We start from the raw sequence: 72089 nt of genomic DNA, 5'->3' as shown, positions 1-72089 counted from the left end.
ACATATGCTGCCATCCAAGCAACGTCTTTTTCATGGACGCCTCTGCTTATTTCAGCAAGACAATTCCAAACCACATTCTGCACGTGTTACAACAGCGTGGCTTCGTAGTAAAAGAGTGCGGGTACTAGACTGGCCTGCCTACAATCCAGACCTGTCTCCCATTGAAAATGTGTGGCGCATTATGAAGCGTTAAATACGACAACGGAGACCCCGGACTGTTGAACAGGTGAAGCTGTACATCAAGTAAGAATGGGAAAGAATTCCACCTGCAAACCTTCAACAATTCGTGTCCTCAGTTCCCAAACGTTTATTGAATGTTGTTAAAAGAAAAGGTAAACATGACCCTGTCCCAGCTTTTTTGGAACGTGTTGCAGCCATAAAATTCTAAGTTAATGATTATTTGCTATAAACAATAAAGTTTATCAGTTTGAACATTAAATATCTTGTCTTTGTCGTGTATTCAATTAAATATAGGTTGAACATGATTTGCAAATCATTGTATTCTGTTTAACACAACATCCCAAAAAATATTGACAATAATATTTCTAGGCAATCATTTTTGGGACACATTTTCATCCAGCAAAATTTGTTACTGTCACAGGCCTAACTACACTAAATCATAAATTGGTTTTATAAAGAGCTTTTCAAGATATGCAAACACACAAACAAATGACAAAATTTACAAATAAAATATGAATAAAAAATTCTCCCTGTGGATAAAGATAATTCTGTCTCAGAAGCAAAACTGGTTTCCTCCACTTTCTGCTCCATGTCAGGTCTGATTTGTGAACATATCACATGAATGATATTCAAACTTTAAAGAGTGAAAACTTACTACAGACTGCTCTTGTTGTTTTGGTTCTGAATGTGGAGATGTGCAGAGGCGCCTCTATTCTGGTGGGATACAGGGCAATCTCACGGCCACCCCAAAATTTAAAAAATCTAGGATCTGTCATTTTATGGAAAGAGTTCAATATAGTGCAACGGGTATTTCAAAATGTTTTTTATTAACGACTGAAGGAAACAACGCTCGGCAACACTCGGTCAACATTGGCATAACACACCGTGTCGCATGTAAAGTCGAGCTTTCAAAAAAAAAATTAAAAACACACCAGTAAAATAACACTGTTACACCATAGGATGCTTTAGTGCAGGGATGTCAAATTCATTTTTGTTGCGGACCACATCGTAGTTATGGTTTCCCTCAGATGGCCGTTGTGAATGTGAAAATGTATGATTGCCTCATATTATTACATATGCACAAAGAATTGATGAATAACTCGTTTTGAAATCAGAAGCCAGTAAAAATGTGTTTGTTTAACTATTATTCAGTTTATTTTGAAAGGGGGGTAGGTATCAAAAAATGCTTGTAATATCTCATTGTGACTAAAACTGAAGTGCAATTTTGGTATTTTAGCAAGAAACACAAAGTCGAAGCACATGATTTGCTTTTGAGGGCCACATAAAAGGATGTGGTGGGCGGTATATGGCCCCCGGTCCTTGAGTTTGACACATGTGCTTTAATGCGCAGCACCACTGTAAAAAGCAGTGAAGAATACGTTTTGTTGATATACGTCACGAGCTTGTGGTTACCGTCCACCTGACAAGAAGCACTCAAAACGAGCAAGAAACAATTACCATAAACAATGTTGTTTTGTCAAGATATCTTCTGGTCAGGAAATGGTGTTAGCTGTCTTTATGAATTATAACAGCAGCCTGCCAGTCAGCCTGAGTTGATTACATGTTGCTTTCTAACGTTAGTTAACCTTATTGCAACACAAAACCAAGCAAGCCAGCAACAGTAGGCCATTACAAAACATCTTATTTTTATGCTGGGCTGCTGAAATGTTGGGTCTTCCTCTCTATTGCTTTTTGTCTATCGTTCAAAATGAAGAGACACAAACTATTGTCGAAATTGCTTCACTGTATTCTTTATTCTTGCTATTCGTTGTATTGATTAATTATATTATTATTGCATTCAGTACATTTCATTTTACTCGAAAGCCTGATCAGGGACATAGACTGCTAATTAGCTGAAGCGAGACATCTTAGATTCATCGCATGCATTTTTCCCGAAGGCAATGATATATGTTTCATCCCTGTGAAATAAACATTGTTTAATCGTCATTTTAATGTCAATAAAATACGAAGTAACACCCACAAACACGCACGCATGAACACATGTACAATAAGCAGGCAACATTTATTTTTTTTTACATCAGAAACAGATGGCCCAGTGTGGACGCACATTTAGCCTGTGTCTTAGGATCTGCTTGTACGTCACTCGCAGCCTCCTGACTCTCAGGCTCTTCAACTGTCTAACTTTCCTGTGCCCCGTCTCTGAAAACCAGTGTCTCCCAAGTGCCATGGTGCTCTCTCTGAGGCACTCTCAACTTCTGTCTTCTCTTCTAATCTCTCAACCCCAGCATCTGCCATTGTCTCAGTGTCTGCCGCATCGTTATTTGAGTGCAGCTTGATCCTTTATTTTTTTATTAACACACTATAACAGCTGTCTAGATGAGGCTGTAACATGTTGAGAGAAGCTCAGTTGTTGACGCGGCGGTAAAAAAAAGGATCTGTATGTGCATTACTGTATATCTGGCCGAGGGCAACTCCTTCAGTCACTGCACACGTCTGATAAAAACTATACAGACCTCCATGCTGACCACGGAAGCTGTGCAGAGTCCTTGAAATGTGCGGGTAACAACATGCTCACACAGGAGGTTTGGCGCGGAATGAGTGCTCATTGCACTATTGCCTCTGAACTTTCCAAGAGTTTAAAAAAGAGACCTCTGACCACTGACAACCACAGAGACAGCAGGACAAAGCAGACAGTTGTTATTCCGGTCAAAGTTGCATAGAGATAAACGTTCTGCACATATGTATATGCAGTATTTCAGCCATGTGGCAACCGGGGTACGTTAAAGCTGTCTGAATTCAAATATGTAGCCATACTGTGCCCTAATGATAGTTGACCACTTACAGGAAAGACTCAATCACTACCTCAAATTAAATAACCATCTTTAAAAAAATAAATTGAAATAAATGTTTGATAACATCTGATTTAAAAGTTAAAGAAAATCTGTGTTTGTATTCAATTTTTCTCTACAGTATGTTACAAGGCTACTATCTTGTTTAACAGGGATGGGTGGGGGAGGGCCTTGTGCAGTTTATGTGTGTTCGTCAAGCCTCTGGATAATTGCAATGAGGAATGGCACCCTGTAGAGGGCAACAATGCCTTGAGGTGAACGTCCCTTCCTCAGATTGAAGAAGAGGAAGAAGAAGGAGGGGGCGGGCCGGCGGGGTGCAACAGACAATGAGAAGAGACAAACATAATGGCGGAAAAGAGAGAAGACAAAATGAAAAAAGTCTTTTAAAAAAAAATGCTTTCGGTACTAGAAATGTATTGGTAAGGTAAGAAAGGTAAGAAAAATATTTCTGCGACCGACAGGAATGACGCCTTAGATCATGCGGGGGAATAAAGGATGACGCACCGTGCCAATTGCTTTGCAACAAAGCGATCGCGCAAAATGGCGACCCATACATATGGCGAGATGCTCTAGGCCGCTTGCCAACGGATCGTCTGCCGATCAGGATTTGAGTAAATGGGATCCGGAATCATGATGAGTGAACTCCGTCTGGATAGCCAGTCGAGCTTCATCCTGAGTTTACGCCGACGGAGACGAAGGTAACTCGTTTGCAACTCGCGTTAGCTACATTTAGGGAACAAACACGCAATCCTTGTTACATCAAAATTTAGTCCCACTAGTTCACATTACAATGTAAAATCTTTTGGCAGTACTGATTTGAATTTTCCATTTACAGCTCGTCCATCTTGCAGTTATGCAACACCCGCGAGTCCAACGTCTTTTAGGATTGCGACGAAGAAAAGTAAGTTTTTTTTTACCCGTGCAAAAGTATTCTCTAGTAATCGTATGTATTTTTTCAAACTTACAGGTTATGCATCCAGCAGACGTTCGACTCCCATTCCAGTACGCAGTGCAGACAAAAAAAGGTAATTGAAAGCTTTTTTTTCTCTACGTCACACGACAGCAATTTCAACAATGTATTTTTATAGTAATAGTTACATTTCTAAACTGCACAGGTTGTGCCTTGAGCAGAAGTAGTGACTGCTTTTAAGGAGAATGACAACCACACAAGATCCAATTCACTGCCAACGGAATAATAAAATTTAGATGTGGATAAAACTTTGCTAGATTTTATGTGCAAGGTAATAAAAACCTGGACTGTTGAGCAAACAGTAGAGGAGGAGAATTTGGAGGAAAAAAGTGCAAGTGTGGGAGGCCCATTTTTTCATGCATTTTTGTCTAATGTAAATTCTGAGATTTTAACAAAAGAAAATAAATATTGGTGTCAGTCATTGTTCTGCTTGATGTGTCTGCTTTCTCAAAAAGGCTGTTTTCTGCGGATTCTTTTCTTCCAGAAACAGATTTGGCTGAAAGTAGCCTATATTTGACTGCTGATTACTAAAGAACTGTATAAGCTAGAGACCAACCTTTTTTTTCTGTTGAAATGAGATTGTCTGATCTTTCTTTTGGTGGTTTTGGTGTTTACATCTTCATAGTACATAATATTCAGTGGGGCTTGAAAAATCTGTGAAATTGCCTCGAAAATGCCTGGCAGTCAGGAAAGGGCTGGCAGTGAATGAGTTAATATTAGCAGCCACAGCTAGCCAACGTCACTGTACTGATTAATCGCTAATCACTAATCGCGATTAGCTACAATGCTAATTTGAACAAAACGGACAGTCATTGTTTGTTTCACACATCCAGACAGATGTAATTACCCCTTGTGCATCCATAACACATTACTTACTTACTATATCAGAATCAGAATCAGAATCAGAATCATCTTTATTTGCCAAGTATGTCCAAAACACACAAGGAATTTGTCTCCGGTAGTTGGAGCCGCTCTAGTACAACAGACAGTCAATTTGTAAATAAGCCTGAATTGAGCCGAATCGTATCCACAGAACATCATGCAACAACAACAACAAAAACAATTAAATAAAGGTTAATTTCACCTTTGAATAATTAAAAATATGTTTAACAGCAACATACATTGGAATTCTGGAGAGTGGATGGTCGGCAGTCTGTACTCCGCAATTGAGTGGTCATCAATCCAGGGTGTCGTCTCTTCAGATAAAGTACATGTGTTAATCTGATAGTTTTAAATTTTGTTTTCGAAACAAAATACCTCATTCAAAAAGTAAAGAATAAAACGTAAAGGGTAATTTTATTACTGTCAAGTATACACAATACCTATTTTGATAATTTGGCACAATCGAAAAAAACAACCTCTGCATACAAAATCGTCTCTCTTTTATTAACTTGCATCGTGCTTGTATTGAGAGGAAGACAAAAAAATCACTGGAAATCACCTTATCTGATTGTGTTTTGTCAGATTAGATGGCAAGTTTTTGAATGTCCGGTTTTAGGCTGGCACGAGACACAGCGTAATCATACTTGTAGCCAACAACATCAAACAATTCTCTTAAATATGACCAAGGATGGGGAATATCTTGCTTCACGGAATCTGTTGAGGCATCATTAGCAATCCTCCCTGGTTCGCGTTCCTTCGTGTCACTGCTGCCCCTGGTCTCTCTGCCTTATATGCACCAAAGAGCTCAATCAATCAGTGATTGAAGTTCTCAACTGCGGTCAACTTTACCTCTCTTCATCTATGCCGTTTTTTTGGTTTTTTTTTACATCACGTCATCATCCGCAGAAGTTGAAAAAAGTAAAAACACGTTTGACGAAAGTATTGTCGTTCCTCGTATAATGACTTCCAAAATAGTCTAGTCTTATAATTGAACTTTGAATGTTCAAGGTGTGGTTTCACACCAGAAGACAGGCTTGGCCTCGATCCTTCTCTCACTGAAATGCTTGAGGTAGCCCCCCCACCCACACCTTCTCTGGTCATGTTCAATTGGCTTCTGCTACTGTTCCCCCTGTGCTTCTTTTTGTAAACAAAAATGCTGCTGAAGGCCTGCTTCTTACTGTACCTCGAATAATACTTCTGTCGCTTTTTATAAGACGCTTTGGATCAATTTGAACTCGCTGTGTATCATATTGGACAGCGCAAGCACAAAACACACATTATGTCCAAACCACAGATGTAACATTTAATCAGCCATGAACAAAACAAGACAACATCAGGAAGCAATGACTCAATGACCTTTGAAGAGAGCAAGGAGAAATATTAAGAATGTGGATCAGAGTGGGCTTAGCCTGCTGCATGGCTAGCAGCAGGGTCCCTTTCCAGTAGTTCACAGCTTTAACAAGTGTGATTAGGAGTGACCTGGGGAAATGCTTTAACGACTGCTGCTTGACTGTGTTTCAACACTGAACGGGTGGGTGGTCTGACGTGACTGGGAAGGGACAGTACTCTCATGTGCCGCCTCCTAAATGGATGTTTCAACAGAACAACAAACACTTTTCTTTTCACCATCTCAGGGAGGCACCAGAATAAGTCAAATTGTATATTTATCCACTGGTCCTTAATCACTGTGGTGTGGTGAGTCTGCTGATTTACTAGAGATAATATTTAGAATCCTAATACTGCATACATGTACAGCGTGTTAACTCTTTGTATCCTTCAATGTGGACGGCGTCAGAAATACTGATTTACATTACAGATTTGTTGACTACACATCCGTTTTTCCCTAGGGGGAGTTGAACCACAGCTCTGCGTAGATACTGTAGTACTGTTTCAGTGACACACTCCTAATAACCATCGCAGACTTTTATAGCGGGCCCGCGGGGCGCCACATCTCTCTGCTCACCGCGGCCTCTGAAGCCAATGTCCGAGTGTCACTTGCTTCATCTGCAATTAATCAAGCATCACGGGTTTGTTGGGTTTGCCCCGTCTGTCCCTCCCCATAGCCCCTGCTAGGTTTATGGTCAAACACAGAGCCGACGCCAGGCTTTAAAAGACTCCTGCCACTCAATGGGCTTTTCAAGTTATGACCCACCCCTAACACTCTATAAATACAGTAGATGACTTGAGCAAAGAACATGGTATATTGACAAAAAATCTGAAATGGAATCTCTAGAGGGCTTTGATGACACAGAAAACTAATGGTGTTATTACAAATCCTCAATCAATCATTACCTTATGACTTACCTTGGCCTAGTAGAAGATTTTGTCATCTTTCTTCCCATTGTTTTCATTTATTGACGTCCAATTTTATTTTTTATGTTTTCACTTTTGTTTGTGTTTGTTAACACATCACTTTCAATGAAAGTAACTTGAAATAATGCCTCTCCAGATAATATATTCGATCACGTCACATGAAGGACACTTACAGTATGAACATCATTACCTATCGGGTAATAGCTGAAAACATGCCTGTCGATTAAATGGATGTTGCAAAGTCTACATCATGATACAACTGAAAAAAAAACTCCCTTAAATCGAACGTTGATTTTGATGTCAGAGATTTTGAAACTCCGAGAACAGGTTCATGGTTAATACAAAAAAAAAAAAAAAAAAAAGAAAGAAATCTGCGTTGGCCGTTGTTGAGCCTACTCTTTGTCAGCTTCTCAACCAAAGCAATGTTAATTTGTTTTTACTTCCTTAATGGAAAAATATTCCCCTAATTACAGTAAACACAATGCTGTTATTTCATATGGAATCATTCACATTTGATGCCCAGCTCTGATAAGACACTTTTGAAGTTTCTCTGTATATGTTGTAAGATGGTTCTTTGAGCCAGTTCAACGAGCAAAATTTACCCTTGCTTCACCCATGGGAATGCCCAGCACAGTGGGTAACACTCTAGCAATTGGATTGTGGGCCAAAAAAGTCCAAACATCTTTTCCTGGTGCCTAAAATTAGCAACATAATGAGGTCGTGGCTTCCTTTTCTCTAAACTAATACCCCATTCCAGTGGAACAGCCTGACGTGGACTCACAGTGAAGATATGCACACAAATCTAAGAGTAACATTCACTGGGAGTATGTTTTTTGGTTATATTTGACATCTTAGATCCAAAAAACAAAAACAAAAGTGTGCTTATTCATATAAAAAAAACCCACAAATTTATGAAAACATGGATAATTGTGAAAAACATCCTGTCCATTTCGTTGTATGTTAAGGTTGCTGAGAGAAGCTTTCATTTTTTTCCTACGTTTCCTTTGCCAGCGTGTTTATGAGAGCTCTTGAATTGCAGGGGAGAGTGGGAGAGAGACATGGTTAAGTAGACTTGGCTTCATTATTAAACCCACAGGTCACCTTTAATTGTAGGTGCATTAATCGGTTTTATTTCAACTAATGAGTCCTGCCATAAATTTAACTGAAGGTAAGGAATTTTTATGGCCTTCAGCAAACTTTTGATCAGGTGCTGAGACTGTTGGGGGTAAAGTGACTTGGAGAATCTTTACAGTCTAAAATTACACAATAGCTTGATTTTCAACTCTCATTAGGAATTCTCCATATCTCATAAGGAATGCCTTTTCACTTTCAACCTAATCAGGGCCACATTTTCTTACACTCAGACTAACTGTACAGTAAATACAGTATTCTTTAATTGTTTCTATGTGCTTTTGCAAACACATCAAACTATGATTTTGGGGTAGAACCCTTTTTTCCTTGCTAAATGACTAGTGAAGCCCACTATTACATGTTTTTTTAAGACAGGGACTCTGCTTTCCACCACTTAAATGACTAAAAATATTATGATTACACAATGGTTCTTTAGCTTGTTAGTTATTGGTATTTGTCACAGTTCTATCCATCCAGTTACATCTGCGCTATTTAAGATTTTACACCAAGCAACTCATGATCTGTATTGCCTTTTTTGTTTGTTTTTGTTATATATACATTATTTCCAACGGAATATTCCAAGAATTTCCCACATTTCCATCTATTTGCAATCCTAAAGCTTAAAAGACGAGTTTGCAGTTTTAAAACTGATTACAAGATTGGAATGTAGACTTACTTCCCAAATCCCTGGCTTCCCTCGCGTCTCTGACCAAAGCCATGCCCCTCACTTCCGTGCATGAGTCATGCACTGATGTAATGTGCACTATAAACAAGCCAATGTTAGCCACAGCAGTATGTTGGTAGCATGACTTATTGGTAATACAGTGTTACTATAATACTTGGGCTCTATTTTCATGACTGGCTTAAATCCAGCCCTGCGCTTGGCCTAACTACGGAGGAGGCGGGTTACACCCCGTATTGGTAATTTTGTGAACTGGCGTATAGCCCAGCGCATTTTAAAGTTCTCTCTGGTGTGGCTGTCATCACAAAGCACTGCAGTCTTGCCCAATCGAAGCGGTTCCTCTCATTCCCTTTAAATGTGGTGCGTGACAGTCTTTGACATGGCGGAAGGAGAAACAGATTTGTTGGAGTCCCCCAGGTCGAAGCGCGCGAAGTACGTTTCTACAGAACTTCGAGCAGACCTCCATGGGCAGATGATGTAAAGTTAGCTGCAGAGGAGATCACAGATCTGCGGCATGAAGTGGGTACTTTGAGAATGCTCCCCCACCCGATTCTTCATGTCCGTGTGCCCCCTCCATAGCTGTGCCGTGGCCAGTGGGATGATTTCAAAATATAATTATTATGATAATGATAATGATAATGATAATAATAATAATGCGTTGTTCACCCTTGTCTTGGGATTTCCTTTCCTTTTTTTTTTTCCAGATTTCACAAGTCAATTTGTGAGTTATTTGATACAAGATCATCATTATTTTACTATTCATACTTGTTGTAACATTTATGTTTGGTTGCTCAATAAAGGTTGGGAAACACTGCTCTTATAGACATAGATTTGTGCAGTCATGTTGTGACAGAAAAGGGTCTTCCCCAAATTGTTCCCCCAAATTTTTAAGCATAGAATTGTTAAAAAAAAAATAATGTCACGGGAAGTTTAAGACTGGTGATTTTGAGATCCTTTTACCTTTTTCAGGAACATTTTTAATGTATACATCTGATAATTCTCTGCACCTTCAGGGAAGCATAGTTACTCTTATGCTTGGTGGTGCACTTATCAACATGAATTTATGTTTTTATGAATTTATTTTTTTTAGTATAAATGTATGTATAAATAGATAATAATTTTTTTTAGAATAAGATTACATATATTTCGGCAATATCCCACGACATGATGGGAGTGATGTTGTAATGTACATCATAATAGCTGTGATTCAGTCATAGGCACGAGGCCACAGTATGAAAATCATCTATTCTATAAGCCCAATTCATAAGCGGCAACAAATTGTTATTTGTTTGTTTATTCAATCCGTTATTCGGCTCAGCCAACACAAATAGCAGCAGTGGCGATAGCCGCGGGGTTAGCCGTTAACACAACATGCTAACTATCCAAAGCATCAGCGTCAACATTGACAAAAAAACGAAAGAAATGCTTGTTTTACTGTTTCACTTCCACAAAGTGAGTTGGACAATCAGTCCTCTTCATGTCAAGTCATGACACGCTGTTAGGGCATTTAGTGGATGCGCCACGATGAATCAGTGCCTTCTTTTTTCCAACATCGTCCACTCATTGATCAAGGGAATCTTTCAAATGCTTCAGTGTACCGGTCACTAAAGTGAATTGTTTACACTTAATAGAAATGATCACTTCCACAACTGTCCTTTTCCCTTTCTCAGACAGCTGAATGTCTGTAGTAGTCCTTCCATTTTCTACACCACTTGTCCTCATTCTGTCCAAGCTGATTTCTGGCGAAAAGCAGACTATACCCTTGACTGGTCGCCAGTCAATCACAGGGAAGAAATACAGATAGACAATCATTAAGCCTCACGTTCCCCCTGTCAGTGAATGAAACTGAGCCCAGGCTACCTGCACAAGTCAGCTTTTTGAACCCATGCACCATCAGTAACTCTTAGGAGTGCAAATGTTAATTTCAAACAATACATAAATAAGAAAACAATTCAATGTACTTTGAAAAAAAAAGAATTCTTCCAATCAAAGATAATAAACATAAGAAATGAGAAGCGCCCTGTGGAAGTTTTCACATGATAATTCAAATATATCAGATCATAGTTTTGAATCAAAATGGCCCACCGGCAGAGCTGCAGAGGAATACAACGGGCTGGAGTCATCTGATAATCTGACTTGTTTTCAATTATGATCAGGAGGCAGATAGTGATTGTGAAATCCCACATGATTTGCAAATCTCACCTTCCTTGGTAGTCCTTTGTATATGTACCGTGAATGCAAATTTGAAAAGTGCAAGTAAAGTCAATGAAACGTGCATTCGAACATGTGGCATATTTATTAGCATTTGATTTAACAACTGTAGTTTTCTTTTCTATTCTTTCGTCCCGTGAGCTGCTACTAGTTATAACCATCAAAAAAAGGAGCCTTACTGTAAAAGTCTAAATATCATGAATAATCGAAACAGTGTAACACTACTAGATGTGGGCTCTCTGTTAGGCCAGCAGGAGGTCACTCTCCCTGATCTTATCTAGAGAGTCTGCTTTGTAAGTCTTAATAGAGTCTTCTAAACAAACGAATGACTAGTGTATTATCGACTCTTATATCCTTCATAAGGCTTGCTTATTGTAAAGTGGGACCATGTTCCCCCCCTAATTACCATGTGTTACTTTTTTGAGATGTGGAATTCCCTTCCTGTGGAAGTTTGTGTCCTTTGAAATGTACCACTCATCTGTGATGGTTATCAGACACAGATGAGTGAAGGATCAGGCAAACATTGACAAGGACTTCAAGGGACCTCATCAGTCATGTTGTTGGTTACAATTACTTCCAAGATGCCGGATTAGAAAGAGAAAAAAAAAAGCTATTTATAAGCTTGACAGGTACATTGTAGTAGAAAGCCATCGAGTCTTTAAAGACATTTCAAATTGGCCCAAGTGACTGCGACATTTGGCCACAAAGCCACAGGCAAGAAAAGATGATCCAGGATAGTAATGCATCACTGACAGTGGGCAGAGCAGCGCCAAGTGACTCCAGCACATGCTAACGTGCAAATGCCACATTTCACGAGACTGGTCCTGCTTTGAAAGCCAGTGGAAAACTGAGGACGTGTTAAAATAAATGAGGAGGGGGCATATAAGTCTCCCATTACAGATGTTTGTGGAAAGATTAGAATGGCGAGGCGCTGGGTCATAACTTACTAGCAGACCTTTTAACAGGAGGCAGCTTGTAGCGGCTCACACGCTGATCCCGCGGGGCTCGACGCTGTGCGGAAGCTCAGCTGTTATTTCACTTCGGAGAGTATCCCTGTTCATTGTGCATCTTGTGAGTTGCGTGTCTGTATTGTAAGGCTTGCAGTTTAATCAGGTGTCGACCAGCTAGACAAGCCATGCTACACACACATACACAAGTCTGCTCACATGCTGGAAATGGCTCCATGGGTCATGGGTATTTATTGATGACATCTGGTGTAGGTTAAAGGGCCGCAGAATGTACAAGTACATATGGAAGTCTCTTTTCACAACAGACTGCGGATGGTCAAAGTGTGTGTGTATGTGTGTGTGTGTGTGTGTGTGTATGTTCATGTTAGCACACACTGCACCCATGCACTTTCAACTCAAGTCGAGTGACAGGCTTCCATTGAGATTCATCGCAATTCTGTTTTTTTTTCCCGGCGTTTCTCGGTAGCTCTCTGCAGGCTCTGTTTTCTCTCCTACACATTCTTATTGCTTGATTTTATTACAGCAGCAGGGCTGGTGAAGTCATTTATGGCCAACCATGGTGGGATGACAAAGTCATTTATAAAGGCCCAGCTTCAGCACTTTTCATGACATCACTTGTGCCATCACGCTCAGTGCAGAAACACCAAAATATTGTTGATATTTGTGACAGACAGACAGATAGACAGACTGAGAGACAGACAGACAGGTACTGTAGATGCTGTAGATAAACATCCATCCATCCATTTTCTGAGCCGCTTCTCCTCACTAGGGTCGCGGGCGTGCTGGAGCCCATCCCAGCTGTCATCGGGCAGGAGGCGGGGTACACCCTGAACTGGTTGCCAGCCAATCGCAGGGCACATAGAAACAAACAACCATTCGCACTCACAGTCATGCCTACGGGCGATTTAGAGTCTCCAATTCATGCATGTTTTTGGGATGTGGGAGGAAACCGGAGTGCCCGGAGAAAACCCACGCAGGCACGGGGAGAACATGCAAACTCCACACAGGCGGGGCCGGGGATTGAACCCGGGTCCTCATAACTGTGAGGCTGACGCTCTAACCAGTCGCCCACCGTGCCGCTGGAGATAAACAGTGCATGGCAAAACGAAAGAACTCAGTGCACCTCACTCCTGCTGTTCAACGAGCGTCACAGGATATATTTTTTGTAAACACATTTTTTGCCTTTGGAGTTTTTCATAAAGAACGACCACCTCAACAAGGGATGTTAAGAGAAGACAATACACGTTTCAATAGCAGAATGTGTTAAGTTAAAACATTGCCAGTACAATTCATAAAGATATCATGATGATGGCAGTTTGACCCTGGAACAGAATTGTTTTTATGGGACAAATTTCCAAATTTAAACAAGTTGGAATGTCGACCAGTGTCCAGGGGCCTCATTTATCAACCCTGCATAGAAAAGGTTTTAAAGTCCTTCATAGGACTGAAATTTAGAATGTGTCAATCCCCCCAAAATCCATATTTATCAAATGTGCGGACTACTAATGTGTGTTGATGAATCTCATCTGTTCTAAACTGCCACACTCGCTCACTTTTAGCCTATTTTGCATTGAGAAACGTCTCCAATTGGCCAGAATCCCTTTAATAATGTTCAAATGAACTACTTCCCTATAAGAAAAAGAGGTACTTGTTGGAGAAAAAAAACGGATCCCCAAAATAATTTTTGGAACAAATAATGCAGATCTTACCAACAACAGAACAAAAAATATAACACGGGAGAATTTAATGCTGCTGTTAATTCTGATGGATTAGAGAAAAGTGCAGTCTCAGAAAGGAAAAGGAAATGGGTTGACATCAAACTCAGGGCCAAAATATGTGCTATAGCCCACAGACAGAAATGATCTTCAATTAAATGGAGGAGGAAAAGCACCAGCCCTGCTTCCACTTATGAGTACCTGTACTGCAAGCATCATTGGGGACACCTCACTACGTTGGATTATTCACGAGGGAGACACAGACGCTCTCCCAACGGAAACATTGCCATCAACCAGTCACACTGCAGGTAAAATAAAAACCTGACCTGAGGTGTTTCATTCATTCATTCACCTTCTGTTCCGCTTCTGCTCACTTGGGTCGCGGGCGTGCTGGAGCCTATCCCAGCTATCTTCGGGCGAGAGGCGGGGTACACCCCGAACTGGTCGCAGGGCACATATAGACAAACAACCATTCGCACTCACATTCACACCTTCGGGCAATTTGGAATCTTCAATTAACCTAACCCTGCATGTTTTTGGGATGTGGGAGGAAACCCGGAGAAAACCCACGCAGGCACGGGGAGAACATGCAAACTCCACACAGGTGGGGCCGGGATTCGAACCCCAGTCCTCGGAACTGTGAGGCGGATGTGAAAACCAGTTTTCCTCTGAATCTCAAACTTTGTGTGGGAATGTTCTGCGCGTACGCACGCTTGATTAATGAGGTCCATGAAATGGTAGCACGAGCAGGTATGGGCCAGATTGCACAGAAAGCAGAACTGACTAATAGCATAATTTCTTCTTGTTTTCCAAATTGCTATTCTTTTTAAATCTGTGTATTTTTTCCCCCCATACAAAGCATGACTCAATTCTTGTAAGGACAGGCTCCACTGCTTACATCCAAAATGCTATTTTATAATATACTTTTCAAAAATGATCAAAATCGCTAAATACACCGTTACCCATAAAGTAATAATTTATTCCCATTTATCAATACTGCAAGAGCCTTTGACTTGCATTCATTACATTTGAGAAGATATGCACTTTATCTCTCAAGAACAGATCACACCACATTGTCACATTTCACAGAAAGAGGTGAAAAATATTTGACTCCAGCTTCATGAGCTTCACAATGTAACTTTCTGTGGAGTTTTTGGAAGGATAATTAGCAGCACAACGATGTGTTCATCGCAGTGCAGGTTCCCTGCTGTTATTGAACTTGTGACCCTCATCCCTCGGGGACATGTTCAGACAAAGATAGAGGGCAGCAGAGAGATTTAGACATGCTTATGGAACCTGTGTGGTCTCCAGATATGCACTGTGCAGTCCAGCACACAGACAAACACACGCACACACATGCACGCGTTCAGGCCTTGCCTGAAACTTAGCCCTGATTCATAGCGAGTGTTCCAGGAGGAGAATACCCAGCAGTGTTGTACCTAGCACTCTGCAGCTCGTTGAGCGCGGGAGGCACAAAGGAATAAAGCTGTCCAAATAGTCACAGCCCAAATGATGAGGAAGACATAGAAATGGCTTATTTTGAAAAGGAACTCGGGGCTCAAATATGTGTATCGTTAACACGATCGGAATGAAAAATCGGAGGAAAACAGGCCACGTGTAAAGACTGGAACGTCTCCTTACAAAACATCACTATGTATTTGTCTCAAACGTTTTTCACATTCACACTGAGAATATACGTGACATCCTGCTTTCAGCACATACCTCCACTCTCAAGTCTTTTCACTATTCACCGGCTGAACATAATGTTTTATTGATCAAAAAATATTTGACATAATTTCATAGTAGGTGTCAGAAAGATGTGGTTAATCTCAAACTTCACTTTGAGTTGTTAGAAATAACATAATGAATGATTTATTAAAGTGGGACAGATTGAATTGCTGTTTGTGGTTATTACTCCTTTTTTTTCTATGCTCTTGAACTTTTTCTATGCTGGGAGTGATGATGGTGTGTTATTCTCCTGGGGACTGCGCTGCTGCACAACTGCAGTCTCAGAAGATAATAAAAGCGGCCACTTCTCACAGAGCACCACCAACCAGGAAATGTTCCTCATCATTTTGTAAAAGGGGAACACGCCCAGACTCTTAGCAGATATTTAAGTCTTATGAAAAACAGCTTTGCAGTTTCACCGACGAGACTCGGAGCTGGGCATCTTTTTACCCGATGAATGAAGGCAGCTGAAATGGATTAAGCTAAATGTCCTTGGGAGAAAAAAAAAGAAGCTCACTACAGAGTTAAGGAAAATATTACAGCACAACACTGACCACTCTGTGTTCCCAACAGATGTGAAGATCATCTTGTCAGTGTGTTACATCTGTAGCAGAAAAGCACAAAACCTTATTGTGAATTCTAACGAAGTGTAAGATCATTCTACAAAATATCACGTTGGTGTTGTTTTGACATCGTTAGCATTGTCTTCTAACGCTGAGACACAGACAAAGCATGATGCACATTAACAATAATGACGCTATCATAATACATTGATTATGTGATAATCATTTTATCGGGGGAAAATATCTACATTACCCGATAGCGCTGTAAAACTTGCATCAACAGTCTTTTTGAATGACAAATAACCAGTATACATAGCAATTAAAAACATGCGTGGTAGGTTTATTGAAGACTCTGAATTGCCCGTAGGTGTGAATGTGAGTGCGAATGGTTGTTTGTTTGTACGTGCCCTGCGATTGGCTGGCGAGCAGTTCAGGGTGTACCCCGCCTCCCACCCTAGTGAGGATCAGCGGTACAGTAAATGGATGGATGGATGGATGGATGTTTGCACTGTTTTAAAATGTGTTTCAAGATGTTACTGTGTATTCCAGGAATATGGCATACCACACCCCCTGATGTGTTTTTTATACTGTACTTAATTGTGTCTGCAACAATGGCAATAAAATCTCTTGTACAATAAATCCACCCTTCATTGCTGGGATTAGGGTCCAGACCCCCTCGCGATAAGTGAAAATCTGTGATATTGAAGAACCTTATTTAAATGCACCGTAGGCATATTTGTATAGCATTTACGGAACTTGATTTTTGGAACATCTTTAAACACATTTTATAACAGTGCAAACATCCATCCATCCATTTTCTTTACCGCTTATCATCACTAGGGTCGCGGGCTGCTGCACCCTTGGGTGGAGCGGTTTCGGCTGTTAGCTCTCATAACCCGCGGCTGCTTTCTGGGTTCTCTCCCCCTAAGCCCCCCACGCTTAGCGTTTCCTTGTCGGTCGCCCCTATCCACCCTCCTTTCCAACAAACAAGGGACACCATCCCACTCTCAGGCTGGGCGGGGACTGGCTGCATTGGGGAACATCTTGGTCTCCTTGGGGTGGGGGTTCAGGGCGCATGGGGCGATGAGGGGCGTGGGAGTTGGCTTGGGGGGTGCCATCGGGTCCCTGCGGCCTCCTCCGGGTGGCCGGTTGTTGCGGCGCCTCGGTGGGGCTGGCAGACCGCCATGGGTCCTTCAGTGTGCGACGTGTCCCCCCGCCGGGCTGCTCTCGGGTGGACTCCTGAGCCCGATCCCGCCTCTCGATTTACTGGGTGGGGTCCTCAGCCACTGCGGTGCAGGCACAGCAATTCCAGGACACTTCTGTCAGTCATTGTGCATGCGAAACGGTTTGAACCCCGGTCCCCAGAACTGTGAGGCAGATGTGCTAACGTGTCGGCCATTTGATGAACAATGAAATTAATTTCGCAAGAAATACTGTGTGTAACATTTAATACATGTTGTCATGTTACCCCCACCCAGAAAAAAAAATAATTAAAAAAAGTTTTTGCTTTCACCTTCTTTCCAGACGTGAGTGTGGATAGCATTCCGATATTCCTCTTCTACCACCCAAGTGGATGTCTCCCACTTTGACATTCCTCCCTCCATTGCTTATAGTCAATGTGCCCCCATGTAGGAAAAACCTACACAATCAGTTGGACCACAGCCCAGTCAGATTAGATGAGATTGTAAAAAGCACATTTTGGCACTTTCGCAGGGCTTCAGCAAAAGAATGCTGATAGTAATTAGGATCAAATGCATGTTTTCTCTTGCATGCTCATGGCTTTTTAAAATTTTGATTGACATGCAGAACTATTAATTGAATTTGCACTGCTTGTAAATACAACTTGCCGTAACAATCTAAAAGAATAGACATCCGATGGGCTTTCTGACTCTGCAGAGGTGACTTGAACGTCTGAAAATACAACTCAGCTACTTTGAGTTCTTCTATTGAAAATCATTCAGGGGTGTGCAAAGGACTTTTATAAAAACACCAGTACATATTTTAGCCACATTAATCCCAACCAGTGGAAAATAAAATTCATGATGATGTGTTGACAAATGGAGCTTAATTCAATTTTTTTTTTCAACCTCAGTCGCACGGTGCAGATATAAAAGTAGGAGAATTTGTATTCATTTGTAGTAAACTCAATACAAATGTGGCATATTTCTACGTATACAGGTGTACTGTATGTATAGCAATATTTTGCAATAATATGATATTGCATTTAATCAGCTCTTCACTTCTGCTCATAATATACAGTATAAATATAAACCTTTCATAAATATCGTGAATGCGCTGGAAATTCTCACAAAAAATTTAAACAGCAATTAAATCAAACGGATCTGCAATTTATAAAGCAAAGCAAAGCAAAGCAAATTTATTTCTATAGCGGATTTCATACACAAGGTAACTCAATGTGCTTTACATGATCGAAAGCATTTAAAAACAAAGAAAAAAACAGCTTATAAACATTTAAAACAAAGAGGGGGAAAAAGAAGAGCACGATTAAAACAGCGAACAGTCGAATAAATATCATTAAAGAGTGGAAATGCTCTAAAATTCAAGAGAAAAAAGAAAAGTTTTCAACCTGAACATTCACACATTCTGTTGGCAACTTATTCCATTTGTGTCCAGCATAATAGCGAAATGCTGCTTCACCATGTTTGCTTTGGACTCTGTGCTCCACTCGTTGTAGAAAACTCAACACATAAAACCTAAACTAGTTGTGTATTGTTTCCTTAGCTTAACATCCATCCATTTTCCATACCGCTTCTCCTCAGTCGGGTCGCGGGCGTGCTGGAGCCTATCCCAGCTAACTCTGGGCCAGAGGCGGGGTACACCCTGAACTGGTTGCCAGCCAATCACAGGGCCTAAATAGACAAGTCTTCAATGAACCTACCATGCAAGTTTTTGGGATGTGTGAGGAAACCAGAGTACCCGGAGAAACCCCACGCAGGCACGGGGAGAACATGCAAACTCCACGCAGGCGAGGCCAGGTTTGAACCCGGGTCCCCCAGAACTGCGAGGCAGATGTGCTAACCAGTCGTCGCCGTGCCGCCTCAGCTTAACATAAAAACATTTATTTATAGGGTGAAACGGCAAATACATTTGAGTTCAAATTCATGTATACATTGCCAAATGCCAGCAGTTGACTTTACATGATGATGTTACTTGAAATGGAAGTCCCCCCCACCACCTGGCAGGAGTGTTAATCTTCTCACCCTTCGACTCTGAGGGTAAACAGACAGATTCCAAGATATAAAAGAGGGACACTCACAATATTTAGCTAAGTGATTCAGGCAGGAGGAAGGTTACTCACCTGAGCTTTGGGCATGGCTTTTGTGTCAGTGGACAGGTCAACAGCGTATCCATTTTCACTAGCGGATGGGAATGTGTTTGCTTAGTCTATCTCTGGTCCCAGTGTTTCATCCCTAATGACTGATATGCTCATTGATTCCCCATCTTTTCAGCCAACTTTTAAAATCTGCTGACTTTATTTCTAAGATAGTATTTAACTTCCACAATGGGAAAAGAGTAGTTAGAAAACAGATCAATGACACTGTTCAGTGAATAGAAGTTACCTGGCGAAGACAGGTCAGCACCTGTCACACCTGGTAAAGCTCTTCTCTCAGCAGCGCCTCATCTCCGGCTTGGCCTCTTCTTTATTTGGATAAGCCCCTCTTAAATGGGCATATGAGACACTTAATATGACCTGAGACAAACAAAGGGATCGTTCATTAGAATACCGTTTGTGTCCAAACAGTAACATTTCCATATTGAGTACCTAAAAAAAGTCATTGATTTCTCAATGAGATAGAACAGATTATATTATTGGCTCACAATACACACGCACACACACACACACACACACACACTGATTTTTAACATCTTAACCAATTTTTAGAACGTCAGAGACCCCACGGATGACTTCCTAATTCACTTCCTAATTGTCTACCGTGTTACAGTTACAGGCTATGTCCACACTGTCGGTCATTTCTGGGGGGGTTTTCCCAATGTGACATGAATCTGTTTTATTCATGTCAATGTGATCTGTACAATTCTCGGTTTTTCAGTCTTCTGACCCAGGCCTCTTTCATATGTGGATATAAACCCGATATGTATCTGACGCGAGTGCAGTATGGATATGCAAGTCACACTCATCCAACCTACTTGTCATCAAAAGGTTACAAATGTCACAATTGTTCTACAAAACAGACACACGGCAAAAGCAATGGCAGACAAAGGAGCATACAACAGTCAGTGGTGAAAAGAAGATGCTTTGATGCTTTTGCTGGCCAAAATTCGAGGTATAAGCAAGTTTCAGATCCGTTGTCACTCAATGTGAAGTGGGGGGGGGGGGGGGGGGGAAATGGAGCAATTAAGCCTCTTTGAGGCTTGCTGAACTCACTTCTATAGCGCTAACCTTACATTGCACCTGTCATCACTCATGATGGAGGTGCATGTGGGCAAGGGCAGCTACACTCGCCGATGCACTTTGAGCTATTTATTGAACCAGACAGCTAAACGCGCAAATACAAAATGAAAACATTCACAGCGAGCTACCGCAGGCAACAACTCACACGCAGACGTACCAGCCAACCTGAATCCAGCTCCTGACGTTGGCCATGTCCCTCAAAGCCACACATCCAACACACGGATACGACAGTACGTACAGTAATTACACTTGATAAAAGCTGGTTATTGTGAAACATTCTATTTTATTATGTTTTAATACAATACAGCGTGATTATTCTTTTCTTTTTAAAACAACATCGAATCATGCTGCCATCATTTATCTTCATAAATATTAGGACTGTTTTATTTTTCATCCATGATACTCATAGAACGTAGGACATACTAATGGAAGTAGTCAGTTTATCTTTACACATCTATGAATGTAAACAATGTTAAAATGTCACTTGAACTGATGATTAATTTAACCTTTATTTATCCCGGTAGGACAATTGAGAACAGATTGTCATTCGAAAAGCTGGTCAAGAGGCAGCAAAATGAAGGCAAATACAAATACATAGACAACAATATATACATGAACAACACTGATGAATTGCATCCGTATTTTGTCTACAACCATGCAATTGTAGTTCTAGTTTCACTTCCTATGGGAAAAAATAGTTTTGAAATCCAAACAACAACGGAAGGTCAACTAACGTACCAGAAAGAATTGGGTTTGACCTTGGAGGGTTCCGCTCTATTTACTTTATTTATTAGCAACTTCAATGTAAATTATACTTCACAGATAGCAGCCCCGAGAAAAATATATAGTCTTCCCAATAAATTAATATAATTTGAAGTATAAATACCCCATTTAGACCCAATTTTGATGTTTGTTTAAGTTGTTGACTTCATTAATATAAACTAAAACAATGGTTGACATTTCATGTATCTGAATAGTTTAGCAATCATAATCAGGGTGTTATACATAATTTCACATTGAATTTGTATTCCATATTTAATGTCTTTGTATTCCAGTTTTGGTGATTTTTTGTTCATTTCAGATATCCATTGTTGACATGCTTCCCAAAATATTTCGGTATGAGTGCAATCAAAACATGTTGAATAATTTGTCTTAGAAATTCATTACAAGAATAGATATTCTTTTAGGTTTTGAAATGTGTTTCTTTAGCTTTTGGTGATATGCTTCCAATCCCAACTTGAATTTCATTCGGATAGCCTTTTAATAGATGATTCCTTATTCAAGATAAAGGGAAGCCCGTTGGTCCCACGGTCACTTCGGTTGTACCTTACTGTTGTTGTGTTGTGGGGCTTGTATTTCCATTGTGGTATTTACAATTGTTTCGACCTGTCTCGGCAACTGTACCAAATGAATCAAACTAGCTTTGAAACCAATTTCTAAAAGTGTGCTGTGGCATGCTGGCAAAGTCATCTTTTCATTTCAATCAAAAGGCTGCGCGCTGACAAGATGGATCGCTGCGATGACAACATCTGCCAAGATTACAGCGATAACTCACTTTATCGCAAGTCATTACATTCATTTTTTGGGGGGGAGGTTAGGTGGGTGTATGTATTAGCAAAGAGAGCCCTGGGTGCTAAAAACAGAATATTCATGTTTGACACCTTGTCAGAGCAGTGAGACAAGACTAATTACAGTCTTGTCTTCCCCAGGGGAGCAAGAAGTACGACCGTGTGTTGCTCACATCTAATCACTCTGACATGACAGGATGAGCCATCCTGTTGCCAAGCCTCTCCAAATATCAGTCATGTGTGGCAGCAGTCGCCCACTGACTGATGCTGTGACTTTTATTTATTTATTTATTTCCTGCAAAAACAGTATCTGCAATTGCATATCAAAGCCCACAAAACTACAGTATGAAGCGAAATCACACCTCAACCGCTATTAAAGCTCATTTGCAGTATCAACATGATATTTCGCAAATTATGCACATTCTGTTGTGGATCATGCAGATGGTAAAGATCCTCCTAGGAGATTGTGTCAAATGGCTCAATTTGGGCTTTTCAGACTCACAGAGCGCTGTACTTGTGCCTTAGGTGCTCCCTTTTTATATGCCGCTTAGCCGTGCAGTATCTTAGCCTGAGATCAGAACATGCCAACAAAGAGCGAGCGTTCATAGGTCGGCAGGGGGTATAGAGACGGGGGAGTCTGTTGCACGGGTGTTCAAGCTTAGAGTTGTCGAGTCAGGCTAGAATACCTCGGCAGTGCCAAGTTTTATGATGTTGTGGGTCCATTGCAAGCGCAATCTCTGAGTGTGTGGCATTGTGGAGGACATCCAGATGGTTAAGATGGAATTCCCTGATTGTTATTGAGAACTGAACCCAACCAGTCCTGAAGTGATCGCTATCGGCCGGCGCTCCTTGAAGCGCACAGCTATTCATTAAAGATGCTTATCGCACAAGGCTGAGGTGAGAGAAAGGTTTTCGGGGGCAAATCACTCGGTTGCATCTAAGACCAGGCCACGTCGACATCAATCTACGCCCTCTTTAACAATTAAGGAGACTTCAAACAATATATTCGCAGGCATCCTTTTAGCTTTTTGCTGCAGTGAGAGGAATATGCAGCACTGTTGTCACCTATTTCAGCATACACACAACGATACAGAAACAAGTTCCATGACAAAAAACTAAATACCTCAGCAGCATGCAACAGGAGATCAAGGCAACGCTGCAGGAATTAGACATGTTCAACTAGCTTGGAACTAAGTGTAGCGTGAGGCAGCTATCATCAGTGTCAGCGTCACCTCAAATTCCCTATAATGTGAAAGCTGCCAATCTTTCAGGTGTAAATCTACATCTCTCGATGTGATTTTCTTGGATCTTGTCTTGGTGGGTCGCTTTTATGCTTGAGTAAGCAAAGTTCTTTAGTAACATATCTGTTTTGTTCATTATTGTCATGACTTCCTTGATTAAAATGTCCTTATGTGCTCACCTAATCTGACACCAGGAAGGGTGTGTGTGTGTGTGTGTGTGTGTGTGTGTGTTTAGGCGTGTGCGTGTCTTTACATGTGTGTGTGTGTGTGTGAACACTTGGAGGTCTGCCTCGGTCTGATGGGAATTCTTTGCACGAGTACCTAATGTGGATGTGTGTAATAAACAACGCACTCCTTCCTCCCACCAGCTATGATGATAATGATGGCTGTCACCTTGCGCAATAAAAACAATAATAAAGTCTTGCCTCATCGGGCAGAACGGTGGACGAGCAGTTAGCACATCTCACCGTTCTGAGGTTGAGGGTTTGAATCTCGGCTTGGGCCTGTGAGGAAATTGCATGCTTTCCCCACACTTGCGAGGGTTTTCTCCTGGTACGCCAGCTTCCTAGAAGGTTCAATCGCTCACAGGTGTGAAAGTGAGTGTGAATGGCTGTTTGTCTACATGTGCCTTGCAATCGACAGGTGACCGGGCCGGTATGCCGCCTCTCAGCCAAAGTAAGTAAGGACAGGCTACAGCTCACCGACACCGACGACCCGAATGAGGACAAGCGGTATAGAAAAGTGAAGGCAGCCATGTTTTGTTTTGTTCTTGGTTTTTTTGTTGTTGTTTTTTTTTTATTTCTGTTCCTATTGCCTCTTCCTCTGCGTCATGTTTCGTCGGGCAGCTGAGCCCGCCTCAAGTTGCCCACCAAACAGCTTAGCGAGTGTGACTTACATACTGTATGCCTCTTCGCTTGTGAATGCGGGCTACAATACGAAATTGCGTCGCTCTACATTTCTGAAATTTAGACGAAATCAAATTGAATTTGTTTTAATTCAAGTTTTTATATTGCCTGTATGGTTCAATATGTACTCGTAGGAAAGACAATGGGAATTCAAAAAGTTGTTTTCCTTGTATGTGCAGTAGATGATTATGCATTCATCACATTTGTCCTCATCAGGGTAAAAGGTGAGCTGTAGCCAATCCGAGCTGATTTTGGGAGGGGGCGGGATACACCCGAAACTGGTCGCCAGCCAATTCCAGGGCACATATAGACAAGCAACCATTTGCACTCACATTCACACCCGTGGACTATCTTCAGTCAAACTTAACCTTAACATGCATGTTTTTGGAATGTGGAGGAGGCTGAAATTTGAACCCCAAACCTCAGAAGTGTGATTCCGTACGCCCCAGGGGATTATTTCACCGGCAAATTGTATTCATTGAAAGAATTAAATTGTTAGATTTGGCATCAGGTGTTTTGGGATTTATTTTGATGGATTGTGATGTTTGCTGCATAGGAGTTCCCCTGTCATTAATCTTAAAGGGGCTCTGAGTGACAGGATGGATTATCAACTAAAACTTTCAGGCACTTGAGATGGCTACTGATGTTTAGGCTTTCAAGAAGAAGAAAGAGTAGGCAACCATTCTTCTGGTGGAAAAAGCCGACGAGTGTAACCTAAGCATTGTGGAAACCTTCAGCAACCTGTAGCGTTATCTGGACAAACTAATATTTACTCCAGGACAGAGCAAACACACTCATTGACCCGGGCTTTATTCGGCGCTCTGGCATTGTTGATGGATTAACTCTAATGTTGAAATCTAACTTCAAATCGTCATCTCAGTTTGATCGAAAGGATTCAATTTTGACAGGGCACAAGTCACTCGGAAGCAAATAATATGAACTGATGTGTTGACCCCAGGAATGAGAATGAAGCAAGGGCTGCACTTAAACATCACTGATCAGCTGCTTCACTCTCATTGCACACATTATCATGATTGCAAGCCTCCCACAAGGATGGCAACAAATCAACAACCGCCTGTTTCTCCTTTTTTAAAGCCATGTTCAGAGGAATAAGAGATTTGCTGCAGTATGAACATGAAAAAGGCCAACTAACGAGTTGGCTTAAAGTGTGACCACAGTGTGGTGAATCTGTGTTTGGGTCAGGTCTGCTTTGAATAAAAACTGATTTGCCTTTCCCCCTAAATTTAGTCTCCAAAATTACACACTCTTAAGAACATTGACGGAATGCATAAGGCCTAGAGGTCCTCTTTCTCACCAGTGCGGAATGAGAAACTTCTTGTCCAAGAGGCCGGTCAAGAACGCAAACACCTGCAATGATGCGACAGGACGACTTCCTTCAGCTCCCTTCGAGCTCCCTATCAACACCCCACAGACAAATTAGATTCATTTGACATGCAATTCAATGATGACAGTAGACAAGCCGCTCGCTCTACTGCTCTACAGGTGGGGGGGGACCCAAGACTAGAAAACCCTCCAATATGAAATTCCAAATACGCAGAGAGCAGAGAACTGAATTTATAGAGGCCATTTCCTCTATTCATAGCATTTGTCAGCTGAATGCAGATATGAAAGCTTAGTACTCCATTAAAGTTTGCCTGAGGTGAGTGAGCTGCATTTCTCAATCCCATCATTTATTGGCTCAAAACAATTTCAGGTCGACCACTTCCCCAGATGCGTTGCTACGGAGGATTCGGTATCGACCGACGGGGTCACGTCCTGAGGAATAACCACTTTCCCGGAGGCGTCCGTCCACCTGCGGCGCTTCATTTGATTCAATTGACCCTTATGCTGTTTTAACTAACATTGTACAGCACCACACTATGTGACAAATGTTGCCCATTCGGCATCCATTGGAAGGTGGATCCCTCCTTCTGTTACTTCTTTCTTTTTTTTTTTTTTCCCAAAATGGGTTTTTGAGGGTTTCCTTGCCTGGTTGGGGGTTTAGAGGGGCCGATCTTTGTCACCTGTGGGCCCGGGAAGCCCATTGAGACTCTTTTTGTGATGAAGAAACTTCTTTCTTTTTCTTTTGTTTCCAGTTAAATTGAAACAGTAAAAGTAAATCTTTTGTCCTGTTCGGCTGTGGGGTCAAACAGAAAGGAGCATCTGTATGCCGGAACAGTTTTATTGTGTAACAGTGGACTATTGAAGATGTCACTTTGGTTTCTTTGTATTCTGATGGACATTTATTGAGAATTTCCAAAAATACTTTATTATATATACTTTATAATAATAAAAATGTACAAAAATGAAGATTTTTTTTTTTTAGTTTGAGTGCAGAAATGATTCGAATTTTAAAATGTCATTACCCATTTTTCAACAATGTGTCCTCACTTGAAGAACCTGTCCATGAAGCAAACTGGACAGGTATAACCGAGCTGGCGCTGTGTTATATCTGGATGCAGAATTTGACTTTTAATGTCCGATTTAGGATTACCCACAAGTCACCCTGAGTATAACTGAAACCCTGAGCGGGTTTGTTTGTTTTCTCCTGTGTGTCCGGCAGATGACGTTGGATTTCACTTATGAAGTAGCTGACACCTTGTTAACTTAGTAATGGATATGGATACATCCTCTCCATTATTGAGCGGCTGAGAGCAGGAAGAGGAGAAAAGGTCTTCCTCTTTCACCCTGACGCTCACCTTTTGTCTCTGTCAGGTACTGATGCTGTCAGCGGATGAAGCGTTTCTTTGCAATTTCCCGTGTCTGCTCGGATACGCGAAAGTATTTCAACTGTTTTGAAGCTCTGACTTTTAAAATACCCGGATTTTCTTCGTGGTATTTACACTCAGCAGCCACGACATCTGTTGAAGTAACCATCCATTTTGAGATGATTGCGATATGCAAATTGTACCTCGCCACAAATAGCTAATAATGTGTATCATGAGCAGAAAACAAAATTGGATGAAATGACACTGAAATCAGAGGCTGACATTTTACATTATCATGCATTCTGAATGCATGCTTGCTTCTGCTGTACTGTGAAATTGAGTGAAAAACTGACAGTTCAACTCAATGAATCAGCTGTTATTAATGACGGACATTTTCCCACCTTAAATATGGCCATTTTTAAACTTTCTGTTCAGTGCACAACAATGTCATTTTAATTAGTTTTTTTTTTTTTTTTGTAACACAGTTTGTTCCAGGATGCTGTTTGAATATCGATTAGTCTGTATTTAGTGTCCACCTTTACCATTCAAATGAATCTGTTCATTGGTCAAACAGTCACCGTTTTTTTTTTGTTTGTTTGTATTTTGTCCCGTTCGGCTGTTAGGTCAAGCAGAAAGGAGGATCTGTATGCCGGAACAGTTCTACTGTGTAACAGTGGACTTTTTAAGATGCCACTGTGGTTTCTTTGTATTCTGATGAATATTTATTGAGAATGACAGTCGTACCGTTGAACATAACAACGTTTTTAAAGGGGAGTGAGAGAAAAAAACAAAAAGGAGAGAGAGTCAAAAGGTAGCTAACTAATATAGGAAAAGAACACAACAAAAGACAATGCACTAGCTGTAAACAAGATGGGGAAAGTAAAGCATGTACCTAGTACGATGACACATTGGATTCGAGTGTTGTATGGGTCAGTAGTGCTACACCCTATGAGGGAAGGACAGGACAGGACAGGACAGGACAAGATAAGACAGGACTGGACAGGACAGGAGCAGGAGGGGAAGCATGCAGGACAGGGCTCGTGGACCCGGCTGTACGACTGGCCTGGTGGTGGGAGTGGCTATGGAAATGAGAAACATCTACAGGGCCAGAGTGTAAGCGATGGGAAACCACAGAAATTTGCAAAAGGATATAACTGTTAACTGGCTACATTTTCAGTGTACACTGTGTCGCGCTCAATAAATTCCTTTTTCAGTTCTATGGTCATTGTCACTTTTTTCCACTGGCAATTGTGGGCAACACAAAAATACGCGCAAGAAAGGAAAAGCAAAGGCAAAGCATGCTTGTGACACTGAGTGAAGTCTCACCAGATTTCCTGACATCACACATTGACAGTGTTTCCAACCGGCTTGCCTCCTGACTTATTTTTTAAATTGGATGGCCTCGGCGGGATTCGTCTTTCAGTGTTCAACTGGACAGCATTTTCATGTGGTTGTGATGTCACGAGTGCAGCTGCGCTCCCTTCCAGTGCGGCGGCTATATACGACTCTTCATTCACTTCCAAGTCATGTTTTCGCCATGCCAAATTAGCAGCCAGCCTTTGGGTCAGTGCTGCGTGTGAGCGCTGAGACGGGAGAGCGTGTCTGAGTGAAAAGCACCAATAGGAGCAGCGTGCACGCTTCTCCACAACTGGCTGCACACTGTATCTTCAAAGCATGGCCTTTTTCTTGCTCTCTGGCTTGCAGAGCCTGGCTGCTCATGCAGAGGCCAAACAAAAATATTGTCTGTTTGACTCTGATTATACTGTCAATGTGGGGAAAGTCAGACAGTTTTATACATGTTTTACTGCATCCCGGATGTTTCTAAAGTCAATATGTCATGTAAGTTGGTGTTTATTTAGACTTGAGCTTGTCCAACGTACCTTAAAATATGAGAGTTGATGTGGGCCGGCCGGCTGCTCCGTCTGGCGCTGTTGTCACAACCATCCAAGGTGTGGCGGCAACAGGGCACAGTCAAAAGCTTGATTAATGACCTACACGGTTGTTTACCTTTTTACCTTTTGTTGCATTATCTCTTCAACTCAGAGCAGTCGTACAATTCACCGCTGATCCCGCTGAATACATGAAGTATTGAACCAAAAACAGGTTTTGCAAGCATCAGTAATGTGCCTCTTATGGTTATGAAGGTTAAGAATTCTTACTAAGCTAAATCAAAATCTTGTTTGTGGGAAAGATGACAATTTAGTCATGTAAAAGCAAAAACAATTTATACAGTGACTTTTATGTGTTTGACATCTGAACACCAACAGCAACAAATACATTTTGACTTTTAATAGTGAACCATCTGTGGCTTTGAAACAACAAAAGGTGATTTATATATTTTTATTTCAAGTCAGATAATGGCAAATGCATGTGAATATGTTTTAGAAGTAATGCACCTTTTCATTTCATTATATATGGAAAATATTAACCCGAACAGTGCTTGGAATGCAAATACTATTTTGGATAATATTTTGAGCTGATCAGTATCGCATCAATCCTTCCTCCGTACACGGTAGCATGTATTTATTCATTAGCCGGATCCAACTGTGTTTCACTCGGGCCTTTTTCGTCCTAAACCCCGAGACAGCAATGTTGGTTCACCACTTGCATATTTGGGAGAGGCGTCATCATCTTATTATCTTTTACCGGTAATAAGAGTTTGGGCCAGAAATGTACTTGAAGGCAACCCTTGAATGTGGGGCCACAGAGCATCGCGCTCGTGGCAACATGAAGTAACACAGTATATGTGTCAGAAAACTTTAAATAAGTTACAGATGGGCATTTTGGCAGAAGAACAGTGCAACAATCATGTCAGTGTAGGAGCGTCTTGTCTGTAGTAAAAATGCTCCAAACCCAGTCTGCGTTTGATTGTCATTAAACGACTTAAATATTTATTGTACATACAGTATTAGTTTCACAATAAGCTCAGCGGTTCAATGCTCTCGATCTCTTTATGAGCATTTCGCTATATGCACCACAGCGCCGGAACCTCTTGAGATCCAATGTGAAATGACACGTTTCCATTTGGAAAGTCAAATGTCATCATGTCGGGTCTCGGCCCGTTTTGGCCCTTTCAAGCATCCGGTTGATGTGGTGAGCTGGCAGGGCAAGTAAGAGCATGGCGAAGACACATTTATCATCCGACAGACTCCAGAGCTGTAACACTGCCTGCTTGGAAATGTCGGGGATAGTCAGCTCAGAGAGGAAAAAAAAGAAAAGAAAAGGAAAGTAAACAGGAGATGACCTGCATGGTAGACATTTCCATGAATTGATTATAAATTAATCGGAAATAATGAATCATTCATCACTTCCAAAGTCATCTCAGATTATTGTTGATCATGTACACGACATTATGAATGGAGGCGATAATAATGTGTTAACGTATTTGCAGCTGAACTGTTACTATGCTGGTGCACCTACGAATTGAACATGTTCCTCGAACTCCTCGCAGCCTGTCCCAACTTCAGGCCCGCAGCAATGAGCAGACGTGAACTTGTCAAATGTTTTACACTCTGCTTGACAAAAAGCTGAGTGTACGTTCCACTGTTGTCCATGTTTGCACGCACTGTTTCCATGGTAAGTCCATTTATTTGAAACGTTAGACATGAGAGCGAAGTGCTGACACTCACCGTCTTTGTAACACAATGTGACGCTAGGCCAACTCGTTCTCTTTTTCCAAGCTGCGTCTCACCTGATGCAGCTGTCCTGAGATGATCTCTGGATGACTTCAAATGGTGCAAAGAAAAGCTGGAGCCAAGCCCCACAGTAAAAGATCATGTCAAATGCGTTGAGTCTTACACCCTGGAAAGTTTGAAGGACATAAACTGAACTGTACATGTGATGGATCATTTGAGTTGGATTCGAAGGCCCGTTCTTGCTTTTTGGACAACCTCTGTCATCTTTTGATGGCTGCTTGGAGATTTGTGTGCGGTCACTTTCAAAATGCTTTACAATTAAAGAGGTCCATCCTTAGAGCCTCCAAAGTCGAACGCAATGTGTTCCGGGATGCCGGTTAACTTTTGATTGGTTTGCATCTTCAGATATCTAACAATTTTCTATCGGGCTTTTCCTCATTAGGGTGCCTAGTGAGCTGGAACCTTTCCCAACTGACTTCGGGGGAAAAGGCAGAATCCACTCTGGACTGGTTACCGGCCAATCATAGGGCAATTACATATACTGTATAGACAAACGTTCACACCTACAAGAAATTTGGGATGTTCAACTAACCAAACATGTTTTTGGATTGTCGCAGGAAGCCGGAGCACCTGGAGAAAACCCACGCGAGCACGGGCACAACATGAAAACCTCACATAGAAAAGCTCCGGTCGGAACTACGAGGCAGACGTGCTAACTATCCGTATAATTTACAACTTCAACTAAATACATTTTTGCCGTAATGAAACTTATGTTGCCTGAAGAGGGAATGTATTAACATTAACATTCTTAGCAACATACAAGTGTAAAAAAAAAACAACAACAACAACAAAAACCCAAGGTTAACTACTGTATAATAAGATTAAATAAAACAAAAGAATTCCTAAATTGACACATACAGAGGAAATATGGAAGTGAGGAAAAAAGCCTGCTGAAGGTGAGTCATTGCACTTATTATTATTAAATCATCGTAGCCGTAAAAATAAATGAACTACCATACAGTAAGATTTAAACAGCAACCTATTTACTTACTTTATTTACTTTACTTTTTTGAGGTCAATGTAAGCCGTTTTAGCCATATTGTACTGAGTCGCCAGGACATTCGGACTCACTCAGCTGAAGTCTCACGTGATTTGCTGAGACATTGCGTGATTACGTGGTGAGAGTTTTTGCAGCATACTTTTGCTGAAACATTATGTTGAACCCCAAATTGCCTGACTCCAGCAGCCTTCAAGTTGGGGAGCTCCATTGTAGCTGTGTAGTGCATACATGACACTATTAAAGTTAACACAATGGAGATCATACTCGTGTTTGAGTCTTGTGCAATACTTACAATTACACGCACCACCTGCAAACTCATATGAAATGCAGTAATATTCATCTTTGACTGGTACTATGTGAGCAGTATGAATTTTGCTCATTGATGTGGATGTAGTTTGCGGTGTTATAGAACTACACTGCATCTAAAGTCCAACTATTTTTTTGCCTTCTCCATGTAACCATGCACACATAGAATTAAGGATTTTTTTTTTAAAAAACAGTTGTTAGTGCAATGCAACGCAATTCTATACTACTTCCAACTACAACCACAACATATCATTAATAATTTTTAAAAAAAATACATTTGTCAAAATGTCTGCATGAGCCTTACCTTTGTAAAGGCAAACATTTTAATACGGCTTTTACATATTGAATCCCATTAGATTGTGCAGGTGTATCCAATATTATGGCCAGTATAGCTTCACAGTTAGCAGTAAATTTGTTTTGCACCGATGTCAGCGTGCACACAGTATTACAAAGAGGGGCACAATGTTCCTTTGCTCGTAATGAGTAGGAAACATCCATCCCAACAGCCCACCTGCTGCCCATCCAGCACAGGGAACACAGTGGGGGGTATCACAAGCGCCCCTGATTGATGATCATGGGTCCTGCAGGAAGTAACCCCGCCACCATGAAGGAGTGTTTTCTGAACCCCGAGTGGTATCCGGGAAAACATGAGCGACTTCAGTCAGGGAGCATGTGCGTGCTCATAGGCCGTGCTAATGTTTGGGCTTAGTGAGTCTCGTGGGGCTTTGCTGCAAAAAGGGGAGGAAAGGAATCAGGGGCAACAAAACACAGAAGAGAGAGGACCCCCGAATCCTACAACGTGCCGGAACCATTCATGCAAATATTAAGAGGAGCAAAAGATGACGAAAGAATAAATACTGATAATTCAGACCTTATGTTATTTGATGTTGTATGACACCAGATTATAAAGTTACGACCTACACATTTTCTATACTGTACGAAATATTGTGCTGGTCATTTACATTATCATTTCCCTTTAAATACATTTATTGTCTTCATTTAATAAGAGCTGCAATCTGACACACACACAAACACAGACACACTCGCACGCGTCCATGGGTGCATGTACATACACGCACACACACACACACACACTCTTTCTCTCTCTCTCTCACGGACACACACACACACACAAATTGTAATGCAGTGTTTGTATTGCATCACATGTTGTACTGTGTTATAATATTCATCCATACAGCATTTTATGTCATATCAATAATTATGGATTAAAAATCACTTTGAGATGACCACTGTCCAGTAACTTCATATAGCATATTGTTTTTACAAATAATAATAATAATAATAAGAATGTGTGTGTGTGTGTGTGTGTGTGCGTGTGTGTGTGTTTTGGGAGATTATACAGTCAATACATTTTATATCCATGCATGCATTGTCTATACAGGTCGTGCCCTCATTAGGGTCGCAAGTGAGCTAGGCCAGAGGAAGGATGCACAATGGACTGGTTGCCAGTCAATCGTAGGGCACACATAGGCAAATGACCATTATTCACATATACAATTCGGAGTCTTCAATGAAACACACACGGATGTTTTTGGAACACGCAAGGAAGCTGAACTACATGCAGGAAACCAACGCAAACACAGGGAGAAAGTGCAAACGGCACCAAGGAGGAGCTGAGTCCAGACACCAACCGGGAGCACTCAGAGGAAGACCTGCTAACCACTCGTCCACCATGCTGCCACAAATCAGATTTGATATACACATGACAAATATATATTAAGACAAAATTCTGAAATCATTTCCCAATAGACCGCCAAAGGACAACTTTGTGTATATTTGGGATATTTACAACAACACAATCACAATCAAGCTCTTCACTGCTTGAAAAATGTTTCGATATTACTTCTAACATCATTAGGATTTATTTCACAAGAAAGATGACGACAGTGACGATGAGTTGACCAACCACATTCTTTCCTGACCACACAGTGGCGCTTTAATTCACAATCAGGCATGTTTGTTTGCAGAAGAGAAGGCCAACACCTCAATTCAGGTATGAGGGTCACCTGAAAGTCAAAAACGCGAGCAAGCACAGTACTGGCTTCCAGTTTAAGGGTGTGTTTTAGTCGCAGTTAAGCAGCTGACCTTTCAACTGAATCTGTCATCTTAATACACATGAATGCTCTGGAAAATAAAACACAGCTTCCATCAAACATTTTCAGCCATTTCAAAACCATTTTAAATGCACTAAAAAAGTCTGTTCACTCCACAACGAATCACATAGGCAAATAGAAAGAAGCATAACTTTGCCGTGACATCAGACAACAAAGCCCTCATAAATGTTGAGGGAGTCTATTAAAAAAGCTTAGAGAAGACCACAGAGCAAGCATCGAGTTGAATCCTATTTATGGGGGAAATGCTTATATTCTGGAAGTCCACGAGGCTTCATGTGAGCACATCGGTTGTATTTGCTGTAGCGACACACCATCAACCAACTTGCGCCATAAGCCCTGAGATTCCCATCATGGCAGCTTTCATTACAAGACAGATAACATCAGTGGAGGCGCCGAGGCTGTGCACAACGCTCTGGGAAGGTGGGGTGGTTACACCTGAGCGCTCGTCCAGCTAAGCACCCAAATAATGACCGGCAAATATTATAATTCCAGGAAACTCTCAAATCAGGTCCGACTCATAGTCTAGGTTTAGGTGAAATCTGCAGGCCATTAGCAGTTGAGAAGTGCAAGACCTGCTGGAAAACAGTCCAATAAAAACAATGAATGGCTGCTGCCAGAAAATGGTTCAGAGCCCAAATTCTGAAAAGAATTACCAGATTCTCCCTATGTTTAATTGATCTTAAAATAATATCAGCTGCAAAAACACAGGGCAATTCGATTTTTGGGGGGATAGTTTTTAATATTAAATGAAATTATAAAAATAGATATGTAATTAAAGCTTTGGCAAATATTCAACATTTAGACATTTTTCATTACTGCTGGATGGAGTTGAGGGCACAAATGAAGACACATTTAACAGCTTCCCCCCCCCCCCCCAATGACAAATTGGACATGCAGAACTTATATATTTTTTTTAATGACAAAATATTTGTATTTTGGGGAGCACCGCTGCATCCATGCAAGTTTACATTCATAAGGCCTGAACGCCTGTTTAGGCTCGACTGCATCCACAACGCGAAGAGAGGCCCGTGTTTGATTGGCTTCACACTTACTGGAGTTGAAATGAGTTCAGTTAAGTCTGCTTAGGAAGGGAAGCCGCGGCTAAAAGTCCCGGTTATGATGACGAGGTAGGGAGACTGAGTCCATGCACACAGTTCAAGTCTTCATGCTGCTGCTGCTTGCTCAGCGGACTGGGAGGTTTTCTTTCTCCTGAAATAAAAATGACGATAGGTCATGTTTTGTTGATCAACGTATTATTCTGTATAGGTTAATATCAAACACATAGCCTCTGTGGAATATAGTATGGATATAATATGACGTGCTTTACATGTAAAAGTATAGTTATGAGACATTCATGATCAGTTTGGATTGTACAGAAGATTATTTTAAGGCTGTACATCATATTTATATTGATGTTTTTGTATGGTGCGTATATATTCTACAACATTGCAAACATCGAATTCAATGACTAAATATCTTTCTGGTGAGCTCAATCAAAAGTAAGATTTAGGATCTTCGTGAAGGCACAATTCGATATGACGTGTGCATGTGCCGAAAATAAATTGGCCGACGAGTGCGCTCGCCTTCTGACCGGATAATTGACACGTGACTGGGAAGCATCGGGGATCTTGTTGCTAAAATGGAACACGTCGTGTTCCATTTTACACGAATGTACCTTCTCGGGAGTGGTGCTTGAAGGCCATGGGAGAGTGGATCTCCCCCGCGTGCATGCTCATCCCGCTCCCCGGGTGGGACAGGGCCGGGCTCTGCGGCTGCCAGTGGTGGTGACCCGGGGCCACGTAGCCGCCCGCTGGGCCGCTGTACACGCCGTACTGGTTTGTCGGGGAGTACGCACACGCCGAGACATAGCTGGACAGTGTGGAGGAGGGCTGTGGAACGTGCACGCAAGGGTAACTAATGATGTACAGATTCAAAGCCCCGATCTGCTCTAATAGCATTTTTAATACATGCACTCAAATAGTACAAAGGGGGGGGGGGGGGGGGCAAAAAATGGTTGTTACCTGTGCGTATTTGATGTCAGCATCAATGGCTGATTTGTCGATGCCGTTGACCGAGTGAGCTGCGGGGAAAGCTGCTCTATTGACGCTGCCCCACTCCTCCATTTTGGTCGGATATCCCTCTGTCCCAGCAAGGGCTGATTACAAAAAAATGAAAAAGGAAAAATAGAGTCATTTCACCTAACAAACAAAAAAAAAAAAAGCGAAAGGCGACGTTTCCATTCTTTCGAATGTTTTATCTTTAGAATCACGTAGATCATAAATCCATTTCTCAACGACGCTTAATTCTGTCGGTTTCATATTCTAAAAAAAATATTCATTATTGTTGGTTTGAAAAAAAAATCAGTTCAACATTTTAAATGACAACTCATAAGCGATGATGAATTGAGAAGCCACGGCCTAATGCTGCATTCTACGCATCGTCCAAAACGCACTTGACGTGAATTATTGGTATTCTTGAAAGGCTCGGGCATTTTCCGAAGCGAATGTATCCATTTTAAAAGCGTAAGAAAAACGAATGGACTTCAAAGGTCAAGAGAAAAGGTCCGTAATGATGGGTCGGGGGATTAGAGGGGATTTTGCTGGCGAGGGGGGGGGGGGGGGGGGGACTCCAAGCATGGTTCGCTCACCTGCGGGGTCCATGAAGGCTCGAATCCCGAGGATGTTGCTGACGGTGTGCGCGGAGGGCCAGGCCCTGGCGATGCTGACATGTGCCGCCGTCACCGGAACCCCGGGAGCCGAGCCCATTTTGGCGGCGGCGGCGGGGGACATGGCGTTGGAGTAGGAGTAAGGGTAAATGTGGTTGTAAGGGAGGCCGGCCTGCGCGGGGGCTTGCTTGCCGCCCTCGTACTGGTTGGGCTGGGACAGATTCCCGATCTTGTTGCGTAAAATCCTGCTGATGGAGCTCACCGAGGGCACGTTGTACTTATCGCAGACCCCGTCCGCTAAGAGTCTGTCTCGGATCTCCCACGCGAAGATCCCGGGGTCGTTCTGTTTGTATTCCCTGATGTTTTTCACCACGTTGGGCGTCGTGACGCGAGGCTTGCTCCCGCCGATGGCGCCCGGTAAAATGGAGCCGGTCTCGTTGTACCGCGCCAGGATCTTGCTGACGCAGCCGTGCGAGACGCGCAGCTGCCGGCTGATGTCGCAGGGTCTGATCCCCAGCTGGGCCAGCTCCACTATTCTCAGCCGAATGGCGTTGGGCAGGGGTCTTCCGTTGACGAACACGCCGCCCAGTTGGTTGACCTCTCCGTAGGTTTGCTCTGCTCCACGCACGCACGCACGCACGCACGCACGCACACACAGGCACAGGGCACTTGAGCAACGAATTGCAAGCCACATCCTTTCGACTGCAAATTAGTTGCAGTCAGAAAACATGCGACAACAGTGCGGCGAGGGCACTGATTTTACACCACCTCCAACTGTCTCGCTCGTTAAAAATGGCGTTCCTGAAACATTTCCACTCGCGACGTAATCTTGCTGTCATTTCACCATTTCACAATTAGACATCCGAAGCAACGTTGGCATAGCTCCTGCGCACGGCGAGGAATTGCTACTTTGTGAACTCCAAACTAATGACGCGCACAGTAAGTAAGATGCAGCCTTACCCATTTGCCTCTTCGCGTCCCGTAATGTTTGCAAATACACGAGCCCTCTTCAGATGGTGCCCGAGTGAATGGAGTGGAACAACAACAACAACAACAACAACAACAACAACAACAATAATAAAACCCAAAAATAATAATCCACTTCAATGCCTCCCTGCAGCTGCGGCGCGCGATCTTCTTCTTTTCAGCGCGCGCAATAAAGGTGGCCGCGAAAAGTGATCTTCATCCGATAAAAGCAAATTGAAGTTATCCCGGGGAGTCCGGACTTTGCTGGAATTAATTTGACGCGTCCTCTCCACGTCAATCTTTGCCGTTCGACGCAGAGGTTGTGCTTGACTTTCATTGGTCGGCCGCAGCTGTGCGAAGCTCTCAGCCAATACGAAACCTCATCCGGTCGCAGCCGTGCAGCCTCCTGGAGGATTTTGCATAGGGGAAGTGGCAGAAAGGGGAAACGTTTCATCCAACATGCAGCCTCCTGGTAAGAACTTCAAGCATGTACATGCACACCATCTGCACAGCAATGACGGGGCCCGCAAACTTATTGCAGAAAAACAGCAACAACAACAACAACAACAACAACAGCAACAGCAACAACATGTATGACATGCGATTTCGACAGAATCTTTTTTTTTTTTTAAAGTGTTCTAAAATTGTAATTGTTCAAATTTCATCAATAACACAATTTATGAACACTGCTTGTAGAAAGTATACATTTCATGGGAGATGTTTACAACGGAACTATTAGCTGCTATTATTTTTGCGTTGCCTGTTTCGGATTGAGGCATTATCAATACAGTCAAATATTTGAGTGATTTTTTTTCTTAAACCCTTTCACAAATTGCATGTGCAATGATTTATCGGATGTTTTCACGAAGTTGATTATTAGTTCCAAATACATGTTCGTGTACTTATTTTTTTTGTTTGTTTGTTTGTTTGTTTTATTCTGCAGATAATGAGTCGACCTGCTGACTGTGCAGAATGAGTGCAAAGGCGCAAGGCTGTAGAGTTTACGATAGGTAAAAAAAAAATGTTTTTTTTTTTGTTTTTGTTTTTTTAAAAAAGCCAGAACATCGGATTTCACAGACGCGCATTGTCACAGAATGTTTGCGGGCCTTCCCGTGCAAGGCAATCGTTTATACGCTCGTAAAAAAAAACAAAAAAAAGGCGTCTTGTAAAACCAAATTGTCGACCTAAAGGTGACAAGGGGCAGCGTCTTTACGCCCTCTCGTACACAAGAGCACCCCAGCCCCATCTCGGGGTAGATACCACTTCATCATCATCATCCTCCTCCTCATCCTCATCATGCACATGGAAGCCGTTTGAGTCAGAGGAGGGAGAGTGTGATTAAGATTTCGGTGAGGTAATTGAATTGCACGAATGCTGCTTGCGCAGCAGTTTCCGGAGAGGGAGACAGCACGGTGCGTCTTCGTGAACGAAATCCTCCTCGCCGTGAGTCGACCGCGTCTGAAGTTGGGTTCTCTTGATCTCGTTGTCATGCAGGACTCCCCCATCTGGACATCGGAAGAACTGTATGGGTTTGCGTTCTCCGGCTGCGTTCAGGTCGGTACCTGCTTGCATGTTCAAAACATTTATATATATATATATATATATATATATATATATATATATATATATATATATATATATACATATATACATATACATACATATACGACAAGTATAGAGGTATATTTTCTTTATTATTAAACTGAGATTGTGCGTGTGGATTTATTTTAAAACATATATATAGAAATAAACCTACATATTTATTATAAATAAGAACACATTTTAACATATACCGATTTTATCTTTTATTGTTAATTACTATGATATCATTTTGGCAACTTTTATGAATAAAAGTATTCGCATTTCTACTAGTATTCTCATTTTAATGTTTTCAGATCTAAATTCATCTTGCAATGATATCTTTTAATTGTGTAGATTATTGCCATCTATATTTGTGCTTTGTTTTTATTTCTTTAATTCCGGTCATAAATATTTAATAGACGACCGGATTAACAAATAAATAACATTCGAATTATGTGACGTGTTGGAGCTACTTTAGTTTTTATTAGTGTTTGTGTTTTTGCGCGGTTTCAGTGACATGAACGCATAATTCGGATATTCTTGGTAGCATATACAGAATAAAAAAAAGATTCCATAAATAAGTAGATGGCCATTTGACAGGTACATACTTCAAGCTCGCTACGTTTAGAAGATCCGTAACGTGTGAATTCGGTCTTTTGCAATTTAACGGCGGAATGTTTGAATTTTCAAAATGCAATGTACAATTATTCGAAACTCCAGAAGAATAGGGAACGGTTCTGCACAGGCTTTAGGATTCCAAATATATAACTTACCAATTTAAGTGCATGAAAACAATTCAGCCCTCGTCCACCGTCCCAAAAAAATAAATAAATAAAAAAGACAACACAACTTCATGTTTCATTTTAAACTGAATCCGTGGACGTCACAGCAGTTTACTAAAACCTAGTTGAAGTGTTTTATCATGTATTATGTGGTATTTTGCACAGATGAATTTTGTCAGTAATATTTTAATGAATCAGAAGACCCAAACAATTAAAAAAATAAATAAAAACTGTTCACTATTCATTGAACGGCTTACCTTCGATATTGATTGAATGATTTTAGCGGAGGGCTAGGCAACCATTAAATTACGTTTTACGTATTGATCCAAATGTTACGTTTGAATTTGAATATCCGTTTGTTATGTGAGGCTATTTCTTTGCGTAGAAAGGATAATGATTTTTAATTTAAAAAAAAAGAAATGCTGGCTGAATAAAGTTGAGGTCAACCTGACACCAGCAAGGTGCAACGACTCCCCCATCCCTCCGAAACCCCCCTTCAGTAAATATTGCTGTTGGTTTAGAGTATCATCTATAAGGAATCGCTTCCTCAAGTCTACTTTGTCTTTAAATACTCTTAAAATTGTGTTTTATTTTGTGTGTGTGTGTGTGTGTGTGCGCGCGTGTTTTTTTTTTAATCCGGGTGCTGTGTTTACATACAAACATTGACTCTTGAAATGACATTTGTCCAAGAATGACATTTTTATTTTTTTTTATTTTTTTTTAAATGTGACTCCAAACCGATAAAACAGCGTCACATTTCCAAATGCAGCGTCAACTAATATTTGCTCATTATTGCGTGCGTGCAATAATGTGGACTCCCCCCTCCCCCCCTCCTCTATTACAGTACAGTTTGGCCCTTACGTATTCGAGGTGCTTTGGTTGCGCGCCTGCTGGCGAGCTCGTGCTAAAATGGAGGACAGCAAGCTGGCTTCTTTTATAGGCTCAAGAGCCACTCAGCATGGGCAGCATCGAACACGCCTAATGAGGGCGTGCAGCGGTGCCATGTGACGCATGGCAGCTTTTACCAGGCTGAGTAATTGCTTGTGACCTTCAGTAAACACGTCTCGTATGTCTTCGTGTTCCCAGCATACAGTAAGTCGAATTGTTACGTACATCCAAGCAGATTCATCAGCGCTGTTTACACAATGCAGGACTTTGTTTTGTTTGTTTTGTTTTTTGTTTTTTGTTTTTTTTTGGTGCAGTTTATTAAGGCAGAAAAGTGCTGGTTTGTTTGAGAGGTGCAGACTCGTCTCTGCGTGTGTTTTCCCTTATTGAAGTGAATGGCGTTTACTTGAACGCAACTTACTGCATGCGTTGCCTTCAGGTTTCCTGTTCATGCCATGACCATTTTTTTTCAAGTGTCCAGCTTGCTTTTCCTTGTGCGTCATTAACTCAAGGACAGTTTCATTGTGTTTAGCCTTCAGTTGCTTTCCCTCATGGAAAGGTTACTTGTGTTACTGAAGTGCTTAGGGACAAATCTGGCTTTGATTTAAGTGGAAATGTACCAGCACAATAGTAATATTTTCTTTTGCTCATTTCTGTTGATTTCCCCCCTTTAACATTTGACAGGCTGCTCTGCATCATAGATTTCAGAGTAAAAGTGACGTGAACATTTGTTGTCAACTTCACTGCAAAAGTGAAGGAAGAACAGGTGCGCTTTCCCCATTTGTTTTTTTTAGATGTGCTATCCCGAACACGAACAGATAAAGGAGAACTTGCACTACCACAACACTTCCAGTATGCTTCCAATCTGGTTAGGGCAGTAATTGTCACAGTTGTCCAGAACAGTACTGTTGGCATTTTTCTTCAGAGCAAACAAAGATAGCAACCAAGAGACGGATGAATAACTTCATGAGTATTTAGTCAAGAATTCTATTCTTTTGTGTTGTTGTGTTGTTTTGTTTTGTTTTCAAAACACAAGCATCGCAACATGAGTGCAGCTGCTGACGGAGATTTCTGTGCTTAAAATATCATGCAACAAAAAGGTTATACTTATCCAGGGTTTTAAAATAGGCTATTTTACTTTGATAATAGTCATTCATTCAATGAAATAATATTGAATTACTTGCAAATGTTCTTGTAGCCCTACTTGTAAGACTTCTATTTGGTATTATTATTGAGTGGTAGTGCTTCTCATTCAAGAGCCATTATTAGAAAATAGTACAATGTTAATCCTTTTAATTTTTACAATCTTTTGCAAATGAGAATCTGTTCTCAATGGCCTGACCCAAATAAATGAAGGTTCAACGAATTCATTGATTACTGAAGTCATAAAAGGTTGATCATAAGAATAGTGTCATGAGTTCTATTATATTGGGCTGCTCCAGTGGTAGTGTGATGTGTTTGTTGCATCCTTTTACAGTGTAAGAAAGTTAAATATTGTTGATGTGCATGTGTGCTTTGTCAGTGTTCAGCCGATACGTTCAATTGCTTGTTTCTTGCCTTTTTCCCGTTATAATGAGACATGACAATCCAAATCAAAATCTAAGTTCAAATATGGACCGAGGACTGGACTTTTGTGTGACTGACGAGGCATATTCTCCCCCCCAGATTTTCTGCAGTGCATGTATATTTATTTAGATTTACACATTACAGTTTATCTAAGCCAATCTATCTCGAGTCACATGAGTTGGTTAAAAGTGATTTGCATTGCATATATTTGCCATATCTGATAAGTGCTTCTCTTATTTTTTGATTTTAGATTCCAAACTATCATGTGCTATGTCCATTCCCTTGCATCATTAATAATTGCAATAAGTCATGCAACTGTGTGAAATGTCCTATACATTTTAAACTCTTTATGATATTTGTTTTGCAAAATGTGGTTCTGTTTAGAGTGCGATCTACGATTAAGCGGGGTGGGTTTTAGGGTGTGGCGGGCAGCTACGTGGTGGATCAAGATAATGGCACTTTTTTTTTTTTTTTTTTTACAGCTCAACCCTCTTGTCTCCACGTGGCAGATGAAAAAACACCCAAACTTGATTTGAAAACTGCAGCTAACAATTCATCTGCTGTTCCCAGCGGAATTTAGTAAGATTTTACAAAAAATATGAAGCCCTACAAATTTGACTACTTTTGTTCCCCACGCTGACACCCAAGAAAGTAGACACATTTGACAATGATTCCACTTGTAATTCCATTCTTATTATTTAATGATTTTCTTACTGCATGCCCTTTTTAAATAAGCGAGAAATTGTATAACCATACAATACTTGGTTGAAATCGAATATTTTAGTAAGAAAAGTGCATCAACCCCCCATGGAACAAAAATGGTTTGTTCCACCCAATCCCTCCAACCGCTCCCCAACTGGCCTCCGAGCACGCTACCGGCACGGACTAATACGCATATACAGTTGCGGTGTAATTCCCTGGCTTCAACCAGAAAATACGCTGGAACATTTCTTAACTTCTACCACTCAATACCAACACCCTATTATCATTAGAATTCCTTATTTTTCTGCATTTAGTCATAGCTCAGTGTTTATGTTGTTAGGTCTAGGCGTTCGCTGACGTTTTCACGAGCTCAGAAATGTTTCAGGTTGTCAGACGCAACGCCACTGTCGTCTGTTTCAATTGGAATGAGAGAAGCCAGCGTTTGTGCTAATATCAAAGCCAAGGCGCCACTGCTAAGCTAACTGACATCATTGCAACGCCTACAGGACAATGAGAGAAGAGCAAAAAGAAGCTTTATATATTCATATTCAAGTATTCACAAAAGTACATTTCTGTTCACGTTATTGATATGAAATAACTCCAACTTACGTTTTACAAATGTTACAAATTAGCAGGGTTACAATATGTTGGATCTACCAATCCAATCCATTCCTCCTCTGTCGTGGCTCAACATTTCCATAACCTTTATCGGATTTGATGGTTTCGTCGCAGAAAGTGTTACGCTTCTCTTTCATAAATATGGGAATCAAATTGCATGAAAATGTACAAAAGAGTTCGATTTATCTCGTCTGGGTACGAGCACTGCACCACCAAACCACCGATCATGAATCACCCCGACTAGCACAATGCATTTGATGGATTCTTAACAAAGCTAAGCAAGATTTTTCTTGAAAACCCAATATATGTCTGCATTCCGTGACTTACGCACAGTGCATTACGTTTGGACTAAATTCTCCTGAGAACGGGCGCTTGTGTTATCATACTGGCTGTATCAAGTTTTTGCAGTTTGTGGTCATTCAACGGTGCATTCAGTTGGTTGAAGTCAAATGCCAGCCACATGCACATCTGGATACCTCTGCACTTGGCTGTTGTTAGCTTGTGCAACTTCGCTGGGCTCGTCTGTTGTCAATTAGCAGAGGAGCCTAATTACTTTGGGAGCACTTCAGACTTCATCTTCCAGCTGCTGCCGATTCATGCTTGCTCTGCCTGGCTATCGGCCACGGACTTAAAAACCGTGGGTCACACATGGTTGTTGACATAAGCCTTGTACGGAATCGTCCTCTCACATGTCTGCTCTGATGTTTAACGTTAACGTCTGACTTTCAGTTCAGTACCTTTTTGGCCTCATTTCCGCGTTGTGCTGTCCTTCAGGTGAAATTTTACTCCACCGTCAGTTTGTTTCACAATTCAGATTCAGCTTTGACACATCTAACGAAGAGCCTTACATTCACTTATCCCCCGGAAGGTGAGAGGTCGAATTGTGTGTCATAAATTGTTGCAATTCTTATGTACTGCCGTGCCTGTAAGTGTAAGAATGCTGGATTCATTATCGAGAAGTTTGGAGAGGGCTATTCAAGGCCTCCTACCCGAGACAGCGTGATATTGTTTTCCACCAAACTAGAAATCAAGGACTTGGACAGGCCTTCTTTATGTCAGGACTAGGGATATTGTATTTGCCCTGACAGCTGCTCCTTTTAAGATTAATCGCCTTATGGAAACCGTGTGTCTTCTTCTCAAAACTAGGCTGAAATCAGTCAGTGAGACCTCCTCAAAGAAGAAATTTAGAGAAGAAAATGAATGTCGCCACACAGGAGAAGTGTGTGTGCAGACCTCTCGGGTTGGTTGCCAAATAGTATTTATTTTATTTTGTGTGTGTGTGTGTGTGTGTTCAAAAAGAAATCAACTCAATTCTGCTCTCTCACAATCCGTTTTAAGATTTTCTACTTTTTCCAAGTCCTGTAGTATTTATCAATGTTGAAACTGGAGTCGGTGTCAATGGAGGTCACTCATGAATTCATTGATCAGGGATCCAACTAGTGCCCTTATTTCAACTGAATCGTCTTTTTGCACTATAACGAGATTTTTTTTGGGGGGGACAATTCTATGATTTCAACGTTGTGGGAAGGTGGGTTTGGGGGAGACCGTTTTCTGTACCACGTCGACTGTACCACGGTACAGGACACAACGCAAGGCCCATGAAAAGCTTGCTTGGATGTGCTTGCTGTCAAAGAACTTGAACCATCCGAAACATTTGGCATGACCCAAAACAGGCCCTCTCTCAGGTTCCAGTCACTTGCCCCAAACGCCTGGATGATGGGACAAAAATGTTCACACTCGTCTAAGACCAACTCTACATTTGTTCCCTTCATTATTTCCACTCGGTGTAACAGCCAGGCATCCCAGTACGTTTGTACTTATAATGGATTTCCTAATTCACAAAACCACACCGTAGATATCACGCGTTCCCTGCTGGTGGCGCTCAGAGATCTAGCCTTGTACTTGATCACTACTATGGCCTGACTGAACCACATGGTCATAAATACACTCCTTTATTTCTACCCTTGTGTGCTCGCCAGTTAGGCCAAGAAGTGGGTTTGTTTTGGGTGTCCTGTGTATATTCCCGCAATAGCCGTGCTTTCAGGCCGTCCTGAATCACATACACTATGTATTCCTGCTTGTGGTCGCCTGTCATGGAGGTATTCTGCCGAAAGCTGCATAAGCGGAGTCCAACGTCCGCATAATGGACACTTGTTTGTCCCGGTGCTGATGGTTTAATTCACCCTATGTCTGCCCTCTGTGAATTGTAATGCTGTTCTGAAGTCCACATTCAACAAGGCGACACCTGTGAACGGACCTTTAAGTGAACGTGTAGCTGACTGATGTCAGAACCTCAGCCCACATGGTTATTTTTTGGTAAAATGTGGACACATTGCCTTTCAGCTCATGAAAAATGTCTATTTATTTTTCGGTGAGCGCATATTTCAGGAATGCCCCATTTCTCTCATCGGCATCCCGGCATTTAACAAGAAGGAGTTCATGCCTTTTAGGAACTAATGAAGCAGCTTGAATACATTTGACATGTTGGGCACATTTCAAGCTGACAGTCAGCGCGAGGTAAAGATCAGTTCACTCTCCAATATGGGAGCTGAGCTCACTCATCCCGGTGGTGAAATGTCCGACATGTTTGCACTGAGTTGGGACAGGCGGGTCTGCAACCAAGCCCGGACTTGCAGGCCAAGAAAAAGCCCCTCGATGCTTGCCCGTATTCCCAGGCAGACAACCCCCCCAACACCCCCCAGGGTGACGGCTTCCTTCATTCGCGCAGCCATCACGTATGTAGTGTATTTTTTTGACATGCATTGGCTATTGTTTTTACAGCCACTGTTGCTCATTTAAATCGATGCACAAGGACGAAATAAAATACGTTGTGTGCCATCACAATTGACAGAAAAGAAGAGGGGAAGTGAGCTAAGGTCAAACTGAAAGCTTAAAAGCGAGAAAACAAACAGAAACAAACAAACAATATATATTAATATACACAATTTTGTTTTCCAAGGTCCGTGTTTTACATTAGCAAATTTTCACGCACACCACCAAACAGAAAGTACAGCTACCGTACACTGAAATAATGACGATTTGGTCTCAATTTATGGAATTCTGGGTCAGTTTACTGGAACACGATGCGATTATTCTGTTGCATGAACGGCAGCAGGCGGCTACGCAGGTTTGTTGTACCTTCTGCCATCTCGCATTGAATTGTTCTGTCTGTCACTTTATGTCGCTGGCATAGATAGATGAAGAAAAATACATTATTTGTCGTCAATGGATAACAACGCCTGGGCCAATTGAGTGAAATTGGATAATTTCCCACGGCACACCGAATAATATTTCACAGCACGCAAATGTGCACAGTGGTAAGGAATCACTAGTGTGTAATAGATACTGTATAACGAAGACGAATCACCATTTTTAAAAAAAACTGCAATAAAGGTCTTTTGAAAAGGAGAATACGTGTTAGAAAAATATATGCTTTTGCACAAAAATGTATTCTGTGTAAGTATAACCAACCTCATTTAATCTTTTGTTTTAGTGCAAGGATATGAAAACAGACCGTGTTCTTCTCTCTCTGATATTGTATCCTCACTTTCTGAGACAAAGTAAGATGTCAGTGGTTGGGGGCACCAGTTGCATGAGGCAGATGATAACTGCCCATTCGTGTGTGTGTGTATAAGGCAGCCACTTGTTAGACAAGCCAGGTTGCATTTGAATGTCTTTTATGAAATTGTATTTCTGATGATTCGAAAGTACTTTTCTCGGCGCTGCGATTGGCTGGCGACCAGTTCAGGGTGTACCCCGCGGGCCCCTTGCTCATGGTCGGCTGGGATAGGCTCCAGCACGCCGGGTGAGGATAAGCAGTACGGAAAATGAATGAATGGATGGACTTGTCTTGGCTCTTGTCTACTAAACAATTTTCCTTTGAAATTATCATTTTATTTTATTTTGTCCTTCAGTTTTTATGAATGTGTAAAATGCCAGATTTTCACTGATAAATAAATACTGAAATAGTGTTAATAGTTATTGTTTCTTATTTATATATGAATTCTTTTTATATTTTTCATGTTATTTTGGCAAGTGTCAGCTTGCCTCGTGTCAGCTTTTAGCTTTCACAATATTTGTTCCGGGGCACTGCGCAATGCAGCAGCTTTTGTTTTGCAACAGAAATCAAATGGAATGTTGAGAATAATAACCAGATGACGAGATTTTTTTCTTTTTCTTAAAGAGACAGAGTTCTTCGAGAATTATTCTAACTCATTAAGTTAGTCATTATGAGCTGCCATTGGTAGCATAAATAATATCTGCTGCAGCATCATGTTCAAATTCAGTACCCTGATAAACGTATTAAGCTTAGGTGGCAAATGCCCTCTAGTGCCCATGGTATGTATGAACCAAGCCAAGGATGAAATGCAATGCAATGCAATGGAAGCTACCAAAAACACAGAGGCTAATTTAATTCACCGATAAGATTGAAAGCATTGTGAGCTTTGCTATCATAACTGAAGATGAAGATATTGGTGGAGCCCCGCCCTGTGCGACGGTGTTATTTTTCCGAACAAACAAACTAAAAGATCTCAATGCCATTGACTGATTTCCCTGCAGGCCCATATAAAGCCTACAGGTAAATATGGGTCCTGGCAACTTCCTTCAAGGCTTGGAGTGTTATAAAATGTCAAGGAGAGGTTAAGCAAGGGTAAATAGAGGGTATATTAAAAAAAGAAAATCAACTATCCTCAGTATGATGGCTTACTCTGTGGAGGTTTTAACGTGTTTTGCTCCAAAACGAAAAGTGATGGCGTTCCCTTTAAGTGAGAACACAAATGCAAGTTCCAAAATCCTGTCCCGGAGCTCATGCCCAAGACAATGAAACAATTACAATCTTTATTGGATCAGAACATTTAGAGGGAGCAACAAAGGGAAAGCGAGGATGTCCCCAAAGTAGAAATTCACAGAGCTGATATTTAACAATAATGACACAAAATTAGCATTCCAGGTTATTAAATCCAGGTTATCAGCTGATCCACAATATTCTGCAAATATAAAAGCAATAAGATTAAGAAAATCACACAAGGCGAGGAGGCTAAGGACAAACTTGATCAAATTTTCATGACTAACATACTCTAGAACGAGGGCAATCCAAATATGGGCCTGTGTCTTCATGCAGGCAGTTTTATTTTGTTCTGCTTAACATTGGTTCATTTTGAAATATGTGTCGTTTCTTTCAAAGAAAGATTCCCAAAGGCATTGGATGTTATGTTACATATATATATATATATGATATTATATATTTGACTTTATCGAGAGATTGTGTTTATGTTCATGTCCGTGTGCACATATTGACAAAATTAAAACTGACAGTCATGGATGTTCCCATTGAGTGACTTTTGTTGGCCTTTACTTTGAATTTACTAAACTCTTTTTTTTTTGTTTTTGTTTTTTTTTTAAATGAAGGCGAAATTCTACAAAACTATCAGGAGCTCATCTTTGCGTTTCTGCCGACGTGTCCAACATATTATCTACGTGTTGTCAAACGAACAATTCATGTCTGTGATGTGATTCCCTTTAAGCTGCGATGATTGTACAGCAAATGCTGTACAATACTTCAAGTCTACATTTCACATTTCACATTGAAAGCCCCTCCACATCTCAGCGCAACACATATTTCTTCTGTATGCTTCTTTTTCCATAAGTGAGCTTGCTGTGTGCTTTGACTTGATGTTATTTTGGTGTCTATGGCAACCAAGCCGGAGTGTTAATTTACGTTTAGAAAATAGTTGTGTAAGTGTAAGGATGTGACTAGTTGGGTATGGGAAGTGTCTCCTCTTTAAAATGTCTTTTATGTCAAATGTACATATACTGTCAATAGATTTTGTTTTTCGAGAAAAATGATTAAGTATGACATAGTTGGTATTATCTCACCAATGCTGAATATGATTTCAATAATGCTCATCAATCAGGTGCTGTGTCACTGAGTGTTAGCACAAGAGGCTGCCGTGTGTGTGCTTATTCTTTCAGCAGCACTGCGTAAACCAGGGGGTCACCAACATGGTGCCCAGGGGCCTGTTCTAAAAATAGTACATTGTGATTTCCTAGGAATGTTGTAGGAGTGATCATTTGGAAATGTCAATTTAGAGAAATCAAGTTTTGCATATTGATATTTATCTGTTTCCTACCTTGCTAAATTGCTGATACATATTTATGAGAAGTTAGGAACAGGATCAGTCTTCACATAGATGAATATACTTCAATATTAATAATAACGCAGAATTGAAGGTCATTTAAGCAAATGTTTAATTTCAGCCGTACTGCTAGTCCTTTGCAATAATCAGTAGCCGAGGAGTAGCTCTCAGTTCCCAAAAGGTTGGCGAGCGCTGATGTGAACTGTCTCACTGAAAATATTGAATTTGAAGATTTGAAAGAAGATTTTATTAGCCAAAACCTGCTGCCAAAAGGTTCGAGTTTAAGTTAAGAATCTACATGCGACCGTCTGCTCGCCTTTGCGATGACGCATACTAAGCCGCTCAACCCTCTTTCTACTTTGCTGAACTTGAACCCAGACAAGTACTAGCAAGTCTTGGAGGACAGGTTTGATGGGCTACTGTTAATAGTTTTCTTTTCTGCACTTACACATCCGTCTACCTTCAAGATTGGAGACGATAACAAAACATGTTTGGACCTATTTTAAAATGTAATATCATCTGTGATTGAGATGAGGAGTACACAATGTGACACCATTTCTAAAGAAAATTAGGACATCTGACTTTTTGTGGGAATTTCAAATCGCTTCTCTGGATGTGGACCAATGAATCACTTTTTGTTCTTCACCTTTTAGCACTGTGGGTCATATCAAGTTCTCAGTAGGGAGAATGCTGACACCGCGATAGCATCAACAAGGTGGTGCAAAGTGTTGACAAGTCTGCAGAATCAGCCTGCCTGGCGAGACGAGAGGTCACGGGTGATTGGGAACGCGTAGTTTGTTAGTCATGCCATCATCATTAAGAAATGAGCCGAGGATTAGTTGCCTCAATCACAGCAGATTAGACAGTGACTGGACGATTTTCACGACATTTGCTGGCGAAAAGCTGGTGTCAAATAGGCCTTAGTCAGTTTAGGGATTATCTTTTCATTTGTAATGCGTGTCATTACGATTTTGTAAGGAAATAGTAACCCTGAAAAACCGTACAGAATATTACATACAGTGATCATATCTATGCATTAATGGAGTATTAATCATTGAAGCACAATTGCTCAAATATTTGTTGACCTCTTACCATGAATTGCACACGAATATGAATCACTAATTTCAGTTTCCCAGTTCACCCAACCTCTCGTGTTACGATTCCAACTTGAATGTGCAACTTCTTTCGGAGTCCAAACTGTAGCAACGTTATTTGTCAGCAATATGTTTGTGGGATTGAGTGAGGCTCTTGACTGATGTGGAGGAACTGTTTGTCACCTCTGCAGCTCGTGCTCAGCTCCTCGAAGGAAGCTCTTACATACAAGTTGCAAACATCAAAATGTAAGAATTGCTTCACTACAGACTCAGAACAGACCAACAAGTTATACGTATTTATGAATTTGTTTTTTTTTTAATTTGACGCATTTTTCAGGTTCAAATATGCTTTTCGTTCCAAAAGTTAAAAAAAATGATAACCCTATGGAACCGAATGACACTTAATGGCACCCACCAAGTCCAAGCTGTTACAAAAATGGTTGATGGGCGGTCCCATTTTTGGATTACGGGGATGTTTCATTGTTGAAACAAAAATGAAAAGAAATCCTACACCTTTATCCAGATGCTGACTCCAATTAAATGGCTTCTCCAGTGCATCATGCACCACACACACTGCTGTCATTTTGTATTTGTTGTGCAATCCTCCTTTATTTGTCTTTCTTGGTTATTGTTTTGCTATATTTAAAGGGCTGCTGTTAGAAAAAAAAAAAAAAAAAAAAAAAAGATTGCACAACACTACCGTATCTGTCAGTTAAGGAGACACATTTATATACCGTATGTAAGTGTAACAACAACGGGGGACAACGAGTGCACTCTGCAGCCCAAATATCAGAACGAGGTGGGTACCTGAGCCAAATCCCTTTCGGAGACGTTTACATGTAAACATGTTCAGTATGCAGGTGGAAATATGGGTCGCTGGTGAATAAATATTCATAACCTGTACACTGGCGTCATTTGGAATATAGCTTAACAGCAGAAATCCGCCAGTACTGTTATTGACTTCCACCAAAGTATGGTATCTTTATTATTTGCTTTGCAGTACAGTGATGTTTCTAATAGTTTTTTTTTCCCCCTCTCATTTATTTTTCTTCGTTCGAGGGCAAAATATTACAAACAGCTCTTAGTGTAATGTAGTGCAGTTCTACGCAACTTCGAATTACAATAGAAATGGAGTAGTTGAAGAAGGATGCAAAACAGAGGAACAGGCCAAGGAAGTACCTGATGGGGGGGGGGAAAAAAGGCTAAAATTGTGCATCATAGCAATAGTAAGTACTAAGCACACTGATGCAGTCTCACTTATGCTTCTTAGTGTCTGGTACAAACACGCCATCAACAGGCCTAAAACGGAAGTCACCAATTGTATTTTTCTCCAGGAAAAAAAGCAGTGCAAGTTCTCAGGTGAGAAAAGGAAAATCAAATGAATGTCATGTGGGTCTAAACGCAAGCCTTGACAGGAAAAATGCAATAACACTCACTTTTGATTGACGCTGTCAGAGAGTTGAAAAACATTGAAAATGTTCTTTTGTCACTTGTGTTGCGGTTGTGCAGCACAGCGCTTTGCACTGGTGTAGAACTGTTCTACTTCCTTGCGTTTAACATTTTTGCTATATTGTTCGGATACATATGATGAGAGGCCCAAAATATCGGAATCCTTTTGTACGATGCCACGCATGTTCCACATCATTGTAAACGGCAACCACAACCATTAATACATATTGTTGAAGAAGAAGAAGAAGAATATTGATTTGTTATTCAAGTCAAATCTTTGTCATTTCCTTTTTGGTACAGCATTTTGTATTGAATTTCTGTGAGAAATGAACCCGAGAGTGTTGTAAAAAAGAAAAAAGAAAAAATACATCGAAGTCATCCAGCAGATGGCAGTATAGGCTCGCAGAAGTTGATGTCCGCATGGGACAATAGTCAGGTTTTGTTTTTTGGAACTCTGCGCTGTATTGCCTCTCTAAATGGTCAGCAGGTGTCAGTCTACACCAGTGAAGGTCAGAGGGCACGTCATCGCCCTCACCAGAATCAGCCGGTTGGGAATATGCTGACTGAACACTGCAGACATTTTCGGATGGTTTGTCATGATGTGGTAACTTTGTCAGTTTTTTAAAAATCTTTTTTTTTTTGTACAAGCTCATTCGTGGCTCCCAAGTCATTTGTACTTCTTCCAAATGATGAACATAAAACACACTTTTTTTGGGAGCCCATTTGTTACTTTTAAAGTAAAAAGTTGTTGGTCCTCTTCCAATTAAGACAGAACGACACAATGGTCCCTGTAATTTGCCAGAACGCAACAAAATGTATTATTTAATAGTATTTTAAGGTCTTTCCAGCCGAGGTTTGTCTGAAATAAAAACAATCGCAAAGCAATGCCTTATTTTCATGAGTTCATTTTCAGTAAATGTTTATTTAATGTGACTTTCCTCAGTTTCAAGTTATTTCAATGACCATTAACCTCAATGTACGAACAATTTTGCCCATGTTTGTATAATACACTGACTAGTCGCAACATTACATGTACCTGCACCATCTCATGAGGTATTATATCTTTATGTTTGAAAAACGCACCAGTTTCCACACTGCCCAGAGAGGTTTTACTTGAAAAGTGTGTGCATTAATCATTGTAGTTTGCATCATACAGCCCGCGGGGGAGGGTTTCTCACGTTTACATGTGTTGATTGTCCGATTTAGCTACATGAGATGGGTCAAATATGAGAAACACTTCTCACTACAATGCACTACAATGTTCAACACCAGTGGGGGGGGGGGGGCAAAAACTGAGCTATGTATAGTTTATACATCTCTTGTATTGGCTCACTTTTCTCGTGGAGACCTTCAATAAGAATGTGATTTCAAAAATTCAAAAGAAATTGCGAGAGCTACGTTTAGCTGAGCGGCGAATGCAACATGACCATTGCGCATCTGCACAGAACTGCACCAAGAAGTTGTAAAGACACCTCTGATTAATGTGACACCATAAAACAGGAAGAAAAATCAGTGACAGCAAGGCCCACATCGCTCATGGGGTTCAGCGGTGCCGACTCCTTTTTCTTCCCATCCTTCATCCGCTCCACCCGTCCCCTCCACCACGAAAGTCGAACAAATGTGCTGACATTGATCCTGTCTCCGCGCCCGGCCTAATTTCATTCCAGCCCGAGAGAGACGGCTATCTCCGAAGATCTTGACAGACAATTGTATTTACTATTTTCTTTTCACAAGCCAATAAAGGGTGAGCAGTTATTGCATCAGATTATATGAAAAACCGTTTAATGATTCCAATTTATAACTCTAGACTGAATAATGATACGGCTAAGAGCTGACAGACTATGATAAATGAAGCCTCATATAAAACATATTTAGTGTGAAGAATTGCTGGAGATGAATTGCACAGTGATACAAACTCGTGATAAAGACTAGTAAGAGCCACTAGAAGACTTGATAATGTGCTATTCATTTTGAAGTGATTTTGCTGGTTAATAAAAGAGCACAAATTAAAAATATATTTATTGTAGAGAGATGTCTGGGAATATTGCCCGATATCTCTGCAGGCTGAGCCACACTTGAAGTGGCCTTTTTCTTCAAATTGAACCCTGACTTGTTAAGCTCCGTTTCGGAATGTCACCGCATTTCATTTGATTTCATGATACATTCTCTATTGTGTATTTTATTATGATTATTATTTTTCTTTTCTTTTTTTTTTTTTTTTTTACTTTGACATCCATCAGTCAATCCACTAATCTTCCACATCTGTCAATCGGAGCAAATTTTCGGACCCTGGACGTACCGCTGGTCAAACCCAGGGTGACGTGATTCTGTGTCAAAGGTGGATATATCCCATGCGAGATCCACAAAATATGTATTTATTGATTTGTTTGTTTTCTTTTTTTGTTTATTCGTTTATGAAATAAAGTGATGCAGAATCTCATTTGAGGTTTCTAAACCCATTCAAAAAAAGATCTGCCAACCATTACACTACTAATGGCCCTATTTTCGACACCATTGTGTTCTCCCATGAGTCTCCGGCATCATCTCTGTTCATGTTTGGATGCAATTGCAGCAATTTGAACCCATAACATGTCATATAACACCCATTCAACCCTTTTTGAGTTAACGACTGTTTTATGTTGCTGAGAGTTGAAGACATCCCGCGCCGTTATTATGTAGGGAAATGTGAATGTCTTGCTGGAAATGACGAGGCTGCCATTCCATTTGAGATGCTGTAAATTGAGGCAGGTTCTTGACTTGCTTTAGCTTCAACTGTGTGCTTCGTAGAGTAGTTTATAAGCATAAGAAGAGTAGTATCATAATAGTTCATGGTTTCCTTCTTTTATTTTTTAGCTCAATTCAAGATCCAAATTAGAAATATGGTTCCTCCAATGTACGAGGTATTGCCATTACAGCTTCAAATACAATGAAATCAATTATTAAGAACATGCTTGATGATCAATAAATGGCTTCTCGACTTTTATAATGACTTTTGGCAACCAGTTCAGACTGATCTGGGACCTGTTTTGGTTACTGAGCCAAAGAATGGGGAAAAACATGTTTCTGAGATTCATATGACAGCATGCATAGTGTACATATAGAAAGGTATGTGACAAATATAAGAGTAGTGTAAAGGGGGATCAGAGTTGTTTATTTTTTTTCAATATTTTTTTGTTTCATCAAGGCTTTAATGACCACATATAATAGACTGTACTTTTCATACATTAGAATGAAACCAAGTTTTTGGTTTCATTCTAATGTATGTAAAGTACAGTCTATTATATATGGTCATTAAAGCCTTGATGAAACAAAAACAAATACTTGCACAGTGCTCTAAAGGCAGTTTAAATGATTTTTTTTAAATCACAATTTTGTTTGTTTTCCAATGACTGCCTGGATCATCAGGTGGCTTGTAAGACAGACATGTACAGACCACTTGAGAAGTGTAGACCTCCTTTTTGTTCTGCAGGGAAACGTGCCTGGAGTGCAAGGGCGCCACCCTCATCCATCCCGTTTTTCAAGCCTAAATTAGAATGATAAAAGTGCATCACTGATGAGGAAACGTAAATGAGGACAGACAATATGGCCTTCATTTAACGGTCACGAGTGCACGGGGAGGGAAGCGAATTATCTGACGTCCGTGTTGATACCTGGAGCACACATGAAACGGAGCTTATTGTTTTTGCTTTAATGTAGATATTGAAGGGTCAGAGGATGGTGAGATGAAGCCCATCAGAATAAGTGACCGTCTCTCTTTAGGAGAGCTGCATCAACAAAGGACTTGAACAGTCTGTTGTTCTTTATGAGCATGTCCTTTAACACAGATTGACATAGACCTCACGCTTATGAAGGCATATTGCTTAAAGCACCAATTAGGACCATGCAAATACATTTAGCTCCACTGCCATTCATACTGGTAGGAGTTAGGGCTTTCATTCTTCAACAAGCTTTCTCTACTTTTTTTTTTTTTTTGCACACAATAATAACTTGACTCAAAAGTAAGCTCTCATTTAACACCACATGAAATGCTATCCCTTTTAGAAATATTCACAGTGACACCAAGTACGCAAGAGAAACTTTCAATATTTGAAAAATGATCCCTCTCTGGCCCCATCCATCCATCCATTTTCCGTACCGCTTATCCTCACTAAGGTCGCGGGTGTGCTGAAGCCTATTCCAGCTATCTTCGGGCGAGAGGCGGGGTACACCCCGAACTGGTCGCCAGCCAATCGCAGGGCACATAGAAACAAACAACCATTCGCACTCACATTCACACCTGCTGGCAATTTAGAGTCGTCAAACAACCTACCATGCATGTTTTTGGGAAAGTGGGAGGAAACCGGAGTACCCGGAGAAAACCCACCCAGGCACGGGGAGAACATGCAAACTCCACACAGGCGAGAACTGTGAGGCGGATTTTTATACAAGAATACATTTTTTATTATTATTTCTACAAGAATAGCGAATCAGAGAGGGTGGTGACTGGAGGCATGACCGAAGAGTCTGTCAATCATTTGCACACACCCACCGCGCACAAGGAGGCTTGCGGAGACACACGCAGCCTGTCACAAATGTTTCTTGGCCAAATTATTTAAGTCTAGTTGGTAACAAAATGTATAAAGAAGAAATTGAACAGCTCTCAACTTCAAATCAATGGGTAAAGATTTACTGTATAACAGTCATATGTGGTTCCCAACCAGTGTGCCGGGGGCACATGAGTGTGCCGTGGAAAATGATCAAATTTGACTGAATTCATCGAAAAACTATTCATTTCTAAGAAATAATGTATCTTTATTCATCTACTAACGCCAGTGAGGCATAGTGACAGACAGAACAAATGAATGGTCTTCTATTAGATGGCAGGAAGCAAATACAGTAATTAATGTATCCACTTTTTGTGACATTTTTGTTTGTTGGTGTGCCGTGAGATTTTTCATCTGTAAAATATGTGCCTTGGCTCCATAAAGGTCGGACTGCTACATGGCTGAGCTTGGAAAACCAACCGTGATGTACACCACGTCACCGTTCTCACCGAATCATCAGGTAAGTTAAACGCCTCTCCTATATTTGTAAACAATTGCATATTCAAAGAAATAGTAATACAAATGCAAATAATGTTGCGTGCTAGCGGTCAACTCCGAGGTGCACTCTAAGGCGGCCGTAGGCTCAAGGGACACAGGGGTCCCTTCCCCCAGGCCAATTCCAGCAGGCTTTTGACGCACTCGTAGCCGACCGAGGTTCACTGAGACGGCCGGGCAAGCGCAACGAACCAGGCTCTTCCTGGTTCCGTTTTGTTGTCCAAGTTTAGTGAGCTGGGGGCATTTCTTTGGGCAGAGACGCGAGGCAGCGGGGGCGGGGACTGAAATGAGGCTACATTCAAATATTGCTAGCAGTTTTAAAACTGCATATTGTCCTTTTAATGTGAGCTGCTGTATGTTTAATTTTAATTTTTAATTTTGTTCAATAAAAAATGAACCAATAAATAAAGAGAACTTTTTAAGCTATTGCCACTTTGTTGCCCAATTAGCGCCATGGATTTGATTAAAGTTTTGCTCATATCTGAATCCTCGAGCAAAAAAAAAAAAACAACCTTGCCAACCTGCCATTGCCTCAAGTTTGTGCACAGTGAAGCGCCATCCTAAACCATTCTTGGCATTATGTATACAAAAATAAATGTGGTTTAACAAAATAAATGTTTCTCCTTATTGTCCGCATGTCTCGTGTTAAGTTTTTGTTCAAGGAATTTCTCGCAGGTGAGTCACTGGGAGATGAGATAAGAGAGTGATACAAATGGCAAAGCAAACCAATGAGAGGCTTGTAAAAACACAGGTTCTTTTTCTCAACAGATCCTCGAGATGTAGCCCATCCGTGATTGCCTGACCTCCCGTACACAGCCTAGCAACACGCTATGACCTCATCCCTCAACCACCCACCCATAATGGGAAATGAATGAGCAAAAACAATCTTGCCTTTTTCTATGCCACCTTGATATCTAAAGCGTAACGCCACACACATCATTTGTGTCCACATCTTTGGAAGGATAACTTGCATCCATAAAAAACATTTTGATCATTTCAAAATGATGCATTACTGTGTGAGCACTGTTTGACTGCAGAGTTTATCCGGAACCGAATTTTTTACTATGGAAAACGTTTTACTATGTTTTCTGTGTTGTTAAAGGCTGTTTTGATTTCCGTTCTGACGACGTGAACGAGGACATAATGTATGCACAAACGACGTGCATTGTATTTATTTACCCGTGTCGAACTGTCCGTACGCAGGCCTCCCACCCAGAAACTCAGTTCTCGTAGAAGACCTCAGGCGATGGTGAACAAGGGGCGTCTGAATGGCCCTGGACTGGCCTTTGTGCTGCCCTACTGCAGTGTCTCTTTATTTACGCAGTCTTTAATGCTGTATGTTTTCTTTCCCTTAATTGCGTTGGCCTTTGCTGGCCTCCGGTCAATCAATACCAACTCTGCAATGACATCAGCACCTCTATTCAGCCTGTTTGGCCTTGCCAGGTGATGGTGCAGCCTTCGTGGGAGAGACTAACAGCTTTCTGTTTTTGCCATCACTGAGCTCACCATTTACCACGTACTGCCAGAACAACATTGTGTAAATTGTCGCTAGATAACACGACAGACGTACACATAACATGAATGAGAAATAATCATTTCGTTCGTTTGTTCTCTCTGAATCTTAATTCTCCAACATTTTGGATGGTTGCAATCTTGGGACAGCCATTGGTGGTTTGAGCATGACTATGGCCCATTGCACAAATCAAAGTCCACAAAGGCGTAGTTGGATGAGTTTCATCAGAATCAGAATCAGAATCCTCTTTATTTGCCAAGTGTGTCCCAAAAACACACAAGGAATTTGTCTCCGCTCTAGTACGACAACAGGCAGTCAATTGACAGAGAACAACACTTTGGAGACATAAAGACATTGACAACAATAAAGGGTTGCTAGATGGGCAAAATGCTACCTTATGTCCCAACATGTCATTCAACCTTTCTTATCTATCTCGCTATCTATCCCTCCATCTATCCACCTAGCGACCATCCAGCTATTTCTAAAATGGTGCACATTTTCCGTCGTGTGTGTTTCCACAGAGGGTGTGTCTTCCCCTTCCCTCGCTCAGTAGTGGAACTGATGGGACTGCAATATAGTGAAGTCTGCTTGATGCGGCAATCAGTGTCATCAAAACAATTTTGCTGACCTCTGACACTGGAGATGAGCATGGGAGAGAGGGAGTTGACATGCGTCCTCCACACCCGCGCGCACGCGCGTGTGTGTGTGTGAGAGAGAGCGAGAAAGAGAGTTTGAGAAAGAGAGAGAGCAAGCACATTCATTATAAGAGCTTCCTCTCCTGTGTCCAATTCAGCGATGATTCTCTAGTGCGGCACCATGGCAATGTTTAGTCAGAGCAGGACATAATTATCTTTTTGTGTACTTTAATAAGGAGACATCCGAGTGTTCATATGACAAGTGCACACACACTACAAAACTCCCGTGCAGTGATATTATCCCCTCCATTCAATGTAATTAAAACATAAATAATGAAATGCCGCTAACAAAAGTAACTGGTATGCAAATTTGAGGATCTAGTGAGTTGAAGAACTCTTTATTTTTTAATGCCAAATGGGGACCATTTAATGTTGACCTTTGGAAATGTTATTTTGAATGCAATGTGATGGCGCTGTTTAATTTGAAGAGGTGCTTATCTCAAAGTCAACATCTTACTTCTGTTTTCCTGACGCACACTCAGTCGCCATATATTAGGCAGTAGCCTGGCAACCACAAGAGTCGGGCTGTAGCAAATGGATATGTTTGCAATATGCCAGGCCTGGCGCGCTCCTCACTGCTGACCCCGCCTGCCATTTTGTTTCGGTCCTGTGAAGGTGTCACTGATAAACGTTACCTTGTCTCAGCAGGTGTGCCTGGATGGAGGGCCCGCCGTACGCAGGGGGTCACCAACCCCACAGTGTTTCCCCCTTTTATTTGAATAATGGGCCATTAGGACGGCTGGATGTCCGACGTTAAAGTAGCCGTATGTGTCTCTTGGATAAAAGACATAATTATCTGAAAGAGGGAGGATGTGTTTTTGCACCCTTTTCCTCAGAATTGGCACATCCTCTCACCATTAGGTGGCGACAGAGAGGGGTTGAGCAAGGGACGGACGGCCCAGCCGTGACACATACAAACGCGTTTGCTGCATTGTATTTGGAAAACGAAATGAACTACGACATATTCAAGTCCAGCCTGGTCAAACAGAATGAACAGGTTTCCGACGTCGTTGTGTTATTCTGTGACAGTTACAACTTCAAGACAATCACCTCATATCTATCATGAGAAATACGCTGAATAATAACACAAAGTGGGGACCGTGTGAACCTTCAGCTTGCTTTGGTGGTCTTTTTTGACAGCATTGTGGCTGCTTTTGCCCCACATAGTCGTAGTTTAAGAGAGACTTTCCATACAGTCAACTGAAGTAAAGATAGGGCATTGAGTGTTATTTATCAAATCCAAAATGGGTGCCAATTAAAGATGAGTTCTTTCTTATTTATTTGCCCTTGAGGGTTTTATGCCTCCACTCCTATCACCTTATTAAAGCTTCCTTTTACCGCAAAGAATAGAAGCCCATTTTCATGACCTCCTCTAATGTATTTTCATCCATCTTCACTGCCTGGAAAAAAGTTTGCACCTTAGCACAAAACATGTTAATTGCCATCGCAGGCCTAGTATAAAGAAAATATCTCCACGTTGATTATCTAAATATGTCGGCAACCCATCTGCAGGGAAGCCATTGAAATTACGAAATTGTGTATTCTCCTTTTCATCTTTCAATTTGAATGCGTTGTTAATCAAAAGGCTTCAGAAATGTGCAGATGGGTAATCCTTGTGTCTGCAAGGAGCAGCCTGGTTCAAGGTGAATTTTTCACACCCTTGAGCCCTCGTCTTTTGCTCCATTGTGTGCTTTTGGTACATATCCTCATGGGTTGCCCACAGCACCTAAATGGGGACTTTTCGGGAACACAAACAGACATCTAAGTGCAGCCATCAGCAACTCTACTCAAACACATACAGTGTACTGATAGGAAATCTCGGCCTTCAATATGATTTTACAAATGCAAACTCAATGTTGCCAAGAACAACAACAGTCGTCAACAATCTTGATAGCACTTTCAAAAAAAAAACAAAAAAAAAGGCATTTAGATGCCTGCGGCACGTCGGACAACCGGTTAGCACATCTGTCTCACAGTTCTGAGGACCGGGGTTCAATCCCCCGCCCCGCCTGTGTGGTTCTCCCCGTGCCCGCGTGGGTTTCCTCCCACATCCCAAAAACATGCGTGGTAGGTTGATTGAAAACTCCCGTAGGTAGCCGTATGTGCCAGTTCAGGGTGTACCCCGCCTCTCGCCAGGAGATAGCTGGGATAGGCACCAGCACGCCCGCGACCCCAGTGAGGAGAATCGGCTCAGAAAATGGATGGATGGATGGATTTAGATGCCTTTACTTTTGAGGGTTTGAGCGACAAAACACACACAAACTTCATCAATAACAACCCATTTCGTATTGTTGTTCTATCCGCTAAAGATGTAATTTGTAGTCCCAGTCCAAATTCCTCTCCTGAATGATATTAAAAGCACTTTGTTCAAATGGAATTTCCAAGTAGAGTATAAAGATTTTTTTTTTTCAGACGTTGGAGGCCTTGAGCATACACATTTTTGGGGGTATGAGAGCACTTTAATAAAAGCTTATAAAGCTTGATACCAGCAATGTAGATCAAATGTGACCCATAGAAATGATTATGTATACACAGTAAATACAGCATAATTAGATGTTTGTGGCTGATGCCGCTTCACGTTACGATCACAACCCCGAGTCACTAGAAAGAAATGTCGACACAAAATAAGCTATGGTAGCATTGTTTTAGGGTTTTGTGTGCATATATATATATATATATATAGATATTGAATTGAATTGAGATATTCCTGTTCTCATTCAACTGATTTTGTCGGCATGCAATGCTATTCAAATGTATAATAATCTTTCCTGCCATACTTTACTTTGAACCTACGCTGAAGGTTAAAGTCGATATCTTAGCTATCAAGCTATTGAATCTTCGCTGCGTGAAGAGAAGACTAGGACGCGGCGTGACCGTCTTGCAATAACCCGTCCTTAACTTGTGCTGTGATTTTTTTTGTTTTAAAAGACGGAAGAAATCCTGGGAGACGAAAGCAAGGTAACTGTTTCACCCTGTATTTCTGAAGTGTTTCTTTTCAGAGACTCCCTGTGAAATCAGTTCAACTCAGCATGTTGACATCTCCCGGCTACCTCGAGACGCTGCCGCCGCGCCGCCATTGTAGACTTGCCTCTCTTTCCTTCCAACTATTCCAACCGTTTACCAGATGATTTGCTTCTCCGCCTGTTTCAAAAACCTCTCCAATGGAGATCGCTGAGGAGGTCGCAGCCGGGATTTGATACTGCGCCTCTGTTTTCACCTTGGGAGATGTCTATTGTCCACTGTGTTGAAACTGACCCTGCGAGGGGACCTTCTTGATTGATTGCAGTGCCCCTTCCAGAGCTATTAAACAATAACGTTGCCTTGCCGCTGCATGAAAAGTCCCTGCCTCAACGTTGATTTGCGGCTTTGATGTGAGAAGAATGTGTACGGTTTCCTTCTTTTTTGACTTACGCTAAGACTCTAACTTCATATGCAGTACTGTACAGTAAATACTACTAACATTGCCACTGTCAAGAGAAACTTTTGTCTGCATTAACATGCATCCTTCAGGCTATTTGGACTTAAAGGTCCCATATTTTACCTTTCTTTGGGATGTTATATTGGCTCTATGGTGGCAATTTTTGTCCAATCCTCCAGAAGACCATTATTGAGGTCAGAGGTCTCTGAGAGAAGGCCTGGGCTCGCTCTCAAGTCTTTCGACACTAAACCCATCACGTAGGGATGGGGGAAATAACGCTTGATGCGTTGTGAGAATTGTCTGAGAAAATGTCAAAACTCATCTGTGTGATCGTGATGCGCCGCATCTCACGTTACAAATCTGTGAAACCAAAATGCCGTGTGTAACAGACTCTCTGGTTTTATTACGTAAGAATGTGATGATATTTTTTTTCTCCATTCATGATCGACTAGCTTCATCTTCTTTTGCATCTTAAACAATCTTCCCGCTGTCGGCGGACAAATCCCATGCCATAGTAGGTGTGACCAAAGAACTGCAATTCTGGCAAATCATAACTCATCTTCATTGAAGTCAATTGTACTGCATTACATATCTAAAAAAAAAAAAAAATCATTTCATATCGTTTTGGCTTCAGTGATGAAGACGCACATCCTTATGATCCAGGCGTGCCTTAGAGACTTGCGGCTATGTACTGTACACTGGGGCGCAGAGATGATGGAATAGAAAAAGATCTAAGTCAAAAAGATAAACGGTCTACTCTTGTCAAACCCATAATTAATTGCATCTTGTACTTGTATGTTTGTGCTTACAAAATGTCTATTTATTTGATATTGTATATATTTTGACACGGTGTTGGAAATGTGTTTTTGTCCCCTGCTGAATTTGCAAGTTTGCTCACTCAAGAAATTAACAAAGTTTTATGATTGTTCATCAAATTGGTAACAATCAGAATATCGGTCAACAATGCGTAAAACACGCAATGCAAATGTGATAGGATGCTGCACGTTTTATTGAGTGTTGAGTGGATTTGATGCCCAAGCAAAACACAAGTCAATAATTGGTAGAGAAACGCTTATTGGCAAGCACAGTGAAGAATTGTTTCACAATTGCTCCTCTTGACAGAAATTCTCTTCATCTTTCAAGTTGCTTCGCTGCTGCTTTGAAACTCAAAGCTTCAACTGCATCATCCACAGCTTTTCTATTGGGGTTCTCAGACGACTGACTAGGCCACTCTGTGACCTTATCATGCTTCTTCTGCTTTGTTGCCCTGGCAACAATACGATATTTTGGGTCATTGTCCCGCGAGAAGACCATCGTTGATCCAACGGCAGTGTTCTTGCTAAGGGAAGGAGGTTTTCATCCCGGATTTTACAGTCGGTGGCTTCGTTCATTGCCACTTCAATTGGAGGAAGTCATGCCGCACCCTTTACAGAAAAACAGCCCCAAACATGTTTCCACCTCCATGCTTGACCGTGGCGATGGGGTCGTTTGGGTCATACTCAGAGTTGGACATCCTCCAAACACGGTGGAGCGAGATGATGCTAAAAGCTCCACCTTTAGTAACTTCTGCCCACAATTTCTTCCAAACCGTGGATGAGTCATTTCAACTGTTAACTGGCAAGCTTAAGACCGGCCTGTACATGTGTGCCACGTGGGCACCAGCCAAATTGTGGAAGCCAAAATATTTGTTTCGTTCAATAGAATGCACATTTGACCACTTTTGTATTGTGCCTTTTCTTGCTGCTATTCAGTCTATTACAATAATCAATTTTTTTAAAAACATGAAAAGTGGAGAATGTTCATTTCTTTTGCAGACCCCAATAGTTCCATTTTGGCAGACATCAACGCTCTGCTGAGTGCCTTTCCAGTTCATTAATGGATTAACAGCTGTGCCTCGATAATTGTGTCCATATATATATATATATATATATATTGTACAGCATTTCCAAATCAAAGCATGTAAAGATGTCGCATTGATGTCGTATAATCGCTGTACACCTGCATGCCTTGCACTGAAAAAAAGAGATGTTCAAGTTCAACGTTGTTGATGTCAAGTACAAAACAGCCATAAATATGATTTGATGAGATTTCTTGAGCGCCCAGGGAATGTATCGCATGTTACACTTCACAGCGCTTTCAAACAGCTCATTCCCTCCCTCCCTTTCTATTTCACCTCTCGAGCAATAACATTGATTCGGAAATGTTAAGACCTGCATAGCCCAGAGCTCCTTGCGTTCACAATGTGCAACGTTGTCATGTAAGACATGCTAATAATGTAAAGCATTTCTTGGACAACAGCTTATGTCCTCTACTTTGGCTCACTGCTCTTGAAGGGCTAAAAACAGCCATTCATGCACACCTTAACATTGAGAGCGTTGTGATCCCACGCTAAAGCTCTCTAAGTGCACGCATTTGGGGAGAAAAATTGCTCAACCTTTCAAATGGATCGCACCGGCTATCATTGTGCGCGAGTCTCCAGCGTACAAGTGAGCCCTCGGGTTTAATTAAACTTTTTAAAAAGTGTATCTTCCGTGAAAACCATCCCCGTTTCCTTGAGAAGCTCTCCCACTTTCCCCTTGAGTGGTCGATACATTAAAACTTGAAGTGATTGATTTCAGAAAGCCGTGCCGTCGGTGTCCTTACACGGCCATTAACTACATTTGAAGTACGGTCATCATCGAGTCTTGATAATAGCTTGACCGACAGGGCCTATCTTACCCGTCCCTTTTCAGGAGGTCTTGCATTTAGCACCCACAGCACTTGTGGTGAATCTCAAACAACACAAGAGTATTCTCCGAGCGGCTGAGTGGAAAGCTTCTTTATCATTGGTGTGAACCCCGTGAATACATTCCATCTCTAACTAACTACTTTGCCCTAATGTGGAATTTCAAACAAGGTGTGAGGCCAATTTATTTATTTGTATTCTTAGGGTTTTAGTGGCGCCCTTGAACACAGCGGTGGCGGGGAGGATAATCTCAGTCTTTCATCAACAAAGTGGCACTGCACAAAACCGCATCAGCGATGTATTCACTATTGATTGATGGTCACTCCTGCAACACCAGGCAACGCTGTTATTATCATGCACGAATTCCAGGCTCCCCACAATAAAATCATTGTCTTGGTTTAGCTTCGACACCCCCAAAGGTGTCGTAATAGCTCGCCTCGCCCGGCGTTTGCCTCGTATTGCCTTCTTCCTCGACAATTAGACGCTTGTCTGCTTGTGAGCGTCGTTATACCTTAATGTCCGATGCCCTAACTTCACGAGAAGTGCATGTGCAACTGGTGAAGATGGAGGCCGGCCAAAGAGAGACTCGATGGATGGATGGATGGATAGATAGATAGAGAGAGAGAGAGAGAGAGAGAGAGAGAGAGAGAGAGAGAGCTAAAGTGTATACAGACAGCCCTGTTTGAATGCCATGTTTTTTTTTTTTGTTTTTTTTATGCAATAAAATGAGACCAAGATAAATCATTTCAAAACTTTTTCCACCATTAATTTGACCTATAACCCGGACAAGTCCATTGAAAGAAAATCTTATATTTCCAAGAGCAGAAGTCAAAATGAACAGGTCAGATAACGTAGTTGCACAGTTGCACAAGTGTGCACACCCTGTTATAAATGGGGATGTGGCTGTGTTCAGAATGAACCAATCACATTCAAACTCATGTTAAATGGGAGTCAGCGTATGCCTGCCATCATTTAAAGTGTCTCTGATTAACCCCAAATCAAATGCAAATGTTCTAGTAGGCTGACATTTGTATACTGACTCAAATCTGCAGCACGAGCCATGCATGCATGGTCTGCTTCGAACAGCATCAGAGGGATTTCAGTGTCCAAAGGTATCAGTCAGGAGAAGTGTAAAAAACCATTTCCAAGGCATTGAATACCCCATGGAACACAGTGAAGACAGCCGTCGTCTAGTGGAGGAAATATAGCACAACAGTGACATGACCAAGAATTGAAAATCACTCCAAAATTGATGAAAAGATGCGAAGAAAACTGGTCAGGGAAGCTGCCAAGAGACCAAGAGCAACATTCAAGTAGCTGCACAAATTTCTGGCAAGTCCTGGCTGCTTGGAACATGTGACAACAAACTCGTTTTCTTCACGTCTGGGCTGTAGGGTAGGATGGCAAAGAAGAAGAAGAAGAAAAAAAAAATGTCCTAAATGCATTGGAAAATGTGTTGTGCTCTGATGAAACCAAGGTTGAACTTTTTTGCCCAAGATTTCTAAAAGGTATGTTTGGCACAAACACCAAAAGAACACCGCACCTCCAGTGAAGCATGGTGGTGGCAGCATCATGCTTTGAGGCTGGAAATGGGGCCTTAGTCAAGGTGGAGGGAATTATGAACAGTTCCAAATACCAGATAGAAAGCCTTCAGAAAGAAAAAAGTCACGAAAAACCGATTACATGAACTATTTGTGGTTAATCAGAGGCGTTTTGAATGGCAGGTGTGCTGACTCCCTTTTAACATGAGCTTGAATGTGATTGGATGATTTTGAACACAACATGTGCAGGTTATATGTCACATTAATACTGAGAAAAGTTTTGAAACGATCTATCTTGATATCACAAAAAAACTGTTATTTGCACGGTGTTGTGTCGACATTATATGTCCACTTTATGGATCTTAAAACTAGATACACTGTTCTTACAACTAAATGCTATTGAACAAATGAAAATGACTACTTGTTTAGGTTTTGTCTGGATATAGAAATCCTATAAACTAGATTAAGTTCCAATGATTAATAAATTAATTTGAATACGTGTGTTACACTAATGGAGGGATGTTTTTCAATTAGTAATCATAGTTTTCTTTTCATGTAGGTTTTTTTTTTGGAACTAACAGTATAATGTTAAAATAACAAGGGATTCAAAGTTAAACGTCCAAAATGTAACGTTTAGTGTTGACATAACTAAACCGTTGTAGCAAAATCAACGTTAGGAACGTTCAATTCTGACTTCAAACAAAAATAATCCTCAATTTGACGGAATGTACGTAAATGTTTCAAGTTAAACCAACACGAAATGCGTTGGAGTGTATCAACATGCCGCACTTTATTTCTGTAAATCTCTGCACGTGAACCACGTGACCACGAGAACAACAATCCTAGGAAATCGTAATGCCCCATCACTGCGGCGCTTAATTTTCAGCAGGCCCGTGGGCACCGAGTCAGTGACCCCTGCAATTCTATTCAGTTTTCATCCTCATCATCATCATCAAAGGTGTAGCGTCAACAACATTGATTATTTGCATACTCGCCATTACGAAACTTCTCCAGAACTGTGCTATATAACCCCTAAGATTTTCCAATGTTATTACTGTTCAATGTTTGGTTATGTTAGTATTATCATTATTATTGTTATTATTTATAACGGTAGTAGCAGTAGGTTGTCTTGGATGATGATGATGATGCTATTTGGGGCAGTTTATGCTCTTTTGCTGTACTGGAAGAAAGAGTCATTTCGAGTAGGTCCGCCTGGCTGCGTGTTCAAAGACCGGGTCGTCCACAATGGGGATTGTGAATCGCTGTGTCATCAATCATTGTATCAGGGTATCTAATGTCAACGTAAATAACATGCCACATCTGCTCTCCTCTTCAGTCTTGCTTCTTGGTTACCGAGCCATTTATTAGAGAGCCCGGCGTGGGGAGTAAGGTGAAGATCAACCCTTATCTCCTTAACCGGAACATTTTTCACCGACGTTGGTTGCAGATGGCAGAAGAAGAAGAAGAAGAAGAAGAAGAAGAAGAAGAAGAAGAAGAAGAAAAGAGGGGGGTGGGGGGGGGGGACGGGAGAACAAAACAAATGTGCACGCCGGGTCGAGCCACGCGCTGCTGTGTTTGCACTTGAGTCGGGTTTATGGCCCGATGAGCATATGGCCAATATTTTGTCGCACGTCATTGAAGGGAAAACAAACATTGTGCAATGCAAAGGAGTTAGCGGGAGCAGAGGCTCTTGGCCAGCTATGCAAACGCTCTCGGGCTATACGAGAAGAGAAGCACTTGCTTTCAGGGTATATAAAGCACATCAGGCTTATCTCCTCGCCCTCATTTGGGGATTTCTCATGAACCCTGCACGCTGTCTTTGCGCGGCCACGACGTCCACGACCGGCCTCCCTCTGGCGTACGAGGTAAGCTCCGAGCTTTCTGTCGCTGGTCTGCTCGACCGCGGGCCTGCTTGCGCGCCCACGTGGGTGTGGATAGCGCACAAAAACCTTCCTATTTCCAAATGCATGTGGACCTCACCTGCATGCTACACGAACTGGTTCCGCCAATACAGTCATTAAAATGACCCCTTTGTTCATTCAATGTCCTCGTGGGCATGATCAAATACGGGGGATTTGCGAGCATATTTCCGGGCAGCGAAAGTTTATTTGAATATATCCACATGTGTTACAATTGTGAATGAGAATTATAAGTGGTCTCAAATTGTCCGATCTGGGGTGCCCACTTTGAGTACCCCCTGTCGTTTCTCAAAAGTGCCGGCAGGGACCGCTAGAGCTCTACAGATGTCAACAGATGTTCTCGTTATTGCGACGCTCGCCAAACAGGAGGGAGGACACGTTGGCTACATGAGCGCGACAGATTGGATTGGTTTGGTTTCTTTATGGACACTGAGCACTTAGATTGAATTCGAAAGAACATTTGTTGCTCGCTTTCTACAATTGTCATAAAACAAACCTAAAGCAAAAAAAAACAGCACGCCTTTCCAGCGATTCGTCCCGCGCACACGCGCGCACACACGCGTAAACGCCAAAGAATGATCCAGCGTTACAAATAAACTGGTGCGTTAACAACTGAAGTCATCCTCTGGGGGCACGGCCGCGCCGCTCTAATCTCACCGTGACATGTTTAATTATCACACCAATAGAGACGAAGAAAGACTTTCCCTTTTGCCTGGAAGTGGTGGATTCTGTGAGGAGGGGGGGAATAAATCTCCCCTCGAGCTGCATGTCCACAGGCCACGGCTTAGCCACCCTTTAAATAAAGCGCAGCGGCTTTACCTGCATATTAGATGTAGTCTTTAATCATAGAGGAGGGAAATCGGGTTTGTCACATTTATCACGGGTGCCCCGAGGCGGGAGTGGTCACCTTTATCAAAGCCTAACTCTCCTCCCGAGGCGGCCAAACACGCTGAAATTCGGCGATTAAGAGGAAGGGGGAACGATCAACATTATTATGGATCCTCCCGCCGGCATTCTTATTTGTGCATTCAATCCAAGGATGTATTTAATCACGAGTATTAAAAGCTCTTTCTTCTCTTATAAGGGAACAATCGTCGGCATGAATTCTTATAATTATTCACCCGAGATATTTGGGGGGGGGGGAAAAAAAGGCTTGGTTGTTTTAGTCACTTTTTAGGAAATTGTGAACGTGAAGATGAACAAATGATTAATTAATGAATGTACGGTAATACAAATGTGCGTCTATTCGCTAATTAATGGTCACATACAAGGTGGCGTCATTAGAGCTAAATACAAAATCCTTTAAGAAAAAAAACAAAACAAAACATTACTGCTTATATTTTTGTCTTTTTGTTTTCATGATTGTGTGAAAGTGCACGCATAAGAAGCTGATGGAAAGCAGCAAGCAGCTCTGCGCCCCTGTTTTGTCCGCTAAATGCCCGGTGCATCTGCAAGGCCCTTCTTTATCTCCCTCTTTCACACACACGCAAAAAAAAACAATTGATTTCACGACAACAACATTCTTTTAATCTACCAGAACAGGCAAGAACGTTTGAAATAATTTCATATGTTTTTGAACGATTAATATATGCAGATGAAACCCGTTGAATTTATTTATTAAGTGAAAAACATGCTTTAAGAATAAGAATAAGCAAAGAGAAGTTCAGTGAGTCATTGGGTAAAAAGTAAGAGTGTTTGTACTAAGTAAACAGGTAAACACAGCCAGATAGTCTCTCCAAGTGGATAAGTCCACTTAGCCTGCATGTGCACTTTTACCTCATCCTGCAAAACCCTCACGAGACTGATCAAACATGCACTACCCCCCCCCCCCCCCCCCAACAGCACCGCCACCCAAAAAAAAAAAAAAAAACAGTGCTCCTACGTGCAACTACACCCGCTTATCACGGTGCCACACAAACAATAGCAAAGCTTCGCGACATATAGGCCGATAAGCCTGCATCGTCGAAACAAGGTCTGATGTGGCTCAGCACACTTTTGGGGTCAAATAAGTAGCAGTCAGGCGACATCCTGCAAGGGCCCAGCGAGGTTCCCCGATGAGGCTGCAGCTGCCAAAATGTCTCTGGGCTCCGCTGCGAGCACCCGGTGTCCCTTGTCACATGGCGGCTTGGTGGATCAGGTCAGTAAACCCTCTCTCGCTCCTGTTCCCTTGTAGGGGCCTCAGACCCGGCTCCAGTTTGTCCATATAACACGCTCACGCTCAACTCAGTGGAGCCTTTGTGGGATGAGCCGTCAGACAGATTCATTTGACCACATATTTCTGGAATATAAGGCCTACGTGTCAGGTATAAACCAGGATGCGGGCTAAAATGTATTATTATTATTTTTTTTTTTTTAAAAAGGAAAAATCAGACACGCAATGAATTATATATTTAAAAATAATATTACTCTATGTTGCACTGTAATAATAATGAAACAGGAAGCCCCTTGAAATGTGATATTATTATTATTATTATTATTATTATTATATGTTATTATTGAACATCATGATAACAATGATTAAAAACGTTAATAATAATAATAATAATAATAATAACAATAGTTATGAAGTAAAATATGTACACAAGTTTCCGCCAAGTTTTTTATTGTGT

At 41.4% G+C, this 72089-nt stretch overlaps 2 protein-coding genes and 2 long non-coding RNA genes across 8 annotated transcripts in view; 3 read left to right on the top strand and 1 right to left on the bottom strand.

The window, feature by feature from the left end:
- The window catches only part of LOC133487374 (uncharacterized), a 9633-nt gene extending 5626 nt beyond the window's left edge, over nucleotides 1-4007 (top strand). Inside the window, exons 2-4 of the long non-coding RNA XR_009791296.1 lie at nucleotides 3452-3688; nucleotides 3842-3891; nucleotides 3958-4007. This is a non-coding gene — a long non-coding RNA (uncharacterized LOC133487374). The remainder of the gene's footprint in view (nucleotides 1-3451; nucleotides 3689-3841; nucleotides 3892-3957) is intronic.
- Nucleotides 4008-35042: 31035 nt separating this feature from the next.
- pax1a (paired box 1a) lies at nucleotides 35043-38048 on the bottom strand. Of its 2 annotated transcripts, XM_061795488.1 has the most exons (5): nucleotides 37772-38047; nucleotides 36794-37426; nucleotides 36168-36301; nucleotides 35822-36035; nucleotides 35043-35355 (listed from the first exon to the last, which is right to left on the bottom strand). In XM_061795488.1, exons 1-5 carry the CDS (start codon nucleotides 37773-37775, stop codon nucleotides 35261-35263), a joined length of 1080 nt encoding a protein of 359 aa, XP_061651472.1. In that variant the 5' UTR covers nucleotides 37776-38047; the 3' UTR covers nucleotides 35043-35260. The 2 variants fall into 2 exon arrangements, with proteins under 2 accessions (XP_061651472.1, XP_061651471.1); XM_061795487.1 differs by having other exon boundaries at nucleotides 36794-38048.
- A 74-nt stretch (nucleotides 38049-38122) lies between these two features.
- On the top strand, nucleotides 38123-58689 carry LOC133488062 (uncharacterized). 3 transcript variants are annotated; one of them, XR_009791548.1, is made up of 5 exons: nucleotides 38123-38249; nucleotides 38721-39189; nucleotides 39272-39331; nucleotides 57559-57634; nucleotides 58438-58689. It is a non-coding gene; the product is annotated as an uncharacterized LOC133488062 (long non-coding RNA). The 3 variants fall into 3 exon arrangements; XR_009791547.1 differs by having other exon boundaries at nucleotides 38247-38368; XR_009791546.1 differs by lacking the exon at nucleotides 38123-38249 and adding an exon at nucleotides 40985-41232 and having other exon boundaries at nucleotides 38446-39189.
- Nucleotides 58690-69132: 10443 nt separating this feature from the next.
- Nucleotides 69133-72089, top strand: part of nkx2.2a (NK2 homeobox 2a) — a 5901-nt gene continuing 2944 nt past the window's right edge. The window contains exon 1 of one of the 2 annotated variants that reach the window (XM_061795131.1): nucleotides 69133-69426. In XM_061795131.1, the coding sequence (XP_061651115.1) occupies nucleotides 69172-69426 (255 nt within the window). In that variant the 5' untranslated portion in view covers nucleotides 69133-69171. The remainder of the gene's footprint in view (nucleotides 69427-72089) is intronic. The other variant, XM_061795132.1, reaches the window with a different exon arrangement.

This window comes from Phyllopteryx taeniolatus, chromosome 13 (genome assembly GCF_024500385.1).
Source record: "Phyllopteryx taeniolatus isolate TA_2022b chromosome 13, UOR_Ptae_1.2, whole genome shotgun sequence".
In the NCBI taxonomy this organism is placed as follows: domain Eukaryota; kingdom Metazoa; phylum Chordata; class Actinopteri; order Syngnathiformes; family Syngnathidae; genus Phyllopteryx; species Phyllopteryx taeniolatus.
This window is presented reverse-complemented; position numbering and strand designations above follow the sequence as displayed.

Excerpts from the sequence above, each read along its gene's own strand:
- pax1a (XM_061795487.1), bottom strand. The coding sequence starts at position 37,505 with ATGTGGCTTGCAATTCGTTGCTCAAGTGCCCTGTGCCTGTGTGTGCGT. Across the intron at positions 36,036-36,167 it reads CTGACATCAAATACGCACAG|CCCTCCTCCACACTGTCCAG; the intron begins GTAACAACCATT and ends CACGTTCCACAG. Across the intron at positions 35,356-35,821 it reads CAAGCACCACTCCCGAGAAG|GAGAAAGAAAACCTCCCAGT; the intron begins GTACATTCGTGT and ends TTTTTATTTCAG.